General features: G+C 46.8%; 1 protein-coding gene across 1 annotated transcript; it reads right to left on the reverse strand.

The window, feature by feature from the left end:
• Positions 1-7044: 7044 nt before the first annotated feature.
• Positions 7045-35540, reverse strand: YY1 (YY1 transcription factor). Its single transcript, XM_064292980.1, has 5 exons — positions 34812-35540; positions 18760-18922; positions 10090-10150; positions 8216-8374; positions 7045-7419 (listed from the first exon to the last, which is right to left on the reverse strand). The coding sequence occupies exons 1-5, from the start codon at positions 35488-35490 to the stop codon at positions 7237-7239; spliced, it is 1245 nt and encodes a 414-aa protein (XP_064149050.1). The 5' UTR covers positions 35491-35540; the 3' UTR covers positions 7045-7236.
• Between the last annotated feature and the right edge of the window lie 36549 nt (positions 35541-72089).

A 72089-nucleotide genomic window follows, 5' to 3' on the forward strand; every position in this document is an offset into this window, starting at 1 on the left:
CTGCGGACGTCGGGGACTTGGAATATAAGGATAACATCCCAGCCTTTCGCACACAACCCCCTTAGATCCCCTCTAGAGTGGGCACCCCCATTTTGCAGTGGGGGCGCCAAGGTGCGGGGGAGGGCGGGGGTGCCTGTCTAGGGTGCTGGAGACAACCCGTGGCCCTTTGAGGCCAGGCCCTCAAGTCCGAGGCCTGGCTGCATGGATGGTCATTCTCCACCCTAGTGGGAGTGGTGTGGGGACAGTGACGAGGTGACAGCTGGGGGTGGGGCTGGGAGGGCAGGAGGGCTGTCTGAGAGCGGGGGCTCCTGGAACAGACTGGAGGGGCAGGTGTCAGACTGCAGCACCAGCAGGGTGGGGGGGGGGAGTGGCAGTGGGCTGGGCGGAGCAAGGGTTGCCACAGCACGCCCTCCGGTGGTGGGAAGGGGAGGCGCACCCTGCCTCTCGTAAGTCCCTGGGTGGTGCAAGCAGTTAACATGCTCAGCTAGGAGGTTGAGTCCACCCAGACACCTCAGAAGAAAGACCTGGCAATCTACTCCCCAAAAACCAGCCTTTGATGGAACATTGTTCTCACACACAAAGGGGGAGCCGCCACAACTCCATCACGGCTAACTGGTGGTGGTGGACCACTGGCCTCTAGCCCAGCTAAAGGTCTGGCCATCAGCCCCTGGGACATTCACGCACGGGGTCTAGGAACGTAGGCCACATGTGAACAGCAGTCATGGAAAAGGGAGCTGGGCGGAGGTCGCTTCCAGGGGGGCACACACCTCCCTCCTCCCATGCCCCTTACTCAGCCTTTTTATACGTGTTTATCTTTACTGGTGCTCAGCTGGCATCTGCTGAGTAAGTTAATCTGGGAATGCAAGGACGGGGAAACTTCAGGAACGAAAACATGCAAGGGGGAGGTGAAGCCGGGACAGCACAGCACACCTGTGGCAGAGGCTGAGGTGTGACTGAGGCCGGGACAGCACAGCACACCTGTGGGAGAGGCTGAGGTGTGACTGAGGCCAGGACAGCACAGCACACCTGTGGCAGAGGCTGAGGTGTGACTGAGGCCGGGACAGCACAGCACACCTGTGGGAGAGGCTGAGGTGTGACTGAGGCCGGGGACAGCACAGCACACCTGTGGCAGAGGCTGAGGTGTGACTGAGGCCGGGACAGCACAGCACACCTGTGGCAGAGGCTGAGGTGTGTCAGCCTTGAGGGTAGGTGAAAGCTTTCAGTTAGGATCAGCAGGAATGAGAAGCCGCTGAAGGTTTGGGTGAGGTGGTGAGACTCAGGAGGGGGGAGACTGGCCCAGGTCAGTGATGGCCAGTATGCCTGGAGGCCCAGGGAGGCCACCGTGCTGGCAGACAGGCCAATGGCTCTGCTCCATAAACAAGGACCAGGGCTTCCTGGAAAGGGGACCTGGGGAAATGCATTCAGGCCAAGTGGCCAGTGGCAGGCAGAGTGCAATGGCCCGCAGGCACGCAGGCCTGGTTTGAATCTCAGCTCCCCAACCTTCCAAAGGAAGCTCGCTGAGACCTAAATGCTACCCAACACCCCAAAGGGTGGTTTGAAGGTCTAAATGAAATGACGTGTTTGAGACGTTTAGCATGGCCCTCTACAGCTAAGGACACTGGTTTCGCTTTTATCTTGGGCACCATACTATAGAAAGCATTTCCAAAGTCCCCAACGACCTCCATTCCTTTCCATCTAAAAATCTTAAGACGCACACACTATTCCCCATGGACATTCCACCTTGGGCCTTCACTTAGCGGTTCTTGGCCTCAGAAACGCCTGGGCCAGGGCTCGTCACCTCAGCAGCATTCTGTCAGAGGCCTCGTCCACCATTAGCAAAGAGAAGGGGGAAGTGGCGTGTTCATAAGTAGCAAAGATGAACCTCCCTCAGCCTCCTCAGCGGTACATCAGACACAGGGCCCCACCTGGGAGCAAATGCTTCTCTGCAGGGTCCTAAGGAGCTAAGGAGCGCTCAGTCTACTTGGCCAGATTCTTAGTAGATTCCATTCCAGGTAGGAAGCTCTTCTTTTGGACTGTGGAGCCCTGGGTGGGGGACGAGGGCGACTGGGGGTTGTGGCCCAAGTGCACAGGCTGCATTCAGCCATGCTTTGTGCTAAGTGGCGGAGGTGTTCAGGACGCATCGCTTGGTGGTGGAGACTGAACCCTGGGAGTTTCCATCCATCAAGGCTCCACAACCATCAACCCAGGTAGGAGCTTCTCGCCAGTTTTGAGGGGAGTGGCGGCTCAGAGGAATGAGAAACAAACGAGAACCACAAGCGGGAAAAAGCTTAACAACAGTACGCGTTTATTATAGTTTATAGAGCCATGTTACACATGCGTGGTGCTTCAAACTGACCTATTGTTAAATGTTTTTCTGGATGCAAAGCCATCTGATGCTTGATGCAGGTGCCTTAAATACTATAATATTTCTGCGTCTATGACCTGTGGAAAAACCAAGGACAGTTCCAGAAATGGCAAAGAACACTTAAGAAAAAGGTGTACATGAGACACGGGCTCAAGTCCTTGAAGCGGGGCCTACACAAGTGACCATGAAGTGAATAAAAGCAGAATTTTTCTATGACCAATCACCACTTGTAGTTAATAGCGCCTCCTAACACACTCCCGGACGCTATAGGAAGACAAGGTCATTGTTTGGTACCATGCCCTTCTTTCCTCCACAAGGAGCCGGCCACCTTGCAGCCCAGAGAACATGGCCCGGCAACAGCCTCCTCCCCACAGTACCCCAACGCAGTTTCTTATGGCGTCTGAGTGTCCTTCGTGCAAAGAAGTCAATTTGAGGAAAATCAACTGTTGTGCTCCAGGTGATGAGGCACCACCACACGTGCCCTCCGCGCTCCCAGGATGGTGACCAGGACTGGGGGCAGGCCGAGCAGCAGGCTGGCCGAGCGGCACAGCCAGGGCCCCGCACTGGGCTTGCGGGAATGGCGTGCTGACATCACACCAAGTTCAATCTCAGCGCCCCCTTCCAGCTTTTACAAGGGAGTGGGTCAAGTGTGGCAACAGTGTGCTGCCCACCCCGCCCCCCAAGTCCAGATAGGGGCCCAGTTTAAAGATGCTCTGTGGTGCGGCTGCTCAGTGGATGCCGGGCCACCCACGTCCCCCACATGCTGAGCGGAGGGTGAGCCCTCTCCTGCCTGGTGCCGCTGGTCTGAAGGGCCTACACACAACCCTCCTCAGGCAACTTGGCCGGGCATCTGAGCAGTGCAAGGGTGAATCAAAGGCCAGTGATTCAGGGTGACTGTGACCCAGCCAGCTACCAGTCAAATGCTTCTGTGCAGGCTGGGAGTTCCCACCCCTGATCTGGGGAGTCAGAGCAGGTTATAAAGCACGTGACCAGAGCTGCAAGGCTTCCAGGTTTTTGGCTTTCTCCCCTACCTTCTGGGCAGGATGCACTCACCAGCACCCAATGGGCCTGGACTCTGAGGAGATGCTTCAATCTCACCAGTGCCAGTGGGGCCAGAACAAAGGCCACAAGACAGACAGGTGCCCCGAAGGCTGGATCCAAGCCAATCCAGTGACTGGCCACAGAGCAGCTGGAAGGAAGCCTCTAGAAGCAAGCAGGTCAGGACGCTAAGTGCGTGCCTGTGAGCGGCACCAGCTCTCACCTCTGTTTTGATCTCTGGGAGCCTTGTTCTTGCTGGTGATCAGATGTCAAAGGAAGAAAACAGAAGATGATTGGAATTAAAGATGAACAAAACCGATTTCCTAAGCCACTCTGATCCCAAATTACATAGCAGTCGCAGAACATCGGAAACAGAGAATCAGTTCTCTCCGCTTATTACTGGGGGGAGGGAGAAGCGTTGGGTTGGAATCACCAGGTTTCCAACGCAAAAATTCATTTCAGGGGACCGGGTTTTGAGGTGCCACGGGCACGAATTCTAGTTTGAATCTAAGCCACAGGAACTCAGTTTCACCAAGCAGAGTGTAACACCGTACGTAAGCGGAGGGCGGCAAGAGGCCCACGTGTGCCAAACCCCAAGTCTCTGCGGGCCTCCCGCTGGCTGTGACTTTCATCTACCGTGAAGACGTGAACTAGGACTCTGCGGGGAAACGCTGGCAGGCGCTGAGCACACGATTCCGTTACAAGGCTTCCTTTCATTACTCAGATTTAACAAAATAAGTGACATTTAAAAGAACTTGTACATGAAGACCACGTAGGAATACACGTCTTGATTTTCCTCAAATCCTCAGGCCTTGAGTTTAGGCAAAGCACACAAACACCATATGAAATTAACAGCATGAATTCAATGTCACCTTGGAAAATAAACGTCACTCTGAGGTGACAGTTCTTTTTACAAATATTATGCTCCCCCCAACCCCGCCACCAAAAAGGGGGAGAAGAAGAAATTCAAAAATAGAAAAGAACATCTTGTTAAGTGTAAACTTAATTCTCTGGGGAGTTTTTATATTACCTATGATAGAAACATGCATTTAGTTTAGCTTGGATGTATGAAAATATGTCTTCAGTTATTACTTAGAAATCAGATTAATCTTCAAGACAACTGACTCACTGTTAGAACACCATTTCAAATTGTAATAAATTACATTTTTAGCAAAATTATAAATTCTAACCACAAGCAAAATGGGTTTCAGTCAAACCCAATGAAAACTACGTCTACTCTTTAATCAAGTCACTGCTCCTCTACTGGTTTCCCACACTGTTGTAAACTGAGCGCCGTGTCTGCGAGGAACTTGTACATTAAGTTTTCATCAAACCCCAAATCAAACTGCGTACAGAAATTAACCCTGCAGACTGCAAGAAGACACACGGGCAGAGAGAGTCAAGGGGAGATAGAAAGGACGGAAGAGATGACCAAAGGCACAGAGGAAGTGGGGCCTCCCCCCACACGGAAGCCTGGCTTCTGTAGGGCACCAGGCGGCTCTCGGCCCTTCCAAGGGCTTCCTGGCCTGGGCCAGTGCCTGGCAGGACTGTCCTCAGCACAGGTCTGCTTTGCCGTGGGCCCCTGGGCAGGAGCCCTGAGGACAGCGCCTGAGCCAGGCTCCAGTGTCGCACGGTGCCGAGCGTGGGCAAGGCAGCTCTGGACAATGAATACAGCCCCTGGACTCCTGGGTACTACTCGGCCCAACACGGTGAGGGAAGATACAGGTGGCTATGGTTGGAGGCCTCTGCCCGATGTCAGTCACAGAACCACAGGTTAGCACCTGGACACTCAACTTCAAAAGGCACCTTCACCACAGGCTTACCTCTCTACTGACTGCCAGATACAGCAAAGCCTGGCTTATCCAGAGGATAGCGGGGTCTTCTGATTAACCCAGTTCCATCAAACTACTCAATGGATTACGGATTGTGAATGGATAAAAAAAAGTGTCTCAAATTACATTTTTCATTTGTGATTCAGAAGGCACTTCAAAATTCCGCAGAGCCACAGGGTCATTGTTACGAGCCCATCAATCCTCCTGCACAGGAGTAAAGAGAAGCTGTAGGAGATCGGGCTTCATCTCTGACCTGATGATGTCCTGATAAAGAAATCTGGAATTGACTGTCTGTCATATACCTTAGAGCCCAGCATACAGCACAGAAAGACATGTGGCATGTTTGCATTTGGACTAAATGGGATTTTGCTGTATCATGGCAGTTTATAAAATATTCTCAATGAGTCCGATATTTGACTCTAAGTAAAATTCAAAACTGATAATTGTACATTGAAGAGGTCACCAGGTGAGGTAAAGCACTCGCTGAGTGCAGCTTTCTGGCGATCAAATCACCTTGCCAATCTGCACTCAGCATGTTTGGAAGCACGAAAGCAACACAGTGGCGCTCCGTCGCCTCACCTGCTAGCACTTTAGGACTCCATGGATGGAGGAACAAAGGCGCTCCAACCAACCAACCAACCAACCAACCAACTGAACGCTCTCCTGCCAGACAAGTCAGAGCCCTGCTGTAGCCTCCTCGGAGAGCAGCCTGAGGGAAACGCCCAGTCTTCCCCTCTGCTGGCACCCACTGCCAGCCAGCACCTTACCTGGAGAACGTACACAGGCCCCATCAAAACTGCCTCCGTCAAACATCAGCCGGGGTGCTAAAACCAAAGTCCCCAGTGGGCCCGGTGTGCGGTGCTCTGAGGTAGTTCCTTATCTCAGGATGCCTGCTAGCTACGCTTTCTTTCAGCATTTCAGTACACGTAGGAAGTATTAAAATATCCATGCATCGCTTTAGTCACAAATCACTGTAACTGAGTGCAAAATAAAGGAAACTTGAGTTGCTTTATTTAGCTTCCAATTTCTGGGAGGCTCAAGAGTTAGAATTATTCTGGACAACAAAAGAAAATAAGACTGTGCTTACAGACCTTTTCTGCCATACTCTTTCTTCAGGATTGCTATTTTATTGTTGCCCTTTCTGTTACACGGGACGTACACATCAGGTGTTAAAAGGTACAATACATTCTACAACTGAGCACCACTTTCTGTAACCGAACAGGCAAAGAAATGACACTCGACATCAGCATCTGGCAGTATTTTTCGGAAAAAAAAAAAAAAAAAAAAGTGACTAAAATGGGTTTAAATTGATTAACACTATTAAATCACATCTAATATTTGATACTACATGATTCAATACAGCTATACGATACAATTATACAAAATGTGTTAACATCAAAGAATACAACCAAAATTAAGATAGCAAACAAAACCTATATAACTTTTTTTTTTGTACAGGAAAATACTTTTGAAGTATGCATGTAACTGCCCATTCTTTTAAAGAAAATCTACTGCAAGCAAAGTTATCAACCTCCAGAAAAATCACACATAGCATTACTAAGCATATCCCCAAAAAGTGTACAATATGCACACTTGGAAAATACAAAATTAAAAAAATTGTAAGCAACAGGTGAGCTTCATATTTATAAGAATGTGAAAAGAAGTCCCATTTTTAGCACTGTTGTATAAAGAATTGTCTTTTGATGCGAAGTTCGTGAATTGTCCTCCTGTTGGGACCACACTTTACAAAAACACCGTGTTTTTGAAACGAGATTACAGAGCAAGATAGAGCATCTCAGCAATGTCGTCTTATTAAAGTTTTTTTTTTTTTTTTTTTTTTTTTAAATTTTTACTACTTTATCAAAACATGTCCCTTAGGTGTGTAGGATTCATATTTAAAATTCTTTCCTAGAAACAATATACAAAGGAGAGGCGTATTTATTCTTAATCACACTCCTGGAAGATGCTTCCCGAGGCCGAGAAGGGGCTCCGCTCTTCCTCTCACTGGTTGTTTTTGGCCTTAGCATGTGTTAAGATGTGCGATTTCAGGTTAGTTGACTGAGCAAACTTCTTATTACAACCGTCGAAGGGGCACACATAGGGCCTGTCTCCGGTGTGGATCCGCACATGCGTGCGCAAATTGAAGTCCAGTGAAAAGCGCTTCCCACAGCCTTCGAACGTGCACTGTCGAGGAAAGACCAGAGTCAACCCACCAGCAACTGGGGTGGACCCGGGAAGCCCGGAGTGCCCCACTGTGGTGGGGAAGGGCCTATTTCTTTCACCAACCCCTTTCCCTCCCTGCCCTGGGTGAACTTTCTAGATATAGTCCACAATCAGCAGGTGGGGATCGTTAACTTGGCTTGTGGGACATCTCCTAAAACCCATGGAGAGCCCTCATGAAATGTTTAAAACGAAGAAGGAAAACAACTTGGCAAGATGGCAGGGATTTTCCTGAATTAATTAAGTTCCTGCTGCTTCTTTAGATACCTCCAATAGTAAAATATAAATGATTGAGAATGCTTCTGGTGTCAGTAACCAAAAAGAACATTAGATTTACCCGCTGTAGGACTAGTTTATTATTTCTGGGCTTCTAACATCAAGGCCAAATACCATCTCTATTCACTCTCATACATTTTCAGAAGTCCCTGTCAGTTAGAACGCAATTCAGTATACTATTAACTACAGAAAATCCATGACTGCAAGGTCATAGTGAACACACCAGAAATGCCTTCCAGGATTGCCCCTGAGCACCGCTGTCCCGGTGTAAACTACGCTCCCCGAACACTGTGATACAGCCCGCGCCCAGCACTACAGCGATTACGCATGGGCCCCCCGGCTGATGTTTCTCACTGAAGGTAAGGTACGTCCCCAAGAGCAACGAGCCCGGCTCTCGGAAGCTCCCGAGTCACATGCTGCAGCCACCAGCCACCAGCAGTGCGCTGACGCCCAGGAGGGTGCGGAGGAAGAAGGGAGGCTCTACCTGAAAGGGCTTCTCTCCAGTATGAACCAGTTGATGCCGTTTTAGTTTTGAGCTCTCAACAAAAGCTTTGCCACACTCTGCACAGACGTGGACTCTGGGGCCGTGGGTGTGCAGATGTTTCCTCATGGCAGAGTTGTCCCTGAACATCTTTGTGCAGCCCTTGAAACAGAGAGAAGCTTAGTGGTTCACACTGCAAACTCTGGCATGGGTTCAGCCACTTCAACCACACAAAAGCCCTCACCGATAGATTAAAACAAACACCCCCCCCAACCCCAGCGGGTACATACAATTACCTGCTCAACCCCCCGGCTTTAATTTTACTTAGCATTACAGTAGAATATTGATAAATGATTTAACACAACAACCAGACAGCTGAAAAAGGCCTTATCATTTAATGCAAACCCCTTGTTTATGGATGAGGAAACTGAGGCTTCGCGAGGTTTTTCAGACTTGCCCAAGGTCACACTACCAGAGCAGCCGAGCTGGGAGTAGAACCCAACACACCGGCTCCCAGCTCCACCACAGCTGCCTCACCCGCGTATGTCCCCCACATGAAGTAACAGAAGCACCGATACAGAAATGGAGTTAAAAGGATGGCAGGCCACCACTACCTTTGGTGGGCCCCATAGTCTGTGCTGCAAGAATGGGCTGTCATTCTCCATCGCCCAGTGCTCCCTCTTCTCTCTTTGCCTCTTTCCCCTTCTTGACAGAGAAAGAAGCAAGAGGGTCTCCAAGGAATGGCAACTACAGAAGAAATTTATTTTGTGAGACACTAGGAAAAGGAAGAAGCAGGCAAACTGACTACCAATGCAGTGTGGACTGAGGCAGATGGATGTGTGGTGCTCAAGAGAAGCATGGCCTCAATTTCTTCTGCAGTTGTTGCCCAATAATGGAGTGACTGGGGGATGACAAAACAGCATGACAGAAGGACAGCACAAGTCAACCACTGACAGCTCCACAGCAGGTGAGGGAAGCCACAGTTTTTTCACCTTGACCTCTAGGTGGAGCTTCCATTTGGAAAATGGAGTCAAGACAAATTAACTGGAAAAAAGTATACAGAAAAGCTACAGAGATGACAGGCACTGAAGATGGCCTAACTGTTTTCAAATGCTTATTTCTTTTTGGCCCCAAGAGAAATCATTTTCCACTTCAAAATCTCCACAGTAAGAGCGTTAAAAAGGAACACAAATACCATGCAAGTGCAGAGTCCTAATAGGTGACACCATGAAACCAAACCTACCCCCGCCCCAAAGCTGACCTCGAGAAGTCTTTACTCCGTTCAGAATGTCTCCCCTTTATCCTCTGCACCTATGCGATGTTTTATTCTCTGTTAGTTTTACATCCAACAAGGGTTGAAAACAGACCTCTGTCAGAGTACTTTGCAGGCTATCCTTTCATTTCAAAGGTGAATCACATTTGAAAACAGTTAAATACCCCTCTAGTAACATACAATTAACAGGGTAAATTAAGAAAACGGTGAAGGAAATCTTATTAGGCTTATTTTAGCAACACTCAAAATAATGTCCAAACTTCCACAATGAGCCCATGGACCCACAAAGGTCCAAGGGCAAGATCATAACTCAAGTCTTAAGACTGACTGTACAGTGATAACAACAACACTCGTGCCCCATGGTAACTGCACTGAAGTAATTTAAATTTAAGCGGCCCTTACTAAACAACAAAGATTACATCGCAAAATGTAGTCTCTTCAATTTAGAGACCAAAGATTATAGTTCCTTACTTTATCTCAATTATGGAGATGGAAATAAAAATGCAAATTTCTGATAAGCACCCTATAACTCCATGAAGAGTTCTGTGAGCCTTTTCACCCAGCATTACTTACTCTAGGAGCCTTTTCACCCAGCATTACTTACTTTATGAGGGCAAGCTATTGTTCTTGGAGCATCATCTTCTTTAATTTTTCTTGGCTTCATTCTTCCCCCAAAAAAAAAAAAAAGAGAGATGGATTTGTAGGGGTGCGTAGACTCAACTGGCCTAAATCAGAGAGTTGCTAAAATGTCTTCCTTGTAAGCATAAAAACTAAGATTCTAGGATGCTTCCATGAAGGCGGTTGGATGCACCTAGGACCGTGAAACACTGCCCCATTTTACAGACAAGGTTACCGATGTTTACAGACGTCTGTCTACGGTCTCATAGCTAAAACATCAGTGCAACTCAGAAAGGCACTATGACCTGTGAGATTCAAATACACGCTCTTTCCTCCGACCCTTTAAAAAAAAAATACAGAAGACCAACAGCCCAGACAACCACGACGAATCTCCTAGCCGGCACAAGGCAAGGTGTCTAAAAGCAGCTGCCATCATGCAGTAAAGCAGTCTTACAAAAAGGGAGCAAGGGATATGGGACCATCTTAAAAATATAAATCCCTATACAGCTGTTTAAAAAAAGAAACTAAAAATGGGTTCAATTCGTACTGACAGGAAAGGCTCTTTAAACACTCTGTTAGAAAACAAGGCAGAGAAGAGTTTCCTTTTAAATGGAGAAATTACGGACACACGTGTAAAGTATCTGTTAGCACTGGTTTGGGGAGGAGACCTTTGGGACTAGTGGAGGGACCACCGCATCCCGTTTCATACAGTTTAATCTTTATCACAGTATTCTGGCAGGGGGAGGGTATGGGGAGAGGGGGGACTAGAGTTTTCATTTATTTCAAAAGACCAGTTCTGGTTCTGCTGTCAGACCTGTGGCGGGGTTCATAAGTTTCCACGGTAACAAGCGTCTGGGTAACTATCCAGGGAGCTTGCCCATGTGGAGACTTACCTACCCACCATCTCCACTTACCAACCTGTGGTCTTTTGTCAAACTTTCTCTCCAAATACTCCCTACAGATCTGAGTGTGGTAGAGGGGTGAGAAATTAAAAGTTCCTAGAAAAACTAGAAAGAACAATTTTAATCTCTGAAACAGACTTTCCTTTTGTCCTTCATTTTGCCATCCTCCTACTCAAGGGTTCATATTTGATAAACAATAAGTCAACGATTCCTTGACAGTAAGAGCCAATTTGCCACCACTCCCTTACCGTGAAAGATTACTTCTGTCACCTTGAAGTTAGCAAAGGCCCTGACAATAACCTTCCTTTTTCTATACCCCTGATCTAGAGAAACACTTTGTGATGCTTCTCACTCTATAAAACCAGACCTCATGAAATCGTCTAGTTAAACTTTCCATCTCCCGGAGGAGTACAAGTGAAGGTATACACCTGGTAGCTATAACTGGTCTCCACAAAGTTTATTCAAGACACTACGTATTTTCTACTCTAAATTCTGTGAGAGTATTTTCAGTCTGGCACCCCCACCCCCACCCTGCAGACACTTATCCTTTCTTGTAATTGGAGTATTACTACATCAGTTAGCAAATATTTTCTAAGTTCTCATTGTACACGGGGTGCTGAACTGGCTTTTGTTATCTTAAATACCAACAAATCCTGAAGTTTTGGTCTGAGTTCATGGAACTATGAGGTGGAACAAAAATTACAGTGCCACTGCGCCACCTGGAGTTGGGTCAGAGATTAAAAAGTAATAGCGTCCACATAAAGTGTTTTATTCCACTCAGTATCAAAACAAATATAAAAAAAAAAGAACCAAGTTTCAATCTTCCCAGTTAAGAATTTTTATTCATTGAAGAGTCCACTGAAATGTTCTGTCTTAACTGTGGAGATGGTTACATGACTATGTCTGTCAGAATTCATAGGCACAGCCCTAAAAAGAAAGGCTGAATTTTACTATATGCCCAGAGTATTATGCTTAATAAACTCGACTTTAAAAAAGGCCACTGAGTTGACAAATACATTACATAGACATTCCTTGTCCCACTCATCTTGATGCTCAAATCTGGGGTCAATGGCAGTGAGGTGCCTGTGCCCGAGGGCAGGTGTTACCAGAAAAGAGTCCCCTCAACAATATATTTTCTCAGAGATTTATTTCTAGAACCTTATTATTATTATTATTTTTAACATTTTATCAAGGAAATGTTCAAATATCCACAAATGTAGAGAGAACAGTGTTAATGCCAAGGTACCATTCACTCAACTCCTGATTTTTTTATGTTGTTATCAGTGGCATTTTTCTTTAAAATGCCATTTACTAAATGTGTGTAATACTGAGAAATATAATTAACTTTGTATGTTAATTTTGAAAGGCAGGGGTTTTAATAAGAAGCCACTTTTTTTTTAGACGAGTAGAGAGTTTACAATGCATTTGGATTCAAGAGGGAAGTTGGAGGTTTGATGCCAGTCACTCTTAAGCTCCTTGGCAAATCACCCTTCCTCACTACAGAACGGCAAAAGAGGTAGTCTGTGTGCTGGTGCATTTTAAACGTTATTTGAATGCAAACACTGAAAAAGTTATTTTCCAAAAAGTGTGCTTTGACTGAAAGTTTTGTTTTGTGAATAAAGACCCAAATCACATAGTACTACTTAGAATCTATCTCTTGACCCTTCTGAACTATTCAGAGGTCACCAAGAGTTGGGTCTTCCACTGACTGTGCTACTTCACACAGATTCTGTTGAACCCAGAGACGGCTATGACAAAGCATAGGCATCGTGAATCGGACAGACAGGACGCCGGTCTTGGTGCTGATGTTTACCAGCTGCATGACCTTGAGCAAACTACTTGACTTCTCAGCCTCGGTTTCTTACTCTGTAAAAAGGTATAATCCTACCTTAGAGTCATGAGAATTAAAAGAAATGATGTATGTTGAGCACGTGGGAAATGATAGCTATTATTATCCCTGGCTATGTGTTAAATGGGTCTAGCTAAAAATGCATTCGTTCTTAAAATATCACATGCCAGTTGTGCTTAACAACTCAGAAGGTTCTGGCACTCCGAAGCACCCTTTCAACTAAGGAACTCAGGGGCTGGAGAAAGTAAGGTAGAAGGCATCCCTCAATGTAGTACACATCATACAGAGGAGCAGGGTGCCCACCAATGGAAGCTTCCTGCTCAAGTAAGAACCAAGAGCACACCCCCAGGGCGTGACTGCGGGTTTTAGAATATCTCACTCTGGCCGACATGGAAGGAACAGCACTGCAAAGGTTGGCACCAGGACCCCAAACTGCAGGAACTTCCTGGCCCACTTTCAGTAGGGCATGTGTAAGCCAAAAGTTCTTATTAAGCTAAATTTGCCAATGTCCCTGAAGCAGAGATGAAATAGTCTGGAAGCAGTGGTTCTTTAACGAAAATAAGTCTTATCCCTGCAAAGCAAGCTTAAGGAGTTGACTTCTAGGCCAGAAGCACCAATTTGCTGGTGGGACTGAAGTTCTTGTGTACTATGGCTACCATGTGAAAGCATCATCCACCTCCCCTTTTCTCGTGGAAAGAATAGTGTTGCCTTATGTACATCAGACACAGTTTGATAAAACGAGTGACATCTTAAAGTAAAAAACTATAAAGTACAGACAACATGCTTTCATGTGATGATACTGAAGAGTCTTAAGGCACTTCCACCTCCACTACCACGCTTCCTTTTCACAGTAATCCTATGAAAGAGTCCCAGGGTGGGTAACGAACACAGAAACTAACCTATCTGGGATTGTTCTAACTAAATGCTACCTGTCAGAGACCACTTTTTACATAGTTTGCAGATTTAACCAGGAAAGAGAATTCGCCAGGTCCCACTCACTAATAATTTTTGAAGTATTTACTAAAAAGACATTTCAGGGAAGAACCAATCACCCATCGTCCCACCTCCCCAATCCCAAGACTTTCAAGCGGAAGTCATTATTTCTTACACTTGCCCACATGTTTATGTAACTGGCTTACTAAGCGCAGCAGGAACTTGAAATGGTCTGCATTTTTGGTCAGTTTCGAGTCCAAGTGAGCACCCTATTAACCCACCACACGGAGAAGGGGGGTGATGGCTGGACTAGAAGAACCAGTTCAGTGGATCTAAAGAAACCACGAAGATGTGGCCTGGCTCCCATGAGTCTGATCCTTGGTCTTTGTCTTCAGCTTTCAGAGTCCCAGTCACCAATTCTGGGGCTTCAGCAAAGTCCTATCCAACTGTGAGACACATTCTCAAAATGTGAGACCTTGTAATAGGGCACCAGGCTCAAGAATCTCTTGCCACCACCTGTCTTAACTAGAAAGGTTTGTTTAGGTTAACATGACCTTCTTTTCCAGAGATATTATGTAAAATGGGTGGGATGAGCCCAAATCTCAATCCACCTCACAATGCCATGCCAGAACCCTATACCTGTACATTTTCTTACAATGTCAACATAAACAAGATTTCCTTCTATTCTATACACAATAATGAAGCCTTTAACACGTTGATTATGTAAAAAAAAAAAACAAACATTTTTGTCAGTACTGCTTACTGTAGAAATAAACAGTATGCTAGAATCACCTTTTTTTTAAAAAAAAGAACAGTAATTCATTGTGTTTTCAGCGAAAGTTTACACAGCAGTTTAGGTTCCCATTCAACAACTTCTATACACGTTGTTCAGCGACATTGGTTATATTTTTCACAGTGTCTGAACATTCTCATTATTTTCATTCTGGTTGTTCCGTTTCCATTAATCTCGCTTCCCTGCCCCCTTACCTTCTCATCTTTGTTTTAAAGTAATTGTTGACAATTTGTTCTCATATAGAAACTCTGGTGGCTAGTGGTTAAGAGCTACGGCTGCTAACTGAAAATTTGGCAGTCCGAATCCACCAGGTGCTCCTTGGAAACTCTATGGGGTGGTTCTACTCTGTCCTATAGGGTTGCTATGAGTTGGAATCGATTCGATGGCAAAGGATTTGGTTTTTGTTTGTTTGTTTTCATATAGGCGATTTTCACCCCTAAGTTGTATTTATTTTGTTGTTGAGAATATACACAACAAAACATATACCAATTCAACAGTTTCTACATGTCAATTTAGTGACATTGATTACATCATCCTCCTTTTCTGAGTCCTTCCTCCCTCATTAACATAAACTCACTGTGCCCCCTAAGGTTCCTGTCTCGTCTTTCAAGGTGCTGTTGTTAATTTGATCCCATATACAAAACCCATTACCATCAAGTTGGTTCCGACTCACCACGACTCAAAGGACAGAACAGAACTGCCCCATAGGGTTTTCCAAGGAGTGCCTGGTGGATTCAAACTGCCAACCTTTTGGTTAGCAGCCATAGCTCTTAACTAGTACACCACCAGGGTTTCCGTATAGATAGTTCTTAAAAGAGCATAATGCTCAAGGCAGACCTTTTTTACTAGTTAAGCTAAACTATTCAGTTTTAAGAGGACTTCAGAGGATATTTTTGGTTTAAGGTTTAAAGATTATCTCAGGGCAATAGTTTCAGGGGGTTCATCCACCCTCCATGCCTCCAGGAAGTCTAAAGTCCACAAAAAACTCCAAATTCTGTTCTAAATTTTCCCCCTTTTGACCAGAATTCTTCTATGGAATCTCTGTACGATCACATTTCTTGCTCTGTTGAGTCCAGGAGAATAGCTTTAGGACTACGGAGAGAATTTTCCTATAATCAGCTCAAATGAGTTCTCTTTCTATAAATATTGCTCAAAATTATGCCCCATGTTTTAGGTTATGCTTTCTTAGTTTTCTTCTCTCCTCTTTTCAGGGAGTTTCTGATTGCTTTTTCTTTTTTAAATAACTCCCATGCCATGAAGATCTTTCAGCTTTTTACTCATTCTGCCCACTCACTACTGAATAAAATGGACTTGTCTTGAGAAATTCTTACAGCCCACTGGCTTCCTGTTCTAAACTTAACAGGTTCTTTTCTAGCCTGCTACACAACTGTCTTCTTGGTTTTCTTTTCCTTGTGTTTCTCAGGAAGTCTTCCTTTGGATGTTTATCATTTTGTTGGAGTATATTCTCAAGTAACCCCTATGGAAAAGGTACATGCAATGTAAAACAGATCCTTAAGTATCTACGACTGTCATTAATTTACTTTTGTATTTGACTGATAGTTTTACTGGATAAAGAATTCTATGTTTATAATAATTTCTCTTCAGAAATCTTAAAAGCTTGGCTCCAGTGTCTTCTAATTATCTTCTGTCATTGAAGAAAAACCTCATTCAGATCTAACTATCATTTCTCTCTCCAAGTGACCTTATTTTTTATCCTGGAAGCTTTTATGTTCTTCATTCTTGGTGTTTTGAAATTTTACAATTGACCTCTGGCCCCTGGTCCCAGCCCGTGTGGGTGGTCCACTTCCATAGGAGGGGGTGATCTAAGGTGGCCCTGATCCAGAGAACCAAGGTCACTGGGGAAACAAGCAAGGATTCTATTCCACAACGGCAACGTGCACCCTGTGGTCAGGGCTGAAACTCCCTGGATTTTCTGTGCAGAGGAGTGGGGACAAGCTCTCAGACCAGGTGCCCCAATTCTCCAACGAAGGTGAGCAAGGCCAAGGGCCACCAGTCCCTCATTACTTCTTCTGCTCACCACACACAGGTTCCCTCTTTCTTCAAAACCTTTCTTCAACTCTCTACTCCACCACTGAAATCACTCTGCGGTGTATAATCGAGACAGGTCTTATTCCTCCCTCTCCAGGACCTTTTGGAAACTCCTCCCTCACTGTTTGTGATGCTGTACTGTCCTGAGCATCCTCCTCCTTACCTCAATAATCCTTCTGCTCAGTTGCTGGTTCCTTCTACTCTCTGAATATAAGCAGTTTTTCCAAGATCTTATGCTGAGGTCTTTTCTCTCCACAACTGTCCCACCTCAAAGACCTTACCACTTTCATGGAATTAGCTACCGACCCCCATTAGATAATTCTAGCCCTAACTTATTTCCTAAATAAAACATCTTAAGTCCCAACACGGGTCTTTTATTACCATCTAAAAACAAACACTGCCTTCCTGAACCCCAAACCAGCACCTTCTCCCAACCTCCCCCCACCATCCAGGGAGTGAAGCTTTTAGTGTCATTTGGGATCCTCCTGTGTTGTCTGCCCTCCCTCCAGACAGCCAGCCAATCAGTTTCAAAATCTTCTCCTTTATCTCCTGTAGTTGCTATCACATCCATCCTTCCACCGTCTGATGGCCACAATTCCAGCTCGGGCCTTCATTAGCTCTTGTTCAGCTTGCTCTCTCCCACTTCCCGGGTTGTACCTGCACCAGTTCAGCTCAGGACACAGTGGGAAATAAGCCTCTCAGCTTAAAGCTCTGGCCACACAGCCTCTTCTCTACTGCTCAAAACCCTTCAGCAGCTGCCCCCTGCAGCCTAAATCAAGTCCACACAGCTTGGCCCAGAATTCACAGGCCTTAATGATCTGGTTTCAGTCTGCCTGAACTCCAGTCATGTCCCTGTGAGTACCCTGATTCTCAGGCAAACCCGAGCACTTACTGTGGTTTGACTATAGACCGTGTACCAAACATGGAAGAAGTCCTGGTGGCACAGCAGTTAAGCGCTTGGCTACTAACGAAAAGGCTGGCAGTTTGAGCCCACCAGCCCCCACCCCACAGGAGAAGTACGCGGCAGTCAGCTTCCGTAGAGATCACAGCCTACTCTGTCCTACAGGGCTGCCAGGAGCTGGAATCGACTTGATGACAACGGGTAAAAACCGAATACACGTCTCTCTACTGTGCTCATGCCGTTCCTGCGCACTGGCCCTGCACGGGCCCTCGCCACCCTGTCAAAACTCTGTATTCTTTCATGCCCAAATCCAATGCTACCTCCTCCACCAAGCTGTCCTCCATCCCTCCATTCCATCTCTATCCTGGAATTCTGAGTAAACAAGGGAGAGCTGCCAAGCTTCCAGAGCATGTGACAATATCATATAGCGGCACAGCGCTCGGCTCAGCCCGTCCAAAAATCTAACCTCGATGCTGACTGTGTCCCTACAGTCATGGCTGGGGGTGCGGGGAGTGCACTTAATGCTGGATTTGGAATCATATTTGAAATATGAATGGCAATACAATATGGAATAAAGTCATTCCTAAAAGCAGGGCCTTAATTTTTTTTTGTTAAGCCATGATAAATTAAAAATAAATTAAAATGTGTATATTTCCTATAACCATAGTCTCACTGGGGTGAAGGAAAAAGGGTGAGATCCCTTTGCTAAGACACAATGGGTCCAGGTCTCCCCGACCACTCACCTCAGACAGCCACACCCCAGCCACCAGTGTTTGATCTCTTCCTGTCATGCCGGCTTGTGTTAACAAAACACTGGAGCTTAACTGATGAGGCTGAGACGGAACCGAGGACATCCTTTCCTATGGTCTCCCCGCAGCTCAGTTCAGTGCAACACTCCCCAATTTAAAATGCACACAGAGGGCACGAGGCGGCAGGAGGATATCCATTTCAAAACAAATTATGTGTAAGTTTATTTATTCACAAGTAATGCCAGTTATGGAACTAAAGAGTATCTCCTTCGGCTTATTGTCTGCAAGGGTCTAAAATGCTGTCTCTCACATTAATAGCACAGCTACTACTAAAAATAAAACTTACTGCTTGTGTTTTCAGAAGTTTCCCGAGAGAAAGAATACAAACCACCACTGCAGCACAGGCTCACACATACACATTCCACAGCTGGCCAAGATTCACTCTCCACAATGAAAGGAAAGAAAGTTCTTACGACTTACCTAGCGAATTCTGCCAGTTGTTTGGGATCTGAGAGGTCAATGCCAGGTATTCCTCCAGGAGGAAGTTTCTTTCCTGTCATGTACTCTGAGTAATCGGGAGGAGAGTTCTCCCCAATGATCTGTTCTTCAACCACCGTCTCATGGTCAATATCTTTTTTTTCATCTGAAACAGGTCACGAGATTATCTCAGCTGAGTAAAAACGTACACGCAGGCAAAGGCACTTAAAAACTGTAAAGACGCTTTTGTCAGCAGCTTCTTAACAGGTGATTTATAGCTCCTAGCTCAACTTCCTTACCGCCAGTTCTTCCTCCTCCCCAATCTCTTGAAAGCCCGTTTCTTCTTGAAGGTCACCGACACGTCCAAGCCAGACCTGGTGGACCTCGTCTCCGTGCTCCTCCCCAGCCCCCCTGCAGCACGATACCAGCTCAGCCCTCCCACAATCCGCAGAGTTCACCATTCGTGTCTTCCTCATTACACTTCCCCGGTTCTCTTCCCACTTCTCTAACTGGCTTGTTTTCAGCTTCCTTTCTTTCTCCTCTTACCATTTCTCAGAGTTCTGCTTTCCATCTACCATACACATTTCCCGTCAGCTATCAGCTCCGTGCAGCCGACTCCAATCTAATCTTGCAGTCTTCACCCCTTAGCCAGCCAGCCTCTCGTCTCCCTCTCCAGTCTCCTCCTCCTTCACAACGCTCCCTGACTCCGCACTCCAGGCACACAGGCCTTTCAGTTCTTCAAGTGTGTCATGGCCCACCAGCCCTAACCTCATGGACTTTCCCCATGCAATTCCCTCTCACTACAACCTGTAATTTCAGCAGTGTGATTTTTGTCAGTTTCTCCCAGTGGACTGTAAGCCCCACGAGGACAGGGACATTTGTTGGTTTTGATCTCTGTGGATGCCCAGAGCTTGTTCAACGTCTGCACAAGATTGGCCCTCAATAAATATCAGTCTCAAGAATGCAGGACATCTTGTGTATCTATCATCACAAATCCAGCAGGTTTTAAAAAAAGCCAACACTGACCGCTGTATACTTCATCTCCTATATCCTAGACATCAAATCTTATTGGGTTATTTTTAAAAGCTCACCTCTCTTAGTCCCACTGCCAGCAACTTAGCTCTTGTCATTATTATTGCAAACCTAAATGACTATAATACTTGAATTGGTCACAACAATCTGCTCTATGCCCTAGAAATGCTGTAAGGACAAATTGGCACAGAAAACACAGTGGTCACCATTTCACCAGGGTATGGGTCCTTCAAGGGCAGTATAATTTACTCCGACTTGGCATTCTGGGTCCTAGGCCGCCTGGTCCCGTTTTAACAGATCCAGTCTTTTTCCTCTGCACGTGCCCTCCATATTCCAGCCAGGCTGTTTGTCCGTACGTGCCCAGAGGGAGGTGTTCCAAAAGCATGAGTTTCCTCCCTCTCCCCTCTCTCAAACCAGCCTACCCTCCCAAACTCTCTAAGGGCTTCTGGAGTCTGTCACTGAGTTTTAAATTTTTGATGTCCTTGTCTCTTACTCTAGAGTGGAAGTACCCAGAGGCCAAGACCAGTCTTCTACTACTTGATACCTAAAGGAGAAAAGAGATGCTCCAGAACTTTCACTGCCAGCTGGATTTTATTTACTTTTGCTTCTTAATCAAATTATGTTTCAAAAAGAACAGTAACATAAGAACTTTGAAAAGTGAACACTGGCTCATTCAATCCTTACCTTCCATTGTCTTTCCACCAGTGTTTACCAAAAACCAAATCAAATCAAAACCCTACAACTGATGTCACTACCCAAAAAACGATTTAGCTATGTAGACATGGTCCTCTGACATGAGAGCCAAGCTAGAGCATGAGGAGAAGATAAAGGCAGAATGCTGATTCCTTTCATTCCAGTGGACATGACCCAGCGATCACTCTCAGCAAAGAAAAGCACAAAACACACCATTTTATACCGTAAATCCCTCTCCTCTTCCACCACTCTTCATTCAAGGAAACACTATAGTCGTTATAAGGAACCACAGAATAGCAGCCAACATTTTACTGAATATTCACAACATACAGGCAGTTTCAATCACTGCACCTGTCACTGAGTCCTCAGCACCCCGCCCCCATGAAGTGGATAAATAACCAACTTCACTTTACAGAGGAGAAAGACAAGGCACAAGGAGGTTAAGTAACTCGCTTAGGGTTAACTAGCTTGTAAATGCAGATGTGAACTCAAGAAGTCTAACTCTAAGACCTGTATGCTTAACTGTTAAGCTCTGTTGCCTCTCTTATTCGGAACCAGAAAGAACATCAGAGATAATATGTCCAAGGTCACACACTGACAGATGAAGATCAGCATCCACGGACGGATGAAGGGGCCTAAGAAAGAACAGCTGGACATATTAATACAAAGAGAGCAAATGCGGTTACTGATATTCAGTTACAGAGCCGGGACTCCGCTGTAATCACTTTTTCCCAGGGTTGCCTGCCCCATGACCGCCCCTCACCCTCCAAATCTCTCCTCCTACTACTACACCACAACTTACAAGTGGAACAGGAACACACTGTGGGCAGGGGAGCAATGCTTCTCCAGTGACCTTCTGTACTCCTGACGCAAGAATGAGGGCAAAGCCGAGAATCCCTGGTGCTCTGAGCAAGCTGCTGATTGGGGCTGTCTCAAGTGTGCTGAGGCAGAAAGAAGGCTGAACTAATGGCATAAAAGGTCACAGGTTAAAGCACCCCTTGTCTTAGTTCAACACGTGTTACTCATGTTCGAGGTGTGGGGAGTAATGCCAGCACCAAAGCAAAGTCTCTCCCCTCATGGAAGTTACACTGGAGTGAGGGAAGTCAAACAGGAAATACTTCCTGAGGCTCAGTTCTTAGTACCAGCATTCAAAAATATCAAGAAGAGAGGACAGTCATTAAGATGACTAAGAATTAGAACACAAAACATCTAAGAAATACGCTGTAAGTAGACCTGGTGGCACAACGGTTAAATACGTGGCTGCTAACCAATAGGTTGGTGGTTTGAACTCACCAGTGGCTCCAGAGAAGAAAAGACCCGGCCATCTGCTCCTGTAAAGATTACAGCCTAGGAAACCCTATGGGGCAACTCTACTCCGTCACACGGGGTTGCTGTGAGTTGGAATCAACTTGATGGCAAATCAACAAGAACAAGAGGCCGACAGGGATTTTATGGCTTTTATCAGAGGCTGGCAAGGTACAGCCTGCCACTATTTTTGTAAATAACGTTTTATTGGAACACAGTCACGTTCACTCATTTACATGTTGCCTATGGCGGCAAAGTTCGCACAGCAGAGTTGAGAAGTCGCAGCACTGACATCATGGCCCACGAAAACTAAAATATCGACCATCTAGCCCTTCACAGAAAAAGTTTGCTGATCACTGATCTATATGATAAGATTTTACTTAGAGAAAATAAGATTAAACTCTAGTGGAAAATTTTTTATTTCAAACTAGAAACAATTTCTGATAATGAGATTACTGCATAATGGGATTTGCTACCAAATAAGACAATATTTTTTCAGCAGGTCTTTAAGACAGGTTAAAGATTTATTTTGGAAGAGGAATAAATATGGCTGGGGGATGGGGGAAGGCCAGTGATGTCAAGATGACATCTGAGTTTCCTGCTGGCTTAGATGTGGATGGAGTCATCTAATGAGATGGTAAACATCGGGGAAGAGGTGATCTGAAGCGGAGGCTCCAGGCAGAGTACCATTTTGCTTTGAGGTATTTGTGAGATACCCAATGGACAGACCTCCAGGAGACTGACGTATATGTAAGCATGGGAAATAAAGTATACAGGCAAAGAGAGAAAGGGCCCCAAACCAAAACTTGGGCAATTCCAGTATTTTCAGAAATGAGGAACACTTTGCAAAGGAGACTGAAGAGATGTGCCCAGATGCAAAGAAACAACCAACCAGTCTGTAAAGAGAATCTTTCTTACTCAGTGGTGTATCATGGGTGGGGCAGTGAAAAGTCTGCCCTGAGTATAGACAATGAGGGGATATATGGTGTGTACAGAATTTTAAAACAATAATGACTGTTTTAATAATATTTATGTACACTTCATATCATCACTTGTTTATTATTTATTCTTTAATAAACACTGCATTCTACATGGAAGTTAATTTGGAGAACTCCTTAAAGACAAGGGTACAGCCATTATGAAGATCATTAACTATGCAACAACAGAACAGAAAGAAATAAACATTTACATTAAAAAAAAATCAACTTTCGAAGAAGACTGCTAGAGAAATAACAAAAGAAGCTAACTTCTATTGCCAGAAGAAATCAAAAGGACAATGTTCTCACCAAGAATTGACTGCTCGTATTAAAGCAATAGATCAAATAACGTCAGTGTTATCATTTGGCCATTCTGTCTGATTTTTGCAGAAGGAAGAAGTTTTTACAGAATATGATAAAAATTTATGACGCTCTAAAACAGAAAGAGCCCTGGTGGCGCAATGGTTAAGCGCTCAACTACTAACTGAAAGGTTGGTGGTTCGAACCCACCCGTTGGCTCCACAGAAAAAAGACCTGGCAATCTGCTTCCATAAAGCTTAAAAAAAAAAAAAAAATTACCATCGAGTTATTACAGCCTAGGAAACCCTCTGGGGCAGTCCTACTCTGTCACTTGTGGCAGATATGAGTTGAAAATCGACTTGACTAACAACGACAAAACAGAAATATTTTAATGCATGACATTACAGACTAATATGTACGTATGAATTTCCCTCCGTTTAATATATTAGTAAAAAGTATAAATGCATTTTTTCATTTCTATACTGTTACTTTTTTAAAAACTTAATAGCATACTATGTTTACAAAGTCCAAGAGAGAGTCACTGTCTGCACTGGCCATTATTAACACTCTTTTCATTTCATGAGTATTGCCAACAACCAATCTGTTATATAGAGAAGGGCATTCCTGAATCTACTCCGGGTGTCAGACACACTAGCTATGCTACTGATTTCTACTGGTTGGTGACACACACTTAGGTAAAGCATGTGCATGAAGCAAGTATCTAAATCTGCTTAAAAAAAACAAACAAACAAAAAAACCCCAAACCCACTGCCGTCAAGTCGATTCCAACTCATAGAGACCCTGTACGACAGAGTAGAACTGCCTCTGTAGGGTTTCCAACGAGCGCCTGGTGGATTCAAACTGCCGACCTTTTGGTTAGCAGCAGCCAAACACTTCAACCGCGGCACCATCAGGGCTCCAACCCCCCTAATACCCGTGGACATAATCCCATTTGGGAATAGTCTTTCCTTCCTACGTTAATGAGCCCAGATCTGTGCAGGGTCTGTCTGAAACCAATCACCACTGGGATATAAAAGGTAGATTAGGTGCAGAATGAGATGGACTAACAACAACGGGCTCATGTATAACGACTGTGAAGATGGTGCAGGACTGGGCAGCGTTGCCTTCTGTTGTACATGGTGGGTGGCTATGAGTGGCAACTGACTCGATGACACCTAACAACAACAACAGGCACAGAAGCAAGCAAGCACAGACAGGGGAAAACAGATGCCATGCCAATGAAGATCACTGAGGAATGGAGGGACAGAAGCTGAGGAGACAAGGACTAGAGCCACAAAGAAGTCCCTAGAACTGGTACCCTGAATTTGGACTTCTAGGCTCCTAAACTGTGAGAAGATAAATTTCTGTTCATTAAAGCCACCTACTTGTGGTATTTCTGTTGTAGTAGTACTAGGTAACTAAGGAAGGGGCCTTGGTGGCACAACAGTTAAGCGCTCAGCTGCTAGCTAAAAGGTTGGCCTTTGGGATCCACCAACCACTCCACAAGAGAAACAACTGGGCCATATGCACCCGAAAAGATTTCAGCCTGGGAAACCAGTTCTACATTGTCCCACAGAGTTGCTATGAGTAGGAATCGACTTGATGGCACCAAACAACAACAGGTAACTAAGACACCCCTCCAGTTTTCAAGGTGACAGCCAACCCACATTAGGAGTTGCAGTGAACATGGGTTTCTGCTAGTGAAGTACCTTAGTTATGGTTACCAGAACATACCTGGGCATGGCAAGTTAAATCCAAACCCCAGAATTCCTATTTGTAATGAGCTGAGAATACACGTCACTATAGGAATGGCAGAGAGAAATGACTGTGCTGGGAACTTCTAACCAAAGCTGTCAATTAGGTGATTCCAGGGCTCACTAACACCCTTGCTAAACGCAAAAGAACAGCTAGACCAAAGCCAATGGCCTAAAATGTGGAGAAACAACATCTAGCCAACACTACCTACAAATGGGGCCTGTATGCTTGAGTTATCTTAGCAGGACAATCAATTCATTCATATTTTTAAACACTCTCTATTTTTGCATATGGTACTATTAAGGGCCCAAAGCAATCATCAGTCCCAGTCTAGTTTGAGAGGCAAAGCAAAAAGACTCAAAACAAAAGGTCAAAAAGATCCAATTAAGTAACTCACGGAAAGGCTGGGAAGCACTCCCAGGTGGAGAGGTTAATTAGTGAAGTTCCACCTACTCTCCAAGCTCCAACCAAATCATTTCCACAATGCAACACAACGTCTGACACAAGGTAGGTGATAAAGAGAACTTTCCTCCTGCCCTCCTCTCATCACCCCTCTAAATAAAGACCAGCCCTCCCAAGCCCAGATCCAGAGGCCTTTTGTCCCTGCCACGTCCACCTCCACTCTGAACCTGGGTTTCTTAGAGAGAATACCATTTATCTCACAAGGATGGAACTTGCTAACGTGTTCAACACCAACCATTATGTCTGGAAAACACAGAGGAGTGTACAAAAAATGTTTACTCCCCTTTCCCTTCCCCGCTAGGTTTAAGGTGAGCAGGAGGTCTTATGCCTTACATACAGGAAAGCCTGGGAAAGCCAGAACCTGTGTAAGGTGGAAACCTGTCAAAGGAGGAAAACTCACAGGGTGTTTATGAGGTAGGATTCTTAATAGAGGGTGATAAGAAAGTGGTAAGCACCCTGTCAAGGGCAGGAACTTCTGAAAGCTGAAAAACAAGGCAGTCCTGCTGAGTTCCGGCTCTCACAAGTTTCACTGTCTATCGCAGGGATTTACCAAGTACCTGGGAACCGTGGTGGCTTAGTGGTTAAGAGCTACGGCTGCTAACCAAAGGGCCAGCAGTTCGAATCCACCAGCCGCTCCTTGGAAACCGTACGGGGCAGTTCTACTCTGTCCTATAGGGTTGCTATGAGTCGGAATCGACTCGACGGCAGTGGGTTTGCTTTTCGTTTTACCCAGTACCTGAAGGCTGACTGAAGTACAGGGGATATTAGGATGGGTATTACTTTCCTGTTGTTGTTGTAACAAATTACCCAAAGTCAAGGCCTTAAAACAACACTGATTTATTCTCTTATTTATTCTGCAGGCCAGAAGAGCAAGATCAGTTCCACAGAGCTAAAGTCAAAGTGTCGCCAAGACTGGTTCCTTCTGGAAGCTGTCTGCATTCCTTGGCTTATGACCCCTTCCCTCAAGTCACTCCAACCTCTTCTTGTCTATAGCGAAATCTCCCCCTGCCTCCTTCTCTAAGGACGCTTGTGATTATATTTAGGGCCCAGCCACTTAGGATAATCTCCCTATCTCAAGGGCCTTAATTTAACCACATCTGCAAAATTCCCTTTTCCTATAAAGCTGCAGCCACAGGGTTGAGAAATCAGGGCCTGGGTATCTGTGGAGGGCCATTATGCCGCCTACTACCCCAGAATATTAATCACACAAATCAAAGACACTGACCTTGAGTATGGTTTCTAAGCTAAACCTCAACTCATACATAACAGCCACACTCATTATTATTGTACTTCATTGCTTCTAACAGACCTTTTTCCCACATCTTACGCCTCTGAAATTGGACCGTAGCGATCTGATGAAATAAGGTATCCTGGAACCATAAGGTATCCTTGAACCACAGCAAGCACGTGAGGAACACGGCAAATGGTGAATCATCTTCATTGGGGTACACTTTCAGTCTCCGGCAGCTCTAAACCACCACCATGAAATCTGCTCCCACATCCACTGAGAAACGCCACCCCACCTGCGTTACTATCATCCAGTGGTCCCCTTCATACACCCACAGTTTTAGAATTCAGTCCTGAGACGTTCTTCCCACATTAGTGTCAGATAAAGGTACTAATATATCCTTTTTACCTTGAATGCCAGGAAGCACAGAGACCACAACTGGGGTGATCCTAACTCTTCCTTTTTCCGTGATCTTGATTTTCTGTTTTCACGAATTCATCTATCCACCTACTATCTTATTTATGTGCTGGCTAGATTTTGTTCCTTCACACTTTCCATCTTAGGTCATTAACTTCGGGTAAAACGGCATTATCTACTCACCACTGCCATTGCCCAAGCCTTCATAATATGGGGGGAGAGCTAAATATTTGGGACTCCCTGCTAAGCGACAGACAAAATTCAGACATGGGCTAATTTCCCACTTTCCCTATAATAAAGAATTAAGGAAAAGACACTAATATTTATTGAGTATCTATTTCAAGCTGGCAACCATCACATTTCTCAATCTAAAAAAACAAACAAAAAAAAACCTTTGAGTTATTAACCCGATTTTTTGGCTGAAGAAACCAAGCCTCAGAAATGCCGGGTAAGGTACCTAAAGCAGCACAGTAGCTGGCAGACCTGGGATGCGAACCTAGTTCTGACTCCAACATTCGTGCCTTTTCTAAAACAGAGCCCATCTCCACCCTCTCCTCACCCTTAATACTTTTATTCCACCGACACAGAAACAGGCTAGAGAACGGTATTTTGGTCTGTAAGCCATGATTCTGCCTTCCGGCACAACTTCCATCCACTCATCTACCCAGTTATTTACTGGGAATCTTCTAGATGCCTACTGCTATTCTAGGTTGCCAGGATGTAGTGTGGAATTTACATTTTTGAGGAAGTAGATAAGACAATGGAGCCCTGGTGGCGCAGTGGTTAAGAGCTCGGCTGATAACCAAAAGGTCAGCACTTCGAATCCACCAGCTGCTCCTTGGAAACCCTATGGGGCAGTTCTGTTCTGTGCTATAGGGTTGCTGTGAGTTGGAATCAACTCAACGGGTTTTGGATTACATAGACAAAAAACAATTTAGGAAAAAAAAAATTAAAAAGGCAACACAATTTCAGACAGTTCTACAAAGAAACTAGACCAGAGTGACAAGACAGCGACAGAGGGGTGGGGGCGCCCATCTGGATAGAATGGACAGGGAAGGCCTCTTGGAGCTGAGACATGAATAACAAGAAGGCACTAAGGATGTGAACACCTGCTCCGAGCACTGGGGACAGAGGTAACAGAAAATGCAAAGGAACAAGTTCAAGGGGCTGAAAGAGGGCCGGTAAAGCTAGAGTACAAGACAGCAGAGAAGAGTGAGAAAGAAGCTGGACAGGAATGCAAGGGGCAGGTAATACATAGGGCCTTGGAGTTTCAGTGAGAAGTTTAGACTTTACTGACATAACAGCATGTTTGAAGGATTTTTAAGAGGGGAATCAAGTCACCCAAGTATTAAAAAATTTAGGAAGGAATGGATCATGTGTGACTGAATCCCCAGAAGCAAAATTAAGTGGTCTGTTTTAGCTATGGTGAGGACTTATTTAATACAGAGACCACATATATTACTACAAGTTATAAATGAGTTACCAACAAGTTAAGAAATTAAAAACCAATCGCTAATTTAGGAAGCAAATTAAGGCAGTGGCAGCAGCTTCTCTCCCTCAAAATTTCTGGACCCTTTAGAAGCTAGAAGAATAAAGGGAAGAGAAAGAAAGTGGGCTGAGCTGAGGACTGCAGACTGAGAAAGACGCTATGGGGTGTTTCCAAGAGTGTGACGTTCTGAGATACCAGACATCGTATTTGTCGTTCTAGCCTCTTCTAGAAATGGTAGGGTCCAGATTCCAACAGAAGGTCACAGCTTCTGGCACAGCAACGGCAGCCCCTCCCTGCCCCCACCCCTCAGTTCCTGTATTTGAGGAGAAAAATTAATTTACTCAACAGTCCAGCACAAATAACCATTTACGCTGTTTTGAGGCTTAACTATATCTGAAACCACGGTGCAAGGCTGAAACCATAGTTATTATGAATTTTACCCAACAGAGTTCCTAACAATTCACCTGCCAGGCTGCAGTGAAACTGGTGAGCTTTGCTCTAGGCAACTCAGTATATATACTGCTTCCTACCGTCACGTAGGATTGTGTAAGGGAGTTTTTCCCCCGCTATGAGGAGCTGAAAATGATTTTAGTCCTGCCCCACTCCAACAACTCATTTTGCAAAGATCCCAAGGTAACAAATTAAAAGACATGCCAAGGTCATACCCTTCCATCAGTGCCTTCTAGAGAGGAAATTCGATGTTATTACTCGAATGATTCCCAGAAACTATTGGGCTTGCTGTTATTGATAATTAATCACAAAGTTAAACAGAGTGGGAGCTGCCAATGCGAGACACTCAGGGCTGGGAAACGGCCCCTCTGGTGTACTGTGATCGGGTGAGCCTGCCACATGTACGAAAACAGACCTATCCAACAGTCAAGCCGCTCCTAAGACCATCCTAATATTCCACCAGCAGCAATGAAATTCATGTTATTTTAACATCCAAGTAGTGTTTCAAGATGCCAGACTTAAAGTGTTTATCCAGTAATACGACAGAACACAACTTACGGGTAAATACTCAGTTTAAAGTCTAGATCTCCCACAATGATGAGTTACCACTTTGGCTTACTTTTCCCACAGGAAGTAGTAAGAAAGAGCACAGAGAAAACGTCACCTGGGAAGAGCAGCTCAGGAGTTAAGCAAAAGAATGCGGATCTTAAGAAATGTTCATTCTAATCACTGTTTTGCTAATAACCTGTTGTTGTTGTCAGGTGCTATCAGTGGACTGAGACTCATGGCAACCCCATGTGACAGAGCAGAACTGCCCCCAGAGGGTTTTGTTGGCTGTAATCTTCATAGGAGCAGATAACCAGGTCTTTTTCCAGCAGAACCGCTGGGTGGGCTCCAACAGTCAACCTTTCGGCTACCATCCCAGTGCTTAACCATTTGCCCATTTGTGCCAATTATGGTCCTAAGTTTCTCAGCCTTAAAACAAACTGACCTTACTAAGCAGTCTTCAAAAAGAAAGAAAACAAAATAGACAAACTTTCTGAAATACCCACCTAATTGCTAGGAACCTAGCATACGTCTTTTATTTTAAACCTCTTTGGAAACCTAGTTATTTTTCTAAAATGCTAGTTACAGGTAAGAGAGGAGACCTGACCTTTTCCTGATATAAACTGTTCTGTTCCCACTAGGGGGAGTGGGCAGGAAAAGGAAAGGTTAACACCCTGGAGTGGAGCCTCTGGCGGCACTGAAGGTTTCACCAGTAAGGTAAGGCTTCCTGAGCTACCTACCGACCCGGAGTCAGATTTGTGACTAAGGCTGCCTGTGTAGGTCACAAGGCTGACACCATTGCCTTGGAGGGCTTCTCTGCTGTGGCTCCACAGGAATTTGTATTTATGGCATCACTTTCTTTTTTTCTCCAGTTGCCGTCGAGTCAACTGACTCATGGCAAGGCCCTGAGTGGTGGAAATGGTTAACACACTCGGCTACTAACTAAAAGCTTGGAGGTTCGAGTCCAGTCCGGGCCTCGGAAGGAAGTCCTGGAGATCTCCTTAGGAAAAATCAGCCACTGAAAACCCCAGGAGTACGGTTCTACTCTGACACACATGGGGCCACAAGGCATGTCTACTTAGGGATAATTAAAAACCATGTGTCATCAAGTTGACTCCAACTCATGGTGAGTCCTTTTTATTGTCAGAGTAGGACTGGGCTCCACAGGGTTTTCAATGGCTGAGTTTTCAGAAGCTGATCACGCTGGTATAAAAGGAGGAAACTCAAGAAGAATGACAAACGGCCAAGACTAGTAAGTTTTAGTAAACCTGAACTTTCTCAATTTATAAAACTAAAAAAAATTTAATACTCTTCTGCTTTCTTCCAATTCACTGATTTTACTATCAATGGTTTTCTAGAGGGGAACCCTGGTGGTATGGTGGTTAAAGTGCTTGCTTGCTAACTGAAAGGTCGATGGTTCGAACCCACCAGTCGCTCTGCGGGAGAAGGACGTGACAGTTGCCTCCTTAAAGATTACAGCCTTGGAAGCCCTCTGTGGCACTTCTCCTCTGTCCTATAGGGTCACTGTGAGTCAGAATCGACTCGATGGCAGTGAGTTTGGTTTGGTTTGGTTTGCGAGATGTTTTGCTCAATCCAGCACAAAGCACTCCTACATACAGCCTAACAGAAAATTAAAATATCAACAGCTCCATGAAGTCACAATTTCTAACTAAATGAAACCCTAAGATTTTAAAGCCTTCGAATTTCTCTCAAAATTAAATGTTTTAAATGCTAAGTTTTCATCATTAGCTTCCCGACTCAACCCAGTGTAAGCTCTATAAAATAAGAAAAGTTAGTCTTTCAAAAAAACATGCATATACATACATATAAAAAAGAAACTCGTCTAGTCAATTCCAACTTAACGATTCTATGGGACAGAGTAGAACTGCCCTATAGTTTCCAAGGTGGCTGGTGGATTTGAACTGCCAACCTTCTGGTTAGCAGACTGAGTTCTTAACCACTGTACCACCAGGGCTACTGTGTACCGGAGAACTACTAAATAGTTTCCCTTGCTGCTGTTCCACTCAAAAGATATCCACCATACAGAATGCTGTTAACTGTAAGAAATTAATGAAAGATGGCACCAAACCTACTGCTGTCGAGTCGATACCGACTCACAGAGAGACCCTATAGGACAGAGTAAAACTGGTCCATAGGGTTTCCAAGGCTATAAATCATTATAGTAGCAGACTGCTACATCTTTCTCCTGCAGAGCGGCTGGTGGGTCCAAACCTTCGACCTTTTGGAAAAGGAACCTATAAAAACCAAATATATGGTTTCCACAAGCATGCTAGCTCCCACTAAACTGTTTTTTTTTTTCATTTTTACCAAGAGATGCTAACAAGAAAGTAGAGCCTGGAGAATACACTCTACACACAACTATTTTTATAGGTGCTTTAGGTAACTAGGCTTGGGGCTTAGGCATAACCACGGCCTTGCTATTTATTCCAATCTAAGGGGCTGTCAGTGAAACGACAGTGTAGTTTAAAACTCTCATGCCCAGGATCAGAGGAGATAAAGCCTGTGGGAGCATTTAATATTTACCTGCCACAGTCAACACACACACATACACACTTGTGTGCGCAAATTTAGTTCAAAAAACTAACCTGCATTGATTTCTTCACTTGTTACAATCAATCTGGTGTTATTTCAGTTCTGAAGATTAGACTTTATTCAGAATTTGAACTTGAGACATACACAGTTGACCACAAACTATTTACCTTCTCTTTGGTAAGAACTTCAAACCACAAGCACAAGGAAGGGGGACAGTTTACCACAAAACACGTCTGAGGAAATAGGCCATCCTGCACGTTACCATCAAATGTTTACATTTACCTCCATGCGCACAGTATTCCGTAACATGCTAGAGAGCTAATTCTTTAAGGAAATGGACATTAAAATAACCTCAAACTGTGCAACCTTGTAAGCTGTCACGTGTACAAGGGAATTAATGACTTGAAATGTTGGCTTAATGGCACATTAACCCTCATTAGCCAAGCCCCTCAGACATTCTCCCCCGACTGGCTGACCTGATCATCCCGCAAAGCTACGTATTACCAGGTGTTCTGGGTTTCTAAAGGTACTGTTAGCAATTTGATACAAAATAACGTTGAATGTAAAAGATACAAAATACGCTCCGGAAATTCAGTAGGAGAAAAAGTAGTTTCACATAGTTAAAGTAGCTTCAGTTAAACACCTAATTTCAGATGGCATCCTGAATTCAGCAGACTCATCAATATCAAACCCTCTCCTCCCTCATTCTATTTCTATTAATGAAAAACCACAGCCTTTTACTTGAACACAATCAGTGTACAATCATTTTGAGCTACCAAAACTATTACAGGTGTCTTTTGAGAACCACTAGGGAACTAAGATTTCATTTCAACATACTGCTTCTGCTGAACTCAATTACTACATTACACAGAATCCAGCAAGGAGCCCTGGTGGTGCAGCGGTTAAGCATGCTCAGCAGCTGCCAGAAAGGTCAGCACTTCGAAGCCACCGGCCTTTCTGCGGAGGAAGATGCGGTGGTCTGCTTCGGTGAAGACCGCGGCCCCAGACACCCTACGGGGCAGCTCTCCTTCGTCCTACGGTGTCACTAGGAGTCGGAACCCACTCGATGGCAAGGGGCTTATGAAACCCAGCACGGTGCCAGTTAGCACATGCTTATAGGTTCTGGCAGCAACTCGGAACCCTCTGCTCAGCTGTCTGACTCATGGATCCACGCAGCTTCAGCGATCCTAACCTGGGGGCTTGCACTAGATGCGACGAGATCAGCTTTTCAGTCCGTTCTTCTACTTCATTCATTCTTCTGAATTTTAACAATGATTAATATTCAAGAAAGCCCTGGTGGCACAGTAGTTAAGAGCTAACCAAAAAGTCCGCAGTTCGAATCCACCAGGCGCTCCTTGGAAACTCTAGGAGGCCGTTTTAGCTTGTCCTGTAGGGTCACTATGAGTTGGAATTCACTGAGGGCAAAAGGTTTGCTTAACATTCGAAGCTCCCTATTTTGGGGTTTATCCAATTCTGGATTTTTATTTAATAGCTTTAGAGTAATCATGGGGGTGGGGGCTCTACAATTTCAATCTACACGGGTGCTGGATTAACTACTTAGGGCCGAATTATTCTCAATCTCTTCCTATTTAACACCGCAGCAATTTAGCTAGACAGCATGTGAACACGGGATACCGGCATGAGAAAACCAGCACTGAGCTAGAGCTCTAAAAAACTCAACGGTTTCACACATGCAGATAAGTCCCTTTTGCCCTAGATATTTTCTCTGACCTTCGCTCTCAGCAGTACTAAAATAGTAGAAGACGCTTTTTAAAGTCTTTCTTTTCACGGGAAAAATAAGCAGCTATGTTTTTATCTAGTAAAAAGCAGCTTAGAAGGAAAGTAGTGGATTTTATTAACTTAGTCGTAAGCGTCCACAGCTGTGTCACCGGCCAACCTACTTTCACAACGTCAAGCACTTTGGGGGAAAAAAAAAAAAACCCAAAACCTCGCGGACGTGGAAGACTGGCATTGCCCACCAACGCCTGCGGCCCCGAGACCTCTTCCCGCTGCGCGCCCCGTGACAGGCTCCAACCGCCGCCCGCGGAGCCCGAGGGCCGGGGGGCCCGACACCCATGGAACCCGAGGGCCGGGGGGCCCGACACCCGGGGAGCCTGACAGCCGGGGAGCCCGCGGGCCCGACACCCGGAGGGCCTGACGACAGGGGAGCCCTGACCGCCCGGGGAGCCTGACACCCGGGGAGCCCGACACCCGCGAAACCCGAGGGCCGGGGGGCCCGACACCCGCGGAACCCGAGGCCCGAGCGCCCGGGGTCGGGGCGCGGGGGGGGAACCGGACGGCCGGGCCGCGCGCAGCGTCGGTGGGCGGGGCCCGCGCCCCTCCCCCTCCGGGGCGGTTGGGAGCGAGGGGAAGTGGGGCGGGCGGAGGGCCGCGGGCGCCCCCAGCGGGCAGCGCCGGAACGGCAGGCGGTGCGGCGCGTCCCAGGCCGCGCTCCGAGCCCCAGCCCGAGCCCCAGCCCGAGGCGGCCGCACCCCAGGCGCCCGGCCGCCCGCGCCCCCCACGCCGCGCCCCGGGGCCGGACAATGCGGCGGCGGCGGCGCCCGCGGGCCGCGGCCGGTTGGCCCAGCGCGCGCCGCCCGCCCCGCCCCGGGCCGCCCGCTCGCCCGGCCGGGAAGTGCGCCACTGCGGCCCGCCGGCGCCGCCGCCGGCGCCATCTTCGGCCCGGCCCGCCGCCCCCGCCGCCGCCGCCGCCGCCGCACAGGCGCCATCTTTCGGGGCCGCCATACTTGCCCTGCGGAGAAGATGGCGGCGCCCATCACACACATAAAACATGGCTTCCCTTCAAAACAAAAACATCCCGGGCCCGGGGCGCGCGGCCGGCGCTCACCTGACGACCACATGGTGACGGAGAACTCGCCCTCCAGGGTCTTGATCTGCACCTGCTTCTGCTCCCACTTCTTGTTGCCCGGGTCGCCGCCGCCGCCGCCCGCCGCCCCGGCCCCGCCGCCCAGGTAACTCTTCTTGCCGCTCTTCTTGCCGCCGCCCTTCTTGACGCGGCCGCCGCCCGACGACGACCCGCCGCCGCCGCCGCTCTTGCCGGCCGCCGCCACGGTGACCAGCGTCTGCTCGATGTAGTCGTCGTCGCCGCCGGCCGGCGCGGGCACCGGGATGAGGATCTGGTCCTCGAAGCCGTCCTCGGCGCGCAGCCCGTCCGAGTCGTCGCCGCCCACCACCTCCTCGCGCGTCTGCACCAGGATCACCTCCTGGTGGTGGTGCACCTGGCTCGGGTCGTCGGTGACCAGCGGCTGCAGCGCGATCATGGGCGGGTGGTGGTGGTGGTGGTGGTGGTGGTGGTGGTGGTGGCCGTGCCCGTGGCCGCCCCCGCCGCCGTGCTCGCCGCTGCCGCCGTCCTCGTCGTCGTCGTCGTCCTCCTCCTCCTCGCCCACCACCGTGGTCTCGATGGTCTCCACCGGGATGGTCTCCACCTCGATCTCGTGCAGCTCCACGATCTCGGCCGGCATCTCCGAGCCGTCCGTGGCGATGTAGAGGGTGTCGCCCGAGGCCATGGCTGCGGGCTCCGCCGCCACGGCCGCGGCGGCCTCGGCTCCTGGCTGCGGGCGGCGGGCGAGGAGGCGGCCGGCCGCGGGGAAGGAAGGCAGAGGGAGGAAGGCGGCGAGCGGAGGGGGGAGAGGGGGCGGGCGGCGGGGGAAGGGGCGGGCGCGGCGGCGGGGCTCCCCGCCTCCCTCGCCTCGGTGCGCCCCGCGCTCGCTCGGCCGCGGCTCGTCCCGCTCCCCGCCTCGCCTCGGCGCGCCTCGGCCGCCCGCCCTGGCCGCGCCTCCTCCCGCCCTCCGGCCGGCGCTCCGCTTCCCCCTTCCTCCTGCGCCTCCGCCTCCTTCCACACAAATACCAACTCCTCACCCCGAGCCCAGATCTCGCCGCCGCCGCCGCCGCCACACTCCGCTCCGGCTCGGCCTCGCGAGACTTCCGCGCTGGCCGCGGCCCGCCCCGCCTCGCTGCCACTCGCTCGCAGGCCCTCTGGCTCCTCCCCCGCCGCCAATCACTCAGTCCCGTTCGCCGCCGCGGCCCCGCCCACCCGCCCGGGCTCCTCCCGGATTGGGGTCTGCGGGGCGGCTCGCGCGCGCGACGGCTGGCCCGCGGCGCGTGACGTCAGCGCGCGCCGCCGCCGTCGCCTCCTGTCGCTCCTCGTCGCGCGGCCCCCGCCCACCGCAGTGCCGCCGCCACGAAAGCCGCCGCCTCAGGCCGGGGCCGCGCTCGGGAGCGGGGCGTCGCCGCTGCAGCCGCCGCCTCGGGAGCCGGTGAGCGGTCCGCGCGGCCCCGGGCGCGGCGGGGCGGGGAGCTGGGAGAAGAGCGGGAGGGGCGGGCGGTGCGGCGGAGCGGCGGGCGGGCCGGGGGCGGCCCCGGGCGGTGCGGCGGAGCGGCCGGCGCGCGCGAGGCTGCCGGCCGCCCCAATAAAGTCTGCTTTGACGAGAAACGCCTGTGCTTCCTTTTTCGCGTCGGGCGGCCTCTGCTCGTGGCTCCCGGCTCCCGGCTCCGGGCGAGCGATGGCGGCGCGGTGAGTGTGCAGGGCCGCGCCAACAAAGGCGGGCGGGCCGCCGAGGGAAGATGTCCGCCCGCGCTCGCCGCGCCCGGGCCGCGGGGCTCGCAGCTCGCGGCGGTGTCCGGTCCCCGCGCCCGCCTGGCTCCCGCGCCCGCCTGGGTCCGGCGCCCGCCTGGGTCCGGCGCCCGCGGGTGGGGAGCAGCGCGCGCGGTGGGGGAAGCGCCCGCGAGCCCCCAGGGCCACCGTTGGGAGGGTGTCGGTTACCCCACTGTGACCCGCGGAAACCGAGACGGGGCCGTTGGGCGCCTGTTTCCCGGTAGATCGTGGAGCGCTCGTCCCGTGGCTTGGCTATTTATAGCTTCCGAAAACTTCCTCGTCTTGAGCGTGTCTTTGTCGCCGTCTGGCCAGCCATCGCTTCCCAGGCCCGCTGTCTTCACCGATCTCCCACTTTCATAGATGCCCCTTCTTCTTCGCAGTAGTCTTTGTCTCGGTTAAAATTTCACATTTTTTATTCTGTGTTCATTAAACCTGCAACAGAGCTTAGGTTTGTTCCCCCCACCCCCTTGGCACAAATGGGCAAGTTAAATCTCCCTGAGAAGCTGTATTGCATCGAAGTGTTTTTGCCCTTATCCATCCTCTTGGTCGACCTGACAGCTCGTTTAAAGCAACACACATAAAATGTACTGGTTTTTAGGAGGATCATGAAAAACTGAAAAGGTTTGTCTTTGTTGTACTCGTTTGGCCGATTTCATCCCCACGTGAATTTGTTGAAGGTGAATATTCTCAACGTGTTTACTCTTGGAATCATGAAAAACTGTTCATGCGGTAGAAACCCAGTGGTCTGCACTGTAATCCGTTCATCTTAGATCTAATTTGTAAAAACAAACAGGTGTCTTTCTTACTGCGCACACAGAGAAGTTGATTCATTCCAATTAAAAGATGACTTTATTGATCTAATTTAGGGGCCACTTCGTCCTAAATGGCATTGGACTTGATTTTTCAGGATATTAGTGTAAGGGGAAAAATGATCATTTCCTCTTTGAATATGAGTTTCAAAGCCTGAGTAATTCCCCTTGGCGTGCTGCACCCACACAGTTTGGAAAGTCAGATCTGTCGAATGAAGTCATTCCGGCTTCATAGGCTATAAATTCTGCATAAATGGATCGCAGATGAAAACGAGTTGTGGGAGAATTTTTACAGTGCTTAATGCTTTTTGATTTCACTTTCTCCACTGTCTAGTAGTAGATAGGAAAATGTCTTTGTAGATGATGCTTCCCCACAGATGCCAAGATAGTAAGAGAAATTCAGTAATAAATTAGGGGAAGTACCCAATTAGACAACCTGGTTACTGACTCATAGATCCGTAGATGTTTACCATCCAGTGGAGAAAGCAAAGAGGCTTTAAAGTTGTCAGGAAGGGTGGTGGGTGAGAAATCCCTAAACAAACAAACAAAAACCAAACCCCTTACCAACCTTCAAATCAATTCCAACTCACAGAGACCCTGTAGGACAGCGTAGAACTGCCCCATAGGGTTTCCAAGGAGTGCTGGTGGGTTTAAACTGCCCATCTTTTGGTTAGGAGCCAAGCTCTGAAGATGCTCCTAAATGCTAGGGGCTAGGGCCTGTGCATGGCTTTTGAAACTCGCCCCAAAGCAGTTGCCCCTGTGAAGCAGCCACTGAGTTTTCTGTGGCGGAAGTCGTTCTCGCCATCCATGCTGAAGTTGTAGGCTATCTCACGACCAGACACGCAAGGACATTGTGTTGTGTGGGCTTTATTCTGCTTGCACTTGCGGCAAAAAGTGAAGCTCCATTTAAAAAAAAAGGACAGGTTACATCGCAGCTTCAGAAACCGCTGAGCTCCGGGGGTAAGGGTAATTTGTGGTGTGTTTGGGCAGAATGAATTGGGCCAGCCAGTATTGTTTTGGCAACAAGACAAGTGATTAAAGTCCATTAAGCTGGTATTTCTCTGGCCAGTGTTTGTATGCTTTTCTACTTCCAGCCATCAGGGCAGGGGTCCTGGCTGTGTCTGTCTACAGCATAAAGCTTTGCACTTGAGGGTAGGATGCTCACTTGGTTTTTGATTCATGTAACACAATGAAGTGTAAAACACCAGGACAAGGAGGAGTTGTGTATGATAGTGCTCATCCATTTCTTAGTCATTCAGGTGTTCCTAGCGCCAGCTTTCTGCAAAGCGTACAGCCTACCGGGAAAGTGAATGTCAGCAGCTAGAGAAGAAAGTAGAGTATTACAAGAATCTTTAACAGTTGCACAAAGCTTTGTAGACTCCCTGAGGAGTTTACCAACAGCTGAGGAGACGTGGTGACAAACATCCTTTGTTTGAAAAGTGTCCTTTGGGCACCTGATCAGGACAGAGATGAACGCCAGTAGCTGCCAGCTGCTTTGCCATCTCCTCACCTCCCTCCTTCCCCAACGGTTCCTCCTTCTGTGAAACCTCCGCGACTGCACAAACTTGGATGTAGGGGCCTGTGGTTTAGGAGGGGACGTGTATGGGGAGGGCAGAGGGCAGGAGTGGGAGGAAGAAGAACAAATATGAGTAAAGTTGCCTGGGACTTCTCTTTCCCTGCTCTGTTCAGAGAGAGTCTTCTCATGTATTGATTAAAGGGAGGCTGATTGTTAATCTCATTCTGCCATTTTTCTGTTTCTAGCTGATCGTGGTTGATTCGAGCAGTGAACTTGTGCTGAATAATTTCCCGTAACACAAGCTAATTTAGCTGTCTCATGAGATTGCCTTTTGGTTAGTTCCAATGTCTAGTTCTCTTGAATTTACTTGAAGTAGTGGCTTCGTGCCCTGCATCTCTTACAGTGTTGAGGCTGTTAGAGCTGAGCAAGACCTCTAGCCCAGTCTCTTCGGTTTGCAGGCAAGGAGATCAGCTGAGAGAACCTCCGTGCTCAAGGTCACATTGCAAGGTAGTGATGAGGCTGCAGCTGAAGCTTGAGCTTCCTGCCATTTGTTAGGCTGAAGTTTGGGTGGTAGCACCCAGATCCAGTTCAGACCCATGCTGAGTTTCCAATGAAATAGTTAGAAAAAGAGGATAAAAATTCATGTTTATACATCTAAGTTAATTATCTCTAGTTCGGATCATACCTACCTTGGACATGTTGTCAGGAGGGATCAGTCCCTGGAGAATGCTTGGCAAGGTACAGGGTCAGCAGAAAAGAGGAAGACCCTCAACGAGGTGGATTGACACAGTGGCTGCAACAATGAGCTCAAGCATAACGACAATTGTGAGGATGGCTCAGGACTGGGCGGTGTTTCCTTCTGTTGTACATGGGGTCGCTATGAGTCCGAACCGACTCGATGGCACCTAACAACAACAACAACAGTTCGGATCAACACAAACTAAATAAAAATTAGGTTTTTTAAAAATTTGTTTTTAAGTCATCAAATCTTTAAGTATTCTTTTTGGTTGTGGAGTTTTTGAAACCTGGGCTAATAAAGGGATACTTTTTATTTTTCCAAATCAATGCACATACTGGATTTGAGGCAAAATTATGGTGAAATACCCTACCTGTGTTTGTCGGCAGTGGGTGTATGTCAGTAGGTGGGATCTCAGATTAATGTCTGTAAAGCTAAAGTTACCAGCTTTCAGGCAGCATTTTATTTTACGTCCTTTACTTTTACTAGGTCTTCGTCAAACTTTTTCTGAGGCCATGTAGTTTATTACAGTAAGTGAATCTAGTTGTTGCCCATAAATATAAGGACAGCTAAAATTTTCACTCACAGATTAGCCATTGTTTTTCTCTGCTTTGAACAGAATGAATAGAAAATTCTATTTCAATCCGTGGTAACTTTCATAGCCACACTGATTTTCACACCACACTTACTGCGAAATAGAAATGCAGGAAGCTGACTTGTTCACATATCTGCCTGTGAGGTGGCAGGTTAGTATGGTAGAATGGAAGGAGTGTATATGGACTTGGGAGTTAACTTGGCCTCTCTTGTTAGGTGCTGTCGAGTTGTTTCCAACTTATAGTGACCCTGTGTAGAACAGAATGAAACACCGCCCGGTCCTGCGCCATCCCCTCAGCCGTTGCTATGTTTGAGCCCATTGTTGCAGTCACTGTGTCCATCCCTTTCCTGAGGACCTTCCTCTTTTTCACTGGCCCTCTACTTTACCAAGCATGATGTCCTTCTCCAGGGATCTGTCTCTCCCGATAACATGTCCAAAGTATGTGAGACAGTCTCAGTGCCCTGGTGCCTAAGGAGCATTCTGGCTGTATTTCTTCTAAGACATATCTGTTCGTTCTTCTGGCAGTCCATGGCATAGTCAATATTCTTCACCAACACCATGATCCAAAGGCATCATATCTTCTTTGGTCTTCCTTATTCGTTGTCCAGCTTTTGCATGCATTATGAGGCGATTGAAAATACCATGGCTTGGGTCACGTGCACCTTAGTCCTCAAAGTGATGTCTTTTGTCCTCTCTATACTTGCCCTATAAGAGTGGGTGACATGTAGCTTCTCTCATACGGGTTTTCTGTTTGTTAAAGAGTAGTACCCAAGAGGGGATTAGGTGAGCCCAGCTGTTCATTCACCAGGGTGTTAGTGTTAAGCACCTACCACAGGAGGCACTGAGGCTACCGCTGTGAACAAGATAGGGGTGATGCCTGTCTGCATGGAGCCTGCAGTCCAGAAAAAAACAAACAAACAAACCCGTTGCTGTTGAGTCGATTCTGACTCATAGCAACCCTATAGGAGAGAGTAGAACTGCCCCATAGGGTTTCCAAGGAGCGCCTAGTGGATTTAAACTGCTGACCTTTTGGTTAGCAGCCATAGCACCTAACTACTATGCCACCAGGGTTTCCGGAAGGGAAATAGGCATGAACAGGTAGTTCAGAAATACCTGCTTAAATGTCAGTTGTTAAAAATCTAGGGAGAAGTGGAAAATTTGGGGACAGGAGGACCTAGCCATGACTAGTGAGGGAAAGGCCTCCTCCCTGAGGAAGGGACATTTCAGCTGAGACTGGAGAACATTAGAGCTGGACAGTTTCCTAGTGTAAAGGGTCCAATCCAGTGTTTGGCTGTAAACCAGCCCCCCCCCCTTTTTTTTAGTGCTAATTTCTGTGTGAAAAGGGAGTAGTAAAATTAATCAAGTGATAAATTTGTAAATATTTGGGATAAGCCCACAGCACTTAGTATATAGAAAGGCTATTGGTAGCCTTTGAATATCATCAAATTAACCTACTGAAACTGCTCTGGAGAGTGGCTGGAGTTTTCTCAGCACTTGTCCACTAACATCAGGTCCTACTTTATTTTTTTAATGAGCCATTCTCCACTCAAAGTTCCCACTGTAACTTGGGGCCTAATAGTGGAAATCGTTTTGGAGTTCCAGGACTTGGAAAGACCAGCTGTAAATGTACTTAGGGAGGCAAAAATGAGCCATGGAAAGGGCAGACTCTGGAGCCAGGAAAACTCCGGTTCAGGTCCTGGTTCTGCCATTTACCAGCTGTGTAACCATCAGAAAAGCCTTTTAACCTCCTGACTTAATTTCCTCAGCAATAAAACAGGGCTAGTAATGCTGCTGGTCTTCAGGGCTTAGAGGAATCAGCAGTCATGGAAGTAAAATGCCCGGCTCGGGTGTGCAAAGAACTATTAACAAAGAGAAGAAAGTGTTTGTGCTTTCCAGGCCTGGTTTACGTTTGCTTCCTCACCTCATTCCGGGGCGCACTGGCTCCCATCCCCTCACGCCGCAGCCACTGTGCTTTTCTGCGCGTCCGGGTATTGCTAGCTTTAGGTTCCTAGTGCTTAGACCCTGTGTGCTCTTGGGTTTGTTAGAGCAGAGCAGAAGCCATTCGCCAGCCAGTCTGTTTTCGTTATTATTATTTTTTAAGTTTTAAAGAGATTTGCAGTGTCTGTAATAAGTTTTTAATCTCTGAGCTAGGTGGACTATTGTCACTTCAAGGTGGGACAAATGATGAGCTTCAGTGTTTTCTGTGCCAGTCAGAGCCTAATTTCTCGGCATTAGAGCTCCTTTTGGAAGTGTTTCTGCATCTGTGACCCAGCTGCTGGTGTCTTACTGGTATTTTTTTCCTTGTGACATAGAGGTGCTTCGCACAGAGAGGGTAACACAAGGCAACGAGAGCGTTGTCATGGTGGGGCAGCCCAGCTGCGAGGCGAGGAAAGAGGAGTCCGCCCTAGTTTCTTCTCTCCCTCCATGTTCAGTATGGCGCTGCCACCAGGCTAACTTGGTACTCTTTAGGACACAGTTTTTTCTTCCCTTATGTCATGTACAATCTTAACCTTGGGAATTCAGGGTTGGGGCTGGGGAGGAAGGACTTGCTTACCTCGTGCCACCCTGTTTTCTACCTGAGGGATGCATTGGGAATGGCCTCCACTCTTCTGCTTAAATGGCATTGTCGGGGCCTGACCGCAATTATGGATTGCCTGAGTCTTTCTAGTGATTTTCTAACCAAATCCTACCGAGGCCGTGCTAACCCTGACATGGCTTGAGGTGATGCCACCATCCCACAGTGCCACTCCCTATACCATCTCATTTGCTCGTCTCCTCACCCTCTTCCGTGCTCGTTGAAGACCTGGCGCTTGAGCTGAAACCTTTCTCTCCCTCCTGAGCCGTACCAGCCCGTGCTTGACTTCAGTCACCTCAGCCTGTTCGTTCTCTGACCTCCGCGGCTCCAGTTACTTTCATCCCCACCTCTCTTCACTCTCTTCAGCAGCCGTATCCTGGTCCTGGCGGTTCCTAAGGACAGTACCACATCGGGAATCTTAAAGTCCCAGCATCCTACCTGGACTAAAACCTATCGTCCCCTTCTCTCACACCTCCCCCTGCAAGCTCCCCAGGTCTTCATTTTCTAATCTCCCTTTCCTCTTTTCCCAGACTAGAATCCCAGGTGATCACCCACATTCGCAGCTTCCTGTATTGCTTCTGTCTGATTGAGCTTCACTTGACCAGCCCATCCCTGCCTCTGTGTACTGAAGTCCTGGGATCTGCTGGGGGAAACTCCACGCACGCGTGGAGATATTCACCCTGACTTATTTCTGGTCTCCAGTAGCAGCTGAGTGTTTAACGTCGTTTGACAGTTGTTTTCAGTTGTCCTAAGTCAACCCCCTCCATCATTTGCCCAACAAATTCTGCAAATTACTTTCCTCAGAATCATTAACAGATCTTTGTATGGCCACCTTCCCATTTCCCTCTGGTAGCCTGGGTAAACTGGAGGGTCAGCAAAAAAGAGGAAGACCCTCAGGAGATGGTTGACACAGTGGCTGCAACAATGGGCTCAAACATAACAAGGATTGTGAAGATGGTACAGGACCGGGCAGTGTTTCACGCTGTTGTACGTAGGTAGCTAGGAGTGGGAACTGACTCAACAGCACTGAACAACAACAGCCTAATGACATTGCTTCCTACTTCAAGAAAATTGAAGCAATCAGAATGTATTTCCTCAAAGGGCAGCTTCCCCTTTCTACCTATTTTACCAATTAAACAGCAGAAAGATCCTTCCATTCTCAGGCTGCTCCTAGCCCCACTGTGGGCACGCCTCTCCCTTGTCGCTCTGGGCCCCCACCACCACTTACCTTCTCCCACGAACTGTCCGTTTCTCCTTGCTCCTGGTTTTTGTGATTCTTTCCTGACCTTTAAAAAAAAAAGGCTCTCTCAATCCTGTATCTCCTTCTAGCCACTGCCTCATCTCCTTCCCTTCTCTGCTAAACTCCATCAGTCTTGTAGCCTTGACTTCATCCGGCCCCACGTCTTGTTCCTGTAGTCTACCAGACATCCTGTCGTGTAGTGCCCAAGCAGTGAAGGCTGTTCTGAACTTGTTCATTGCCCCTCTCTTGCACTTGACAGCATCTTGCTCCCTCCCTGGATTCCTACGCTGGCTTTCTTACCACTCTCTCCTTTTGCTCCATCTTCTCTGTCTGGATTTGCCTCCTCTGGCCACACTTCTTGTTCTGCATGCTCTCCTGGGCTGGCTGATCCACTCTTGGGGCAATAACTGCTGCCTGCATGCTGACCCATCTTAAACCTCTTGTCTCTAGTCTGGATGTACCCCCATGGCTCTAAATTCATGTCCACAGACACCACTGCTCAGTGTCCCACGGGCCTCAATGTCATTGGGTCTAAACTCACCCTAACCCGCCACCTCCTCTCTGCTCAGACCTGCTTCCTCTCCAACAGTTGCTCTCACCTCTCAAACCCAGTTGCCCAAGACCAAAACCTGGGCCCCTCTCTGACTCCTCTCGTTCCCCATGTGTGGTTGCCAAGTCCTGATGGTCTTACCCTGTGAACGTTTTTCAAACCCATCTCTTCTCCATCTGTACCACTGCTGTCCTCAGCCAGCCCTGCATCTCTCACCTGAGCCTCAGCTGCTCCACCTACCTCCGGTCTTCCGCGAGGTGCACCTGTACCTCTCCACCTTGCAGATGCAACCATATCACTTCCAGAGGCCTCGGGATCGGCCAGCGCCTCAGTGAGGCAGTCATTCCCAAGCCTTCCGGCCTCATTCCCTGTCCCTTCTCTACCTCCAGGTAGATGCATCATGATGGCTGATACCTGTGCTTTCAGGCTCTCCCTTTTCTCCTGCCTGAGGTACCCTTTGCCACCCCTTTCACCTTTTCTTCTTCCAAGAAGATCAAATGACGTCTCCAGGCAGCTTTCCTTGCAGGGGTCTTTTCATGGTGCTCTGCCCAAACTGCTATCCTACTTAGAATGAAGACACCTGGGAACGGTTCTGCTTTTCCACAAACCATGCCTTCTTTGAGGGTACGGGCAGCATCTCTCCCATCTCTTGTTCCCAGAGAAAGCAAGGGCCAGCCCAGGGCTAGACATGCCCCATCTGAGTGGAAGTACCTGGTGATACCGTCTCTGTCCTCCTCAACTCCCTGAAGTCCAGAGTCCTTAGCTGGGCGCTGAGGAACATGGTAGAGCAGAAAAAATAGGTGTTTTGAAGTCAGACAGGCCTGAATCGGAATATTTTTCCACCATTTACTAGCTACGTGAACTTAGGTGAGTCTCTTAATCTCTGAGTTGGTTTCCCCGTCTGTACAATAAGAATGTTACTGTTGAAGATGATTGTAAAGTTTGATTGAAATAATATGTACAACCCCCGTGGCATGTAATAGGTGCTAAATATACTTCCTCATCTATTATTTTTCTCCCTCCCTCTTGCTCCTTTCCCCCCCTGCCCCCCAATTCTGGCCTCACGGAAGTCTCATTGAACAGGCCCCTTCATCTTCCCAACCTTTGCTATACTCCCTTCATTCTGGAATTCCTTCCGAGTTTGCACACACCTTTCCTTCAAGATCTGGTTCAGACCCGGCCTCAGGGCATCGTGGGTCTTGCAGTTAGACGTGGTGCCCCTTGCACCGCACCAACCCCCTCCCCCCCCCCCCCCCGTTTCCTGACAGCACAGGATGTTCCTAACTCCCTGCTCATTGTCATTACTTGTAGGGTTACTGGGTTGGTAGCTGTTATAGATTGAATTGTGTCCCCCCAAAATATGTGCTGGAATCGTAACCTTTGTACCTGGGGATGTAATCCCATTCGGGAATAGGGGTTTCTTTGTTATGTAAATGAGACCATATCAGTGTTAGGGTGTGTCTTAAACCTGATGACTTGAGGTGCTGTAAAGAGCAGATTAGACACAGAGAAGCAAGCACAGGTGGGGAGGGATAGATGTCACGTGCAGGTGTCCAAGGTCCGGAAGGGGGAGGGACGCTGGGGCTAGAGAACCTGACACAGAGAGCCTTCCCCTAGAGCTGGCGCCCTGAATGTAGACTTCTAGCCTCCTGACCTGTGAGAAAATAAATTTCTGTTGGTCAGAGCTGCGTACTTGTGGTACTTCTGTTATAATTGCACTAAGAAACTAAGGCTGAAGCCCCCGGAGGGCAGGATGTCCCTTAGTTTTTGTAGCTCTCCATGGTTCTGGGCACCCAGGGCCTAAACCAAAAAACCTGTTGCCGTCGAGTAGATTCAGACTCATAGTGACCCTATAGAACAGAGTAGAACTGCCCCATAGAGTTTTCCAAGGAGCACCTGGTGGATTCGAACTGCTGACGTTTTACACCACCAGGGTTTTCACCCAGGGCCTGGAGCATGCTAAATGCTAAATGAATGGTTATGTAATTTAATGGGGAGTGGGGGGGATGCACCCTCTTCACTGGGCCGAACAATGTTGTTGGAGTCTTAAAATAATCAAACTCCTCGAAACTGTGGCGTCCGATGCTCTGGTAACCCAGAACTGAAACCATTCCCGAAGCCCACTTTTCAGACAAAGATTAAACAGGCCTATAAAACAAAAAATAAAAAATAACATACATGAGAAACGTGCTTCTTAGTTCAATCAGATATACAAGACCAAATGGGCAGCTCCTGTCCAAAAGCAGGATGAGAAGGCAGGAAGGGACAGGAAGTGGACAAACAGACACAGGGAACCCAGGGTGGAAATGGGGAGCATGCTGTCATGTTGTGGAGATTGCAAGCAATGTCACAAAACAGTATGTGTATAAATTTTTGAAAGAGAAATTGAGCTGTAAACTTTCGCCTAAAGCACAATTAAAAATAATAATACTCAAACTCCCTTGGAACTCTGAATTTTAGCTTCCTTTCCCCTTAAGGTTTTTTTTTTTTTGAGTGAAATAAATTTCCATATTTGTGAAAATATTTTTAAATGTCTGGAAACTAGACATAAATCAGGAAAATTCATTCCAAACACAATGAAAAATCATCAGTTTTGGATGTGAAGAAAAGAGAATATTGTTTGCCCCAAGCTACATGAAAGTGATGTAAAGTGAAAGTTCTTCCTCAAAAGCATATTCAAACGGGAGTTAGTGCTGAGGAGGACCTTTCTGTGCCCTGTGCTTTGGAGAGATAGTCTCACGTCGACTCCTCGAGACAGTCTTTCATCCAGCTTTCTCATGTTGTGTGCCGTGGAGTTAATTCTGACTCATAGCCCTCACGGCAAATGGTATTACAGGTAAGATCCTGTTACAGCCACTACCATGACAAAGAGGGAATCCACTTAAGAGACCGTTGCCTGTTAAAATAATTGCCTTATTGATGGAGGTGTTAATCCAGAAGTTAGCAAGCAACAATGCCGTTTGTGTTCCAGGCAGATTGGGGTGTTTTAGAGATCTGTTCACGTGCCTCTCTTCCACCCATGAAGACTTCACTCATCCCTGTTTTTCCCCAGACTGTTGACCTCCAGGTGTAAAGCATATTAAATGAGAGAGTGAAGCTCCTCCAGGTCTGGCCCCACCTGAAGCAGGTAGCCACATCTAGCAGTGAGTCTAAGCTGCCCAGATTCATTAGAATGCCACTATTTCAATGTTTAGACTTGCAGACAAGCCGCTATACACACATGTATAGCTTTTAGATCGTATTTCCCCATCCTGTATTTGTTTCTTAGGACCCTGTGAAAATGGCGTAGCAGAGGCATCTGATCTCCTTAACTTCACAAGAGGGAAGAGCAATCAAGATCAACAGCCTGAGGCTGATTCCTACGAGGCTGAGGTCAGACATGCCTCCTCTCTCCAACCTATTTACCAGTTCTGACACCAGCTGAATTACCGTTGCAGCGGCCACAGAGAACTCACAGACCATACTCACAGTTACGGGATTTATTAGGGAAGTAACAGGTTACAGTTCAGGACCAGGAACAACTCAGGATACAGTTCTTTGATCAGGAAAGCCACTTCTCAGCCGTGCCCGCAGGCAGATCTCTCTCTGGCCCTGGGCCCCTGAGCCCAGCCTCTTCCATGCTTGGGAAAATGTTACAAAGCTCTTTTATCTCTGCCAGTAAGTGCCCTGAGGCACCCCACTCCACCTGTAAGCCTGATCCAAAGGCGCTCAGCCTTCTTGCTCCATGGACCAAGAAGCCCACTGTGCTGTCTCTTGCTGGTCTCCTTCTGTTGTCTCTGCTACTGGTATTTCTCTGCGTCTTGCCATCTTTGGTGTTATAGCTCTCTCTCTCTCTCTCTTTTTCCCTCCCCCCTCCCTCCCCCTCCCTTCCTCCCTCCCTCCCTCCCTCCCTCTCTCTCTCCTGGGTCTAGGAGGGCTTTAGTGTAGGGATCCCTGGTCCAAAGGATGCACTTTGCTCCTGTCTCTTCTTATTGGTAGTCAGGTCCCACCTCTGCTCTGGAATTGGCTCTCTTTTAAAGCCTAGCAGGATGGCAAAACTTGACCAATCCCCTCATTAAGGTTCCATACACCTTATTTGCATGGTCCCACCCCCCCAAGGGTGCAATGTACCTTATTTACACAATTAGCAAGCTATCCAATCCCCTTGGTAGGCCACAAGCCCTTATTTGCATATTCCCGCCCAGCCCTTTCATAGGAATTACAAGACCATGGCAAGAAAGGACAATTAAAAGTAATTCATCACACCGCAGACACAAGTTTAATAGCATACACATTGCATAGTAAAGGTAACAGGTAAGTCTTTATCTTAATAAATATATCTATATGAGCCCAAGAGACAGAAAGGACCACATAAACCAGAGGCTCCATCAGCCCGAGACCTGAAGAACTACATGGTGCCCGGCTACCACCAATGACTGCCCGGATAGAGAGCACAACAGAGAACCCCTGATGGAGCAGGAGAACAGTGGGATGCAGATCTTAGACTCTCCTAGGAAGACCAGGCTTAATGGTCTGACTGAGACTGGAGGGACCCTGACAGTCATGGTCCTCAGACCCTTTGATAGCCCAGGATTGGAACCATTCCTAAAACCAATGCTACAGACAGATTGGCCTGGACTGTAAGATAGACAATGATGCTGGTGAGGAGTGAACTTCATGGTTCAAGTAGACACATGAGACTATGTGGGCAACTCTTGTCTGGAAGCGAGATAAGGAAGAAGAGGGGGACAGGAGCTGGTTGAATAAGACGGGGAATACAGGGTGGACAGGAGGAATGTGCTGTCTCATTAAGGGGAGAGCAGCTGAGAGTGCACGGTGGGGTGTCTGTGGCTTTTTGTATGAGAGACTGACTTGATTTGTAAACTTTAAAGCACAGTAATTAAGTTATATAAATCTATATATATCTGTCATACAACCTGTTGAGAATGGGCAGAGGGATGTCTTGACCATCATTGAACATATTTATTATCTTTGCTAGGATAATAATAATAGCAGCCAGCTCTCATATAGCCCTTACCCCATGTGCCAGGTATTGTTCTAAGCTCTGTCAATAGGGTAACAACTCAGGTAAGGTACCATTAACTCTATTTTACAGTTGAGGAATATTCAGATGTGTGGTCATTGTACAGAATTTGTAGAGTACTTTGCAACTTTAAATTTAGTATATTTGTATATTATTTGTATTAGTATGTAAATACTTTCAGAAAACCACCTAAATGTTGACTAGACAAATGGCTGAATGCATTACTCTATGTCACATGTATGTAATGTCTGCACCTGCTTAGAAAAAGGTATGGGTCCCCTTTGACAGACACTTCATTGCCTACCCAGCAGCTCATCTTCTCCCAGCACTCAGTGTTCCCTTCTTATAGAGCCCTGGTTTCTTCTTTTCAAGTGTTGTCATTGTTGTCGTGTGCTGTCAAGTCAGTTCCAACTCATAGCAACCCTATATAGAACAGAATGAAACACTGCCCGGTCCTGCGTCATCCCTTCAACCGTTGCTATGTCTGAGCCCACTGTTGCAGCCACTGTGTCAGTCCATCACACTGAGGGTCTTCCTCACTTTTGCTGACCTTCTACTTTACTAATCATGATGTCCTTTTCCAGGGACTGGTCCCTCCTGATAACATATCCAAAATATCTGAGACAAATGCTCACTTCTAGGGAGCATTCTGACTGCATTCTTCCAAGACAGATCTGTTCGTTCTTCTGGCATACCTGTACCCATTGCTGCCAAGTCGATTCCTACTCACAGTGCATAGTATATTCAATATTCTTCCCCAACACCATAATTCAAAGGCGTGAGTTCTTCTTCGGTCTTCCTTATTTGTTGTCCAGCTTTTGCATGTATATGAGTCAATTGAAAACACCATGGCTTGAGTCAGGCGCACCTTAATCTTCAAGGTGACATCTGTACTTCCAACACTTTAAAGAGGTCTTTTGCAGCAGGTTTGCCCAATGCAATGCATATTCTGATTTCTTGACTGCTGCTTCCATCGGTGTTGATTGTGGATCCAAATAAAATGAAATCCTTGACAACTTCAGTATTTTCTCCATTTATCATTCTGTTGCTCATTGGTCCAGTTGTGAGGATTTTCGTTTTCTTTACGTTGAGGTGTAATCCATACTGAAGGCTGTGGTCTTTGATCTTCATCAGTAAGTGCTTCAAGTCCTCTCCGCTTTGAGCAGGCAAGATTGTGTCATCTGCATAATGCAGGTTGTTAATGAGTCTTCTTCCAATCTTGATGCCACCTTCTTCTTCATATAGTCCAGCTTCTCTGATTATTTGCTCAGCATACAGGTGGAATAAGTATGGTGAAAGGATACAACCCTGACACACACCTTTCCTGATAAACTACGCAGTTTCCCCTTGTGTTGGAACGACTGCTTCTTGGTCTGTGTACAGGTTCCACATGAACACAATTAAGTGTTCTGGAATTTCCATTCTTCGCATTGTTATCCATAATTTGTTATGATCCACACGGTTAAATGTCTTTGCATAGTCAATAAAACACAGATAAGCAACTTTATGGATTCTCTGCTTTCAGCCAAGATCCATCTGATGTCAGCAGTGATGTCCCTTGTTGCGTGTCCTCTCCTGAATCTGGCTTCAACTTCTGGCAGTTCCCCCTTGATGTACTACTGCAACTTCTTTTGAGTGATCTTCAGCAAAACTTTACTTGTGTGTGATATTAATGATATTGTTCAATAATTTCTGCATTCTGTTGGATCGCCTTTCTTTGGAATGGGCACAAATATTGATCTCTTCCAGTCGATTGGCCAGGTCGTTGCCTTCCAGATTTCTCAGTGTAGACGAGTGAGCACTTCCAGCGCTGTATTCATTAGTTGAAACATCTCAGCCGGCATTCCCTCAATTCGTGGAGCCCTGTTTTTCACCAGCGCCTTTAGTGCAGCTTGAACTTCTTTCTTCAATACCATTGATTCTCGATCCTGTGCACCCTCCTGAAATGGTTGAATGTCTGCCAATTATTTTTGGTACAGTGACTCTGTATAGTCATTCCATCTTCTTTTGGTAGTTCCTGCGTTGTTTAGTATTTTCCCTGTAGAACCCTTCAATATTGCAATTTTTCTTCAGTTCTTTCAGCTTGAGAAACACTGCGCGTGTTCTTCCCTTTTGGTTTTCTGTCTCCAGGTCCTTGCACATTTCATTATAATACTTTACTTTGTCTTCTGGAGCCACCCTTTGAAATTTTCTGTTCAGCCCTTTTACTTCATCATTTCTTCCATTTGCATTAGCTACTTGACACTCAAAAGCAAGTTTCAGAGTGTCCTGTGACATCCATTTTGGTCTTTTCTTTTTCCTGTCTTTTTAATGACCTTTTTGCTTTCTTCATGTATGAGGTCCTTGATGTCATCTCACATGGTCTTCGGTCATTAGTGTTCAGTGTGTCAAATCTATTCTTGAAATGGTCTTTAAATTCAGGTAGAATATACTCAAGGTCATATTTTGGCTCACCAGCGTGTTTGAATTTTCTTCAGCTTCAACTTGAACTTGCATATGAGCAATTGATGATGTGCTCTGCAGTCAGCCCCTGGCCTTGTTCTGACTGATGATATTGAGCTTGTCCTTTGGCTCTTTCCACAGATATAGTGGATTTGATTCCTGTGTGTTCCATCTGGCGAGGTCTGTGTGTATAGTCACCATTTATGTTGTAGCAGAAAGATATTTCCAGTGAATTGGTCTTGCAAAATTCTATCATGCAATCTCCGGCATTGTTTCTATCACCAAGGCCATATTTTCCAACTACCAATCCTTCTTATTCATTGCCAACTTTCACATTCCTTTCACCAGTAATTATCAATGCATTTTTATTTATTTATTTATTCGTTTATATATATATTTAATTTTATTGTGCTTTAGGTGAAAGTTTATAGCTCAAGTTAATTTTTCATTAAAAAATTATACACATATTGTTTTGTGGCATTGGTTGCAGTCCCCACAATGTGACAGCATGCTCCCTGTTTCCACCCTGGATTCCCTGTGTCCATTCATCCAGTTCCTGTCCCTTCCTGCCTTCTCATCTTGTGTTTGGACAGGAGCTGCCCGTTTGGTCTCAACAGGACTAGAAAGCGTATCCCTCACGTGTGTGATTTGTTCCATAGGCCTGTCTAATCTTTGTCTGAGAAGTGGGCTGAGGGAGTGGCTTCAGTTCTGAGTTAACAGAGTGTTCAGGGGCCACAGTCTCGGGGGTTCCTCCGGTCTCTGTCAGACCAGTAAGTCTGGTCTTTTTTCCTGAATTTGAGTTCTCTTCTACATTTTCCTCCCACTCTGTCTGGGACTTTCTGTTGTAATATCTGTCAGAGCGGTCAGTGGTGGCAGTAATTATCAATGCATCTTGATTGCATGTTTGATCAATTTCAGACTCCAGAAGTTGGTAAAAACCTTCAATTTCTTCCTCTTTGGCATTAGTGGTTGGTGAATAAATTTGAATAATAGTCGCATTATCTGGTCTTCCTTGTAGGCGTATAGGTATAATCCTATCACAGCGTTGTACTTCAGGATAGATTTTGGAATATTGTTTTTGATGATGAAAGGGACACCATTCCTCTTCAATTTGTCATTCCTGGCGTTGTAGATCTTATGATCGTCTGATTCAGAATGGCCAATACCAGCCCATTTCAGCTCACTAATGCCTAGGATATCAATGTTTATGCACACCATTTCATTTTTGACAATTTCCAATTTTCCTAGATTCATACTTCATACATTCCACATTCCAGTTGTTAATGGATATTTGCAGCTGTGTCTTCACATTTCGAGTCATGCCACATCAGCAACTGAAAGTCCGGCGAGGTTTACTCCACGCACATCAGTAAGGTCGACTCTACTTAGAGGAGGCAGCTCTTCCCCATTTCTTCCCGCACTATATCAGACAGCGTTCTGCTGCTTATTCGTAAGATTTTCACTGGCCAATTTTTTAAAAAGTAGGGACAGATACTTCTTCCTAGCCTGCCTTAGCCTGGAAGCTCCACTGAAACCTGTCTAGCACGGGTGGCCCTGCTGGTATTCCAAACCCCTGGGCTTCCACCTCGTCTCGTGGGATAAGTCATGATTGGCCCTGCAGTCAAGGCAGCTTTCCTCCCTTTAGCCAGTGATCGATCTGAGGGTGCGGGGAAGAATGTGGCCAAGTTCTGGCCAATGCGTTGTAAAGGGAATTGCGTGTTGTTCGAGAGGCTTCCCTTCCCTTATAAGAAGACAAAACCTCAGGAGAACAAAGCCCCTCTTCTTCCTTCATACCTTGAAGACTGGTGTGTTGGCTGAGCTGCAGCAGCTGTCTTACAACCATGAGGAAAAGGCTAAGAGAATTGTAGAGTCGCGTGTCAGTCACCATGAGTCACAAGCTCACTGCTCCCACTGGGCTCTTGTGTAAGCTGCTGTGCTGGAGTGTTGGTGGCTTGCAGTGGACCGATTCCTGTCTGCTACTGACATCTGTCAGACTCTGAATGTATGTAGTTCTGTCCAGGAGGGGAGGGGAGAGGACAGGATGCTGAAGGGGGAGCTACTCTTCTATACGTCTGAAAAGATTTTCTCGGTAACATTGATCCATCCATATGGAACCCATGGAATAATATACAGCCATGAACTTTGTAAATGATTTTAATAACATGAAAAATGCTGTGTAAAATATGAAGTGAAAATGTAGGACATTTTTGTGTAATATGAGCACTATGTTTTGTGGGGGGAAGATATAGGAACAAATTGGAAAGTAAATATCTCAAAAAATTAATGTGGTTTACTTCTGGAAATTATAATTTTGGATAATTTTCCTTTTTTTACTTTATGTTTTTGTGTTGTAATCAAACGTGTGTTTTATAATCAGAAAAAAAATAAAACAGATACCAAGAAAAGCTTGTGGTGGCCCAGTCATCTCATTTTGAATTTGTACTAATTGTCTTTCATCATTTCTCATTTTGTATCAGATCTCCTGAATGCTTTAGCCAACTCTAATATTTTCCCATCAGAAGGAAAAACAACCCTGCAAGCTGGTTTCCCATTTAAAAACCTAATAATAGCAAAGTAGTTAACTGAATTCAAGAGCTCTTCCTACTGTTTCCTTCCTGAGGAGTTAGTTCTTGAACTTCAACTTCTCACCACCTTATATTCTCCTCTGATAAACTGAGCCCTTCTCCAGCTCTGCAGCCCCTGTGGTGCAGTGGTGAAGAGCTATGGCCGCTAACCAAAAGGCTGGCAGTTCAAACGCACCAGTTGCTCCTTGGAAACCCTATGGGGGCAGTTCTACTCTGTCCCCTAGGGTTGCTATGAGTCGGAATCAACTTGACAGCAAAGGGTTTGGTTTTTTGGTTCTCCAGCTCTGGAAGTGTCTCCTGGAGACCATTCCCATAGCCCTGTGATCCCATCACCCTGGGCATTTCTTCTTTGTACTTACTGTATTGTATTGGAATTATCCATCTGCTTCTCCCTCTGAACTACACAGAAGACAAAACAACTAAATCAGTCACTGAGTACTCAGTGCCACCATGTGGCAGCCACCTGGCCAGGTGCCCAAAATTCAGCAGTGAGCAAGCTGGCTGGAACCTCTTTTTTAAGCTGGGGCGAAATGGTACGTATACTTCACTAACTTGGTGGGAGTCATAGAATGGGAGTTGAAAGAGACCCTCGACCTGATTTAGTCCAACCACTTGAGACCCCTAAGTGAAGTACTTGGGATGTGTATGAGCTGAGAGGGCTCGTCACCTCTCATCCTGGCTGACGACTGTGCAGCAGTGAGCTCCTGCTGCCATGCCAATCTCAGGTCAGCTCTGGTCCTCACGTTCCTCCACTCAAAAGCCTTCCACCAGCCACTACTCTGCCCCTTTCAGCCACACCATGTTAACCACCATGTCCCTCCTTGCCTTGCCCTTCGTCTGGAAAGTCTCCCTCCCCAAGCTCTGCCTCTGGCCGCTTCAGCATCTCCCTCAAATGCCACCTCCTCAGCATTCCCACCCGACATTGAGCTCCCTCTTTTGAGCAGTTGTATTCCTCTGGGTAACGTGGTATTTGAGTTGAGATTGTAAGTACTGTTGCTTCCCCACCAGTTTGGCGTTTCCCCAAGGTGGGAGTCCTGTTCAGGATAGATACTTAGTAACATCTGTCACAATTAAAATTCCACATCAGCTTGGAGCTAGCCGGCTCACTGGTTGGTTGGAACCCTTTGTAGTGGGCCAGCAGTGGAGCAAAGGAAGTGCCCATCAGTCGGGAGGCTGTGTCCACCATGTGAGATACGCAGCCGTTTCAAGGAACGAGCGAGGTTGCCATCACCTCACGTGAGAAGAAGCAAATGCGTGGAAATTTAGAAAGTGTGATTCCGTTTTTTTTAAGCCCTTCTTCCAAAAACACCTGTTCGTGTGTGTTTATGTTATTATGTGAGCATGAAGAAAGGAATGTGAGGAGGCACATGCATTCGTTAACACTGGTTACCTTGAGTGAGGCGGGGCTCCCAGAGGCACCTCGGAAGAAAAGCCTGGCAATCTTCTGAAAAGATTGCCATTGAAAACCCTGTGGAGCACGATTCTACTCCGTCACACATCAGTGCGCCATGAGTCAGGGTCCACTTGTCAACTGGTTGGTGGGCAAGGCAAGGGGGACAATAAAGAATTAAAGGTGAAACTTAGGTATTAAACGCTGAGTAAGGGCATGAAATCAGAGCTCACCTTTCACGGCTGGAAGCTGGAGGGAGACGGTGCGGCCATGTCTGGGTCATGTGGCAGCGGGTTGCACAGTGCACGAAGGCTCTTCCCGCTGGTGATGCGCCCGCAGCTCCTCAGGGCACAGGAGTTGGAGACCGCCTCCAGAACCACGGTCTGTGTTTTATATTTATTGTGAACTAACCAGAGTTCCAAGGAGCCCTGGTGGTGCAGTGGTTAAGCACTGGGCTGCTAACCAGGAGTTCAGCGGTTTGAACCCACCAGCCACTCCATGGGAGAAAGATGCGGCAGCCTGCTCCCATAAAGGTTACAGCCTTGGAAACCCTATAGGCCAGTTCGGCTCTGTCCTATAGGGTCACTATGAGTCGCAATCGACTCAACGGCAATGGGTTTGGTTTAAGCAGAGTTCTTATTCACAGTGGGGAGAACAGGCTCACTCCCCTCGTCTCCCAGTCTCCCACTGTCTGCACTGGACTGCAGCTGTGGCACCCACTATCCTCTGTCTCCCCACCCCGTGCTCCCAGCTCTCCCTCTTCCTCCTCAGTCCTCTCCTTCTGTATCTTCCTGTCTCCTCTGCCATTTCTCTTCCTACCACTCATGTTATTCTGTGTCTTTCTCCCTTCCCTTCCGGCTTCACTCACCTCCTCCATTTTAATAGAGTGGATGTGTATAGTTCACACTTGTTCCAGTTACTAGATGTGGTTTTATGTTGCTTTAATAGAGCCAGCAGGTGAGTTGTGCTTTGGGGGCTGTCTTAGTCATCTAGTGCTGCCATAATAGAAGTACCACAAGTGGATGGCTTCAACAAAGAGAAATTTATTTTCTCACAGCCTAGTAGGTTACAAGTCCAAATTCAGGGCGTCGGCTCCAGGGAAGCCTTTCCCTCTCTGTCGGTTCTGGAGGAAGGTCCTTGTCCTCAATCTCCCCTGGTCGAGGAGCTTCTCAGGCGCAGGGACCCTGGGCCCAAAGGATGAGCTCTGCTCCTGGTGCTGCTTTCTTGGTGGTATGAGGTCCCCAACTCTCTGCTTGCTTCTCTTTTATCTCTTGAGAGAGAAAAGTTGGTGCAGGCCACACCACAGGGAAACTCCCTTTATCTTCGATCAAGGAGATAACCTGGGTAAAGGTGGTATTACAATCCCACCCTAATCCTTTTAATATAAAATTACAGTCACAAAGTGGAGGACAATCACAGAATACTGGGAATCATGGCCTAACCACGTTGATACAAACATTTTGGGGGGAACATAATTCAATCCATGACAGGGACTTTATTTTCCTAGAAAATTTCTAGCCCAAGTTATTTTCTCGTTAATAGGCTTTCATTTAACCTGGGAACCTCCTGAGTCCTCTCTGGCCTTCATCCTCCTCACCTGATCTATGGACCAGTTGTGCCAGGTCTTTGTGAGAAATATTTCCCAAACTCGGTGTCATGGATTGAACTGTGTCCCCCCAAAAATATGTGTCAACTTGGTTAGCCCATGATTCCCAGTATTGTGTGGTTGCCCTCCATTTTGTGATTGTAATAGGTGTGGTGAAAGGATACAGCACTGATACACACCTTTACTGACTTTAAACCACACAGTATTCCCTTGTTCTGTTTGAATAATTTCCTCTTGACCTGTGTACAGGTTCCTTATGAGCAAATTAAGTGTTCTGTAGTTCCCATTCTTTGCAATGTTATCCATAATTTGTTAACGATCCACGTAGTCGGTTGCCTTTGCATAGTGAACAAAACACAGGTAAACATCTTTCTGGCATTCATTAACATCATAGATCTAGGGTTTGCAACACTTAGGAAAATCACATCAGATGACAAAATGGTAGACAATCATACAATATGGGGAATCATGGCCTAGCCAAGTTGAGACACATTTTTGGGTGACACAATTCAGTCTCTAATACCAGGGAAGGGCGTAAAACTAGCTAATCTGTGTTGCCACTTCCTGCTTTAAATTCAGCCTGTAACTTACACGTTGCGTATGCCTGGGGTTGGTTTAAGCTGACCCGGCTCCCTGCCTTAAGCCAAACTGCTGGGTAGATTGACTCGGCAGCCCTGGTTGTGCACAAGCAACCCGATTCCATCTAGGAACCAAGGAACTCTTTAGTTGGCCTTAGCCTTGGATGTAACTGTCTCAGTCCTAACAGGATAGATAGGCCTACCCCAGGGGCAAAGAAACAGCTTGGAAGCTGCAAAGCAAGTAAGTTCTGTTTCTAGAGTGAATCAGAACTGTCTGAAAACAAATGGTGAGGTGAGAAAGCCACCTGAACTTGCTGGCAAGGTAAATAGGGGCAAAGGCACCACGCAGGTAACTTCCATGGGAAGACTGCTAGGCCGCCACTCCCAGGGTGAATCTATCCTGTGTCCGCTTTAAAATGACCTTCACCTTTGTGATAAAGACACAGGGCACTAACTGGGCCAAAGACGTGAAGAAAGCTGACCCAACAAGCAAAAGAGGGAAAGGCAGGGCAGCCTGTGCTTTGATTTGCTCAAGGGCTGCCAGCCTTGGACCTGGGCCTGGAGCTGTGTCTGCTGTCCCGGTTGGGTGGGAAGTGGGGTGCTGCAGGGCCTGGCATGGGGGGAGTGAGAGCTCTGGGTCTAGTGGGCCTTGGCCAGTACTAAGCTGCCAACACTGGTGGCCCTTTTGACTTCTCCAGCACCTATTCCCTCCAGGTCTCAAATTCTTTGTCTTAATTGTTGTTAAAGAACCCAGTAGCACAGTGGTTAAGCTCTCAGCTACCAACTAAAAGGTCAGCAGTTCAAGCCCACCAGCTGCTCCACGGGAAAAAGATGTGGCAGTCTGCTTCTGTATAGGTTACAGCCTCGGAAACCCTATGGGGCAATTCTACTCTGTCCTGTAGGGTCACTGTAAGTTGGAATCAACTCCATGGCAACAGGGATTGACTATTGTTGACAGATGCCTTAGAGTCAATTTGGACTCAGCAACGTCATGTGACAGAGTAGAGCTGCCCTATAGGGTTTTCTAGGCTGTAATATTGAGTTACCAAGTCCTGTCTTCCTTTTTCAGGTTTTGTTTACATTTCATTCTTTTGGTAAGAGGGTATACATAGAGGGGGGAAAAAAAAAAAGCACTGCCATCAACTTGATTCCTACTCATAGCGACCCTATAGGACAGAGAGCTACCCCATAGGATTTCCAAGGAGTGGCTGGTAGATTCGAACTGCCGACCTTTTGGTTAGCAGCTGTAGCTCTTAACCACTGCAACACCAGGGCTTCATACATACATGCATAAAACGTGTGACCAGGTTAGAGAATAATTTTATAGGGAACACTCACGTAACACCACCCAGGCCAAGATATAAAACCTAGCCAGCACTCAGAGGTCTATGCCCCTCCCTGGTCACAGCTCTCCCTACTCCCTGCAGGTAATCGCCATGCTGGGTTTTGTGATACTCACAACCTTGTGTTTCTTTATAGTTTGCACCGTCAGGGTTTTAGTTGGAAATGCACTGAACTTACACATCACATGGGGAGTACAGACCTCTGTATTATGTTAAGTTTTCCAGTCCAAGGACATGGTATATCTTTCCACTTAAACCAGAAAACCTACTGCCATCGAGTCGATTCTGACCCATAGTGACCCTATAGGACAGTACAGAACTGCCCCATAGGGTTTCCGAGGCTGTACTCTTCACAGAAGCAGGCTGTCACCTCTTTCTCCTATGGAGTGGCTGGTGGGTTCGAACTGCCAACTTTTCAGTTAGCAGCTGAGTCCTTAACCACTGCACCACCAGGACTCTTTTCCACTTAAAAAAACAAAACCAAACCCGTTGCCATCAAGTCAATTCCGACCCATAGGTACCGTATAGTACAGAGTAGAACTGCCCCATAGAGTTTCCAAGGAGCACCCCGTAAATTCAAACTGCCGACCTTTTGGTTAGCAGCTGCGGCACTTAGCCACTACGGCACCAGGGTTTCCACTTAGGCTTCTTTAACATCTCACAGTAAAATTGTATGTTTTTTTTCCGTAGGGGTCTTGCACATGTTTTATTAAGAAGCCTTGTGTTTGGTGTTATTATAAATGGGTTCTCTCATTTCGTTTTCTAACTGCTGTAGCGAAACCTAAAACCCAAACCCGTGGCCGTCGAATAGATTCCGACTCAGCGACCCTACAGGACAGAGCAGAACTGCCCCACGGGGTTTCCAAGGAGCAGCTAGTGCATTTGACTGCCAACCCTTTGGTTAGCAGCTGAGCTCTTAACCGCTGAGCCAGTGTGTTTGTGTGTGTGCATGCCTGTTAATTTTTGTAGCCCTGCTAAACTAATATTCTAGTGATATCTATTGATTCTTTGGCTTTTTTTTTTATCATCTCTAAATAATGACAGTTTTGTTCCTTCCTTCCTAATCTTTATACCCCCCTGCCCCCTTTTTTGTTCTTGCTTTACTGCCCTGGCTGTGTCCTCTGGGACAATTTGAACCATACTGGAAGTCATGACAATGACCATCTTTGTTGTGTTTCCATTCTGAAAGGGGAAGCGCTCAGTGCCTCACCATAATGTCTGATGTTTGCTATGGGTTTTATGTTGTTACTTTTTATCAGGGCAAGGAAGTCCCCTTCCATCCCTAGTTTGCTAAGAATTGTTCTCATGAATGGATATTGACTTTTATTTGCAAGCAGAGGGAGGCTGGCAGGACTTCTCCTTTCTTCCATTAAAGTGATAGATTGTTCTGAGCCTCCGGTGCTGAGCCAAGCTTGCACTCCTGGGAGAAGCCCTGCTCGCCTGTGTTGTACTCTTGTTATGTATTTCTGAATTCAGTTGGTTACTTGTGTGAGATTTTTCCATCTATTTTCCTGTGTGAAATGGGCCTGTACTTTTCCCTTTTCATATTTCACTTGTCAGGTTCGGTGTCAGGGTTACGACTGCCACGCAGAATAAGCTGAGCAGTAAGGGTGCTCCTGGCTCTTCCTGGTGGTAGTGAGGTCCCCCCTCTGCTCTGGGATTGGCCCTCTTTTAAGCCTAGTGGATGGCAAAACCCCTTATTAGTGTTCCATACACTTTATTTGCATGGTCCCACCCCCACAAGGGTGCCATGCACCTTATTTGTATTATTAGTAAACTGTCCAATCTCCTTGGTGGGCCGCCAGCACCTTATTTGCATAGTCCCACCCATCATTTGGTATAGTTACGAGACCATGGCTAGAAAGGCCATACAAAAGCAATCCATTGCACTGCAGGAACTGAGGCACAGAGAACTTAAGCCAAAGGCCACATGGCCAAGGAGTGATGGGGTCTGGATTTGACTCAGGCAGCCTGGCTCAGAGCACCCCACCCCCCAGCTTTTTTTTAGTACAAGTGGGTGGAGCTGTTCGGCCCTGTTTGCTGCTCTATTTGGTGACCTGAATTTTGCACTTCTATACCCGTCTTTCTTGGAACCACAGAACCATGCCTTCTGGCCCATGCCATACCTGCTCTGCCTGTTTCCTTCTCAGCTAATGGGGCATGGCTTCCCCTGACCTTTCCACTAACTGCTGTGTGGCCTCAGGCTAGCCCATGGGCCTCTCTGGCCACATCTGTAAGAAAGGGGTGGGATTCAGCCTGGGCTTCTGCAGTGCCCCACTGGAGCCACCCCTCACAGGGGTGCCTGTGGTCACCGGTGTCCCCCGTGGGGGTGGGGTGCTCCCAGGCCCCTCCCTCCTCCCCACCCCCAGTGCAGCTGTGGGCATGTTCAGGCATCTCTGGAGGGGAAACCTGTGTTTAGCAAACCTCACCTGAAGGCAGTGACCCAAAAGGAAGCGTTTGTCCCCAGCCATACACCTGCCCCTGGGAGCACTTTGCTTTTCACCAGCCTTTTCCTCTGCAGCACCCATGATCCAGGTGCCCTGAGACCCTGCCGGAGCGTGGGGGGTGAGGGGTGGCCCTGGGGGCCTCCGCCCCCTCCCTTCCTGGCCTCGGTCTTGGCAGCTTTGGTATGGGAGGGCCAAGAATAACAGCGATGGCACTCTCCAAATGCACTGCAGGGAGAATATGGCAGCTGGGCTTGTCAGGGGTTGGAGCGGGGCTTGAAGAACCACGCGAGGGGACGGCCTTGTCTCTGTCTTCTGTGGGCTGGACAGCAGGCTCTTCCGATGGTCCTGTCCCTGGCGTGGGTAACATGTGGGCCCCTGCTCCTCCCATGAGGTTGCTAAGAAGTACCCCACGGTCAGCCCCTGCTGAGGGGACACAGGCTTTTCCTCACCACCACCCCCTTTGGACGGGCGCCTTACCTCTCTGTGCCTGGGACTGCCGAGGCAGACTGGGGAAGCCTTTTGACCCCCCGTCAAGATCTTTTTAAATAAATGAGAGGATCATGAAGGAACCCAAATGTATAGAAATACAGTTAATAAAATTAAAAGAAACCGTGCATAATGTAGTAGTGTGTTTTATTTAACAGATTAAATAACAAGATGAAGCTGCAAGTCTAATAGTCACCATAATTTTGAAGTAGTCATGAGCATAAAAGAGAGGGAGATTTCTCTGACAGCCGATGCGTGACATGAAAATATCTGGGTTTCCGTTGGTGACAGTCCCAGCAACAGCTGGCACTGATGGGTTCAGGGCTGGCCTTCCTAACTGATGGAAGAGTTGGGTGAAAATTTTTCCCATCCAGCTTCACAGACCCCTGAATCTATCCTCTGATAGCCTTGCCCCCAGGTTCTGTCCATGGACTCCAGGTTAAGAACCTTGCTCTAGGTGATATTGTTGGTGTCGGTGGGTGCCATCAGTCGATTCTTACTCATAGCAACCCTTTAGGACAGAGTAGAGCTGCCCCAAAGTGCTTCCTAGGCTGTCATCTTTATGGGCACAGAACACCAGGTCTTTTCTCCTACAGAGCCTAGGAGGTAGGGTGTGTAAGACAAACTAAGAGAAAAATGGGAGGGCTGAGGGGTGGAGAGAAGCAGCAGAGAGGAAAGGCCTTCACTGTTGAGTGGTCTGTTTCGAAGGGAAGGCAACTGAATACCTCCGGACCTTTGCACATGCTGCTCCCTCCGCTTGGTTTCTCCATCGCTCTGCCACCTAGCTCCAGTGTCTCCTCCGTGAAAACACCCCTCCTGCCCAACCCTGCCCCAGCGTGGGAGCCCCTTTCCTCCTGGGGCCTTCCCGGCTCCTCTCGGGTGTGCATGTCAGGTGTCTACGTTCAGGCCTGGCTCTCTTGCTGCACTGACCCAGGCAAGGCCTTGGCAGGAGCTGCAACATCTCTGGGCCTCCAGGGGTCAACCCAATGCCAGTGCTCAGTGGGTGTTTATAGAATGAATGAATGCACGCATGAGTGAATGAGTGATGGATGGGCAAAGACATGCCTTGCTGGGTTCTCGAAGCTCCTGCCAGGCAGCAGCCACTTCTGACTCCTTTGGACCCCTCCAGTGCTGCCTCCACCTACCCTGAGCTCTGGTTCCCACCTGGGAGAGCAGCACCGACATTGGTTGATCACCTCCTGTGGCCCAGGCTCAGGCTGGATGCCCTCATACATATCTGGCAGGTAATTCTCTAGGAGCCCTGCAAGGCACTCAGTTTACAGGTGAAGCACCTGGGGCAGGGAAAGGTTCCCGCTCTCCCCACTAGGCCTTGAGGCTGGTGAGTGGTGGAGGCAGCCAGTCAGCTTGCCCACACTGCTCTCCAGGCAGCCCGGGGCCCAGGGGGCCTCGAAAGAGGCGGCGGTGCTGGGAGTGGTGATGACCACACAGGACGATCAGCCTGTGCCCTTGGAAGGGGGCTCCTTTGACAGAAACACTTTAGACAGTTAAATGAGCCCGGGGTCTGTCTGTTGGTCAGCTCCGGCCACCTGTGGGAGATGCAGAGATGCCGAGAGGCTGCAGATGGCATCTGCCTCCTGGAGCTTGGAGGCTGGTGGGACCCTGGAACCAACAACTCCTGTGAACAGGCAGGGGAGAGGGCAGGGACCACTGTGGCAGGCTGGGAGGGCTTCTCGGAGGAGGTGGCGAGGCTGGCTGGGTCTGTAGGAATTCACTCTATGCAGGAGAGTATGGAGGGAGGAGGAGGACACAGCATGTTCCACCGGAGCAACTCTGAGACCAGGATGGGGGGCTCGGCCCTCAGAAGCCTCCAGCACAACTGGTGAAATGAGACACGAGATGAGGCAGCCACAAAGCCAGGAGGCGGGTGTCAGACTTCTCCTCCCCACATAGGCAAAATGGGGAGAACCACAGCGAGCTGGCTGCCTGCAGAGGGGACCCCGGAGTGGAGCAGTGACTGGGGTGTGAAAGGTGGTGCTGAGGGTGGGGGGCATTCTGGGCAGAGGACGCAGCCTGACCAGGAGTGGGACGTGGACGGGGCCAGAGAAAGCAAGGGACTGAGCCTGAGCAGCTGGGCTGGGGCAGGAGCAGGAGCCAGAGGGCCTGCAAAACTGGGTGGAGGGATCTGTGGGAAGACTGGGGGCCCCAAGGGGGCCAAGGAAGCCTTTGGAGCTTAGGTGGTATATGGGAAGTGCTTGGGAGGGGCAATGATGGGCACCATTCACACCAGGGCAGGCAGGCTCCCCAGCAGGCCCCCAAACCTGCGTAGAGATCTTAGATAATAACCACCTTCACCCACCCACCCAATGGGTACAGACGTTTTATCTCACTGGATTCACCCAACATCCTGTGTGAAAGGTAAGATCCGTTCATCCACACGCTCATTCATTCATTCAAAAAACGTGGCCCACTTTGGTGGGTGGCGTCCGGGGTCTTAAAAGCTTGCAAGCAGCTGTCTAAGATGCGTCAGCCCACCTGGAGCAAAGGAGAATGAAGAACATCAAAGGCACAAGGAAAACATTAGCCCAAGAGACAGAAGGGCCACATAAACCAGAGACTCCATCACCCTCAGACAAGAAGAACTAGATGGTGCCTGGCTACCACCAGTGACTGCCCTGACAAGGAACACAACAGCGAGTCCCTGACAGAACAGAAAAGTGGGGTGCAGAACTCAAATTCACATAAAAAGACCAGACTTGATGGTCTGACTGAGACTAGAGGAACCCCAGAGGATATGGCCCCCAGACTCCCTGTTAACCCAGAACTAAAACCATTCCTGAAGCCAATTTTCAGACAAAGGTTAGACTGGACTATAAAACATAAAAAATACTTGTGAAGAGTGTGCTTCTTAGTTCAAGTAGATACATGAGAATAAATGGGCAGCTCCCGTCCAGAGGTGAGATGAGAAGGCAGAAAGGGACAGGAGCTGGCTGAACGGACACCAGAAACCCAGGGCAGAAAAGGGGAGTGTGTTGTCACATTATAGGGATTGCAACTAGGGTCACGTAACAATAAGTGTATAAATTTTTGTATGAGAAACTAACTTGAGCCATGAACTTTCACCTAAAGCACAATTAAGAAATATATATATATGTTCCATGCTTAGATCTGTGCTGGACTGTTAGAGAGCTTTATATATTTTTGAACTGTTGGAATTATTTTATAAGGAACATGTATTATTACCTCTACAATCAAAAAAGGCAATAGAGATTAAAAACAAACAAACAAAAATCATGCTCCAAGTGGTCCCTGGGATACAAAGTTGACTAGTGTCTCTTCCTTAAGGGAAGTCACATGCAAGTGGTCATTATCCCTATTTTCCAACCATCCGGCTATTCACAACGCGTTCACGAAGGCCCCTTTACGGGGACATACTGCAGAAGTTTCCCAAAGCTCTATTAAGGGGATAGGGCTTGAGACTAGGAAAATATTTGTCTCCCCTCAGGAGCTGGTAAGATTCTTACCCCACGGATCCCAGCTATGACATTTCACCCTGTTTCTCTTTGTACTGGCCCCCAGGAAACTCAATGTCGAATTCTTCCTCCGCCCCTAATCTTTGGCATTTGTGCAGAACGTTCTGGCATGCATTTTTGGACACTAACATTATTCCTGACTTTGTCTCACACATCCACCTGTCACAGGAGGTGACACCAAAATGACTATAAAATTTTTGTGCAGTGTTTCAGCAGAAATGTATTCTTTTTTAGAAAAATATCCCTGTAGTTAGTTATAACAACAAAAACACTGTTCGTAAGGCCAGCTTACATGTATCAATATACCCACAAATGCTAACACTACGCTGTTTTACTTTCTGGACCTTCTAACGTGCTCTGGTTAGAGCTGTCATTATTACCCGGTGACAACGATGCTTCGAGTCACGTCACTGAGTGTGCGCTCGCCAGGATCATGTGCTGCTGTTTTCGTTGCTGCTGATGTTCTAGTCACTGATTTTGTCAAATTTTCTGGTGTTTTAGCTGCAATATTGTGGTAATTAGTATATATGCAAAGCTATATCGATAACTTTTTTGAGAACGAAATACTAATTAAAGGAAGAGGAGAAAAATCAAAAAAGGCTTCCACTTAGCTACTAACAGTGTTGTAATGAATAATGTAATTCAACATAGAAAGATTTTACAAAACAACTTTGTTGTTTCATATCTGTGTAATCTAAGAAACAGTACATTCATGCAATTTACACCTGTATCACGTATTATTCTATGATTAAAATTGATAATAAACATTACTAAGGATTCTGTATGGTCTGGTACAGGAGGAGGTGCATCGGGGGGTGACACTATGAGCTACTGCACTGGGTGACACCAACCCCAGTGACACCACTCGTTGTGAGGACCGAGGGGCAGCCGTGGGAGTGTTTCCGGGGCTCCAGCTGGTCTCGGGCTGGGAGGGCCTCCCGGAGGAGCTGGCATCAGAGCAGAGACCAAGGGTGAGGCCCGGCGTGATATTAAAAGCTGGGCTGAAAGTACTGCCAAGCCATTTTCTTCAAAAAAGGGAATAAAACAAACAAACAAACAAAAAGCTGTTAAGGGGATAGGTTATGCATTCACACGTACAAAAATCTAAAGGTAGAAAGGGCATCAGTGAAAAGCCAGCTCCGCTCTCCCTGTCTGCCAAATGCCCAGCTCACCTTTCTGAAGGGACCAGTTTTGGCGGTTTCCTGGGTATTCCTTCCAGAGATAGTCTACAAAATACAAGAAAATACACGCATACATACTGTTCCATACTTTGTATACCTGACGCTGTGCCTTGGAGACCCTTCCATAGTACAGCACAAAATACTTCTACTCTCTGCTTCCGGCTGCATGGTGTTTCAGGGAGGGATGGGCCAGCTTGTATTGGCCAGACTCCAAGGTTGGGCATCTCGGGAGCTTCCAATGTTGCTGTTGCAAGTACACGGCGCGAGCAACTGTCCTTGTCAGTACATCACTTGTGCGTGCATGAGTGTTTCTAGAAGAATCCATCTCCTTCACAAAGCTGTCATTCTGTGCCTCTGCACAGGACTCCAGCACAACCCAGCTCCTGCAGTAACCTGTGCTGGGACGCTTCAGAAACCTCACCTGTCTGGGGGTGTCTTTCACCTCCAGGGATTCTTTAGCACAGAGCTGAGATACCTGATGCTGGCTTGTCATCATTGATTTATGATCCTCTGAGCAATGGCCATGGAGAAGTCACACTCTGAAATCCAGGGTGCTGACGGCAGCAATTCACTCTTAAAGCTGGTGAGCCAAACAGCCTGATTGTAAATGGGGTGGCCCAGCTGGGAATTGGCAGATAGTGCACCCCCATCATACAGAAATGCTCAGACTAGAGGCAGAATGGAGTGAAGCTCATTTTTAAGAACATTGGTGTCAAAGGCCTGAAAAATACACATGCCCTTTGGCCCAGTGAAGTTCCTGGGTGGTGCAAATGGTTAACGTGCTTGGCTGCTAACCAAAAGATTAGAGGTTTGAGTCCGCCTAGAGGCCCCTTGGAAGATCTACTTCCAAAAAATCGGCCATTGAAAACCTACGGCCTGTATATAGAAAGTCCCAAAGAAGCCACGAGAAAACTTCCAGAGCTAGTAGAGGGATTTAGCAAAGTTGCAAGGCACAAGGTCAACAAACAAAAATAGTTGGGTTTCTCTACACCAGCAATGAGAAATCTGAAAGGGAAATTAAGGAAACAATTTCATTTACAGCAGCATCTAAGAGAATAAAATGCCTAGGAATAAATCTAACCAGGGAAATGAAGGACTTATATAACGGAAACTATAAAACACTGCTGAAAAAGATTAAAGAAGGCTTAGATAAATGGAAAGGTGTTGCATATTCATGGGTTGGAAGAATTAATATTGTTAAAATGTCAATATTACCCAAAGTGATCCATGGGCTCAACCCAATCCTGATCAAAATTCCAACAGCCTTCTTTACGGAAATAGAAAAACCAGTCCTCAGCTTTGTATGGAATGGCAAGAGGCCCAAATAGCCAAAGCCATGTCGAAAGAAAAGAACAAAGTAGGAGCATAAACACTTCCTGATTTTAAGACATAGTCTACAGCTGCAGTAATCGAAGCAGGCTGGTACTGGTATAATAACAGACATATAGACCATCGGAATAGACTTGAGAGTCCAGAAATAAACTTATACATCTACAGTCAACCAGTTTTTGATAAGGGTGCTAAGTCCATTTGATGGGGGAAGAAGAGTCTCTTCAATAAATGGTGCTGGGGAAATCAGATATCCACATGCAGAAAAATGAAACGGGATCCATGCCTCACACCATACACAAAAACAAATTCAAAGTGGATTAAGGACCTAAATGTGCAAACTAAAACCATAAAATTCTTGGAAGAGAAAGCAGGGGGAATGCTGTCAGGCTTGGCTTCTAACAGTGGATTATCCAATATAATAAAAAAAAAATACAATCGGGAAAAACAAAATAAATAAATGGGACCTTGTAAAAATTAAAACTTTTATTCATCAAAAGACTTTACCAAATTAGTGAAAAGACAATCTACAGATGGAAAATATCTCTGGAAACCATATATCCAACAAGAATCTAATAACCAAAAAATATATAAAATTTGACAACTTAACAACAAAAAGACTAATTATCCAATCATAAAATGGGCAAAGGACTTGAATAGACATTTCACCAAAGAGGACATTCAAATGGCCACCAAACACATGAAAAGATGCTCAGCGCCATTAGCTATCAGAGAGCTGTAAATCAAAACCACAGTGAGATACCATTTCACCCCTACTGTTGGCTAAGATTAAAAAAAAAAAAAAAAAGAATATAACAAATGTTGGCAAGGATGTGGAAAATCGGGACACTTACCAATTGCTGGTGGGAATGAAAAACATTGCAGACGTTATGGAAAACATTCTTCAAACTAAAAATAGAACTGCCATACCCATTGCCGACGAGTTCACTCTGAGTCAGAGCAACCCTATAGGACAGTAGAACTGCTCCACAGTTTCCAAGGAGCAGCTGGTGTGTTTGAACTGCCAGTCTTTCGGTTAGCAGCCTGAACTCTTCACTGCTGCACCACCAGAGCTCCAGAACTACCATACGACCCAGCAATTCCATTTCTAGGTATATACCCAAAAGACTTGTAAGCAGAGACTTATACACCAGTGTTTACTGTGGCACTATTCACAAAACCTAAATGCCCATCAACAGATGAACGGATAAACAAAATGTGGTACGTACGCACAATGAAATACTACTCAGTCAGTAGGAGAAGTGAAATCTTGGTAAATGCTACAATATGAATGGAGCTGGAAGACATTGTGCTGAGTGACTTAAGTCACAAAGGGACAAATATTGTATGACATCACTTAGATAAAAAGACAAAAAAAAAAAAGAAAAAAGGCAAATGTATAGAGAGCAAAGTTTATTAATGGTCACCAGGGGCAGGAGGAAGGGGCGGGGGGATATCACTTTGATTAACAGTAGGGTTGCATAGCTGATTAAAGTAATTGCTGTCAATAAGTTGTACACCTTTAAAAAGTTGAATTGGCAAAAATTGTGTGATGAATATATTTATGACAACAACAAAGAGTAGCTGCTGAGGCTGCTTATGGACAACCAAACACCTCCTGGAATTTGGCTCCTTGGTTTGGTGGTTTAGGGTTATGGTTTCATGGGACATCTCAGTTACCTGGCTGAAAAACATGCTTAGTGCTTCTGTTTTACCTCCTACTTCAATGCTTAGTGCCTGGGGTCTTAAAAGCTTGCAAATGGACATCCAAGGCACAACAACTGGTCTCTGCTCACCTGGAGCAACAGAGGAAGAAGGAGAGTCAGGAATAGGAGGAGGACATGGAATGGGTGGCTAACTGCCTCCATGAACAACTGCCTCCTTTGCCATAAGACCAGAAAAACTGGATGGTGTCCAGCTATCGTGATTGGACATTTTGCTCAAAGATTCCATTAGAAGAATCCTGATCAAAAGGAGAGACAACGCACAAATGCATGATAGAATTTCAAATTCTCATAGACTCCAGGATTCCTGGAGCCATGAAGTTTGGATGAGCCCCTAAAACTACTGCCCTGAGATAATCTTTAAACCTTAAACCAAAAATATTCCCTGAAATCTCCTTAAAACGAAACAATAGTTAAACGCAACCAGTAAAAAATGTTTGCCTTGAGCATTATGCTCTTTTAAGAACTATCCACATGAGCTCAAATTGACAACAGCAACTAGAAAGATTAGACAGGAACCTTAGAGACCATGAATTTATGTTAATAGGAGAAGAACAACTCAGAAACGGAGGGCAAGAACGGTCACACAACTCGAAGAATGTAATCAATATCCCTACATGGTCCATACAGAAACTGTTGGTTACTGCATGTTTGCTGTAAATATTCTCGACAACAACAACAAAATAAATTCATTTAAAGAAAACAAAAAGAAGAAGAAAACATGAGGAGAAGAGGTTTATGGGGATAAGATCAGGAGTTCGATTTTGCACACGGTGAGCTGCATTTTCTGCAGAAGACAAGGAGAACGAGCTGGATATGTGTGTCCCAACGTGAGAGGAATATCCAACGCATCTCAAGTGATGAGCATGTTGTAGAGCTCTGCAGTTTAATCCAATTTTAATAAAAATACTAATACGCTCACTGAAATAAATCTGAACAATAATATACACTAAAAAAAGGAAAGAAAGAAAGCTGTGTGGAGCACAGTTCTACTCTGACACACATGAGGTGATTGCCAGGAGTCGGAACTGACTCTGTAGCAACTTTTTTTTTACTTTATGGCACTGGGTTTTGTTTTGAATTCCACTTCCGGGACTAAACCGCCCCCCAAAAACAGTTGCCGTTGAGTTGATTCTGACTTACGGTGACCCCATGCGTTACACAGTAGCACCCCAGGTGTTACATATGAAAACATAGGGTTCTCATGGCTGTGACCTTTTGGAAGCAGGTTGCCAGGCCTTACTTCTGAGGTGCATATGGGTGGGTTCAAACTGCCAACCTTTCGTTTAGTAGCCCATGCTTAGCTGCTTGCACCACCCAGGGATCCTTCTAGGACTAGGGACAGGGTAAAAACCAAGGACGTGCCCTTAGATACTCCTTACTCCTTCACAGTCACCCCCAATTGGAAAGCACCTCAGTGCCCCACAGGAGGGAGGCTAGTTGCATAAACAGAGGTAGAGCTGCAGGACTGAGTACTCTGTGGGGAAACATGAACGGAAAATCAGTGATTAGGAAGATTGTCAAGTCCTATGGCCCTGAAAAAGGCTGATCACCAAACGGTATATACAATGTGATTCCCATGTCGCAAAATAACCCATACGCACAGAAAGAAAGATACACGCTGAAATGTTATCTGTGATTCTGTTTGGGATTTAACCTTTTTTTTTTTTTTTTCTTCTTTTTTTCTAAATGTCATGCATTCAACAATTATCAAGCAAATACTGTGTGCCAGGCACAGTGCTGGGCACCAGGGACACAACAGTGAAGGAGATGCTGTCTTCCAGGTGTCTGTGCAATGGCACATGTGTTACAGTTTGAATACACATAATAATAACACTGTTATTTATAAAAACAATGTATAGTTA

The sequence above is a fragment of the Loxodonta africana genome, chromosome 10 (genome assembly GCF_030014295.1).
Source record: "Loxodonta africana isolate mLoxAfr1 chromosome 10, mLoxAfr1.hap2, whole genome shotgun sequence".
In the NCBI taxonomy this organism is placed as follows: Eukaryota; Metazoa; Chordata; class Mammalia; order Proboscidea; family Elephantidae; genus Loxodonta; species Loxodonta africana.

Coding starts and splice junctions, on each gene's coding strand:
- YY1 (XM_064292980.1), bottom strand. CDS start 35,490: ATGGCCTCGGGCGACACCCTCTACATCGCCACGGACGGCTCGGAGATG. Junction 18,923..34,811: donor CGTCACCATGTGGTCGTCAG/GTGAGCGCCGGC, acceptor GACCTGTTTCAG/ATGAAAAAAAAGATATTGAC. Junction 7,420..8,215: donor CTGGAGAGAAGCCCTTTCAG/GTAGAGCCTCCC, acceptor TTTCCTCGACAG/TGCACGTTCGAAGGCTGTGG.